The 58814-nt window shown below is 38.5% G+C and overlaps 3 protein-coding genes across 9 annotated transcripts; all 3 read left to right on the top strand.

Annotated features, from left to right (window-relative positions):
* On the top strand, positions 24662–42942 carry LOC109837548 (puromycin-sensitive aminopeptidase). 5 transcript variants are annotated; one of them, XM_020405846.1, is made up of 33 exons: positions 24662–24796; positions 26414–26488; positions 26684–26725; positions 30118–30258; positions 31163–31238; positions 31493–31569; positions 31938–32051; positions 32142–32216; positions 32592–32699; positions 32826–33038; positions 33130–33191; positions 33913–33940; positions 34036–34122; positions 34240–34265; positions 35275–35338; positions 35444–35524; positions 36283–36330; positions 36444–36462; positions 36606–36610; positions 36759–36770; positions 36875–36931; positions 37970–38079; positions 38161–38241; positions 38538–38721; positions 39355–39503; positions 39580–39718; positions 39812–39958; positions 40668–40749; positions 40834–41009; positions 41133–41243; positions 41356–41472; positions 41568–41639; positions 42606–42942. In XM_020405846.1, exons 4-33 carry the CDS (start codon positions 30196–30198, stop codon positions 42684–42686), a joined length of 2664 nt encoding a protein of 887 aa, XP_020261435.1. In that variant the 5' UTR covers positions 24662–24796; positions 26414–26488; positions 26684–26725; positions 30118–30195; the 3' UTR covers positions 42687–42942. The 5 variants fall into 5 exon arrangements, with proteins under 5 accessions (XP_020261435.1, XP_020261436.1, XP_020261437.1 ...); XM_020405844.1 differs by lacking the exon at positions 24662–24796 and adding an exon at positions 25072–25176; XM_020405847.1 differs by lacking the exon at positions 26684–26725.
* LOC109837547 lies at positions 43494–46888 on the top strand. 3 transcript variants are annotated; one of them, XM_020405843.1, is made up of 5 exons: positions 43494–43584; positions 43693–43943; positions 45459–45587; positions 46556–46623; positions 46694–46888. In XM_020405843.1, the coding sequence occupies exons 1-5, from the start codon at positions 43557–43559 to the stop codon at positions 46791–46793; spliced, it is 576 nt and encodes a 191-aa protein (XP_020261432.1). In that variant the 5' UTR covers positions 43494–43556; the 3' UTR covers positions 46794–46888. The 3 variants fall into 3 exon arrangements, with proteins under 3 accessions (XP_020261432.1, XP_020261430.1, XP_020261431.1); XM_020405841.1 differs by lacking the exon at positions 43494–43584 and having other exon boundaries at positions 43591–43943; XM_020405842.1 differs by lacking the exons at positions 43494–43584; positions 46556–46623 and having other exon boundaries at positions 43591–43943; positions 45459–45589; positions 46628–46888.
* LOC109838779 (zinc finger protein CONSTANS-LIKE 1-like) lies at positions 48216–54971 on the top strand. The gene is made up of 6 exons (XM_020407207.1): positions 48216–48259; positions 51360–51525; positions 51609–51666; positions 51737–51795; positions 54080–54241; positions 54507–54971. Exons 1-6 carry the CDS (start codon positions 48216–48218, stop codon positions 54600–54602), a joined length of 585 nt encoding a protein of 194 aa, XP_020262796.1. The 3' UTR covers positions 54603–54971.

Raw genomic sequence — 58814 nt, 5'->3', positions numbered from 1 at the left:
AATAACCCCCGGATGTTCTACAGTCTCCTCCGGAGTTGGAGTCGTCCTAGTTTCTCCGGGAAAGCATGTAATACCTCGAGCCTATTCGCTAACGGGTCCATGTTCCAACAATGTGGCCGAGTACAACGCGCTTCTCATTGGACTCAGTTTCGCCAAAGAGCTGGGGGTCGAATATCTTGAAGCTTTCGGAGATTCGCAGCTAATAGTCAACCAAGTCCGTGGAGAGTATGAAGTCAGGAACCAAGACCTGATACCGTATCACCAGGAGGCCATCAAAATGGCGGAATCCTTTGAGGAATTCTTCATTGAATACATCCCTCGCCTCCAGAACGCTTATGCAGATGCACTGGCGGCACTAGCAGTGTCCCTCGCACGACCGCCTGAAACAGAGTTGCTAGTCACAGTAAGATCGCATCAACTCTTCGTACCCCTATACAATATGGGTACCGATGAAGAAGAAGATGATAGGGGCCCAAACACCAAGGAGGTGAACTCAACTCAAATCGGGTCTGAGTCCCGAGATTGGCGCTTTCCTATCATTGACTACGTCCAATATGGCATCTTGCCGGAGGATGTAAAAGAAAAAGAATCTATTCGCCGAAGAGCACCACGGTTCTTTTACAATATCGAGACCCGTACGTTATACCGCCGGGGGTATGACGATTTGCTCCTCCGATGCCTTTCGAACGAAGAAGCAAAAGAAGTGCTTAAGGAAGCGCACGAAGGAGAATGCGGTGCGCATCAACCTGGTCCCAAGCTATATGATCGAATCAGAAGAATGGGATATTATTGGCCAACAATGGTACGTGACGCAATCGAATATGCACGAGAATGTCACGCCTGTCAAGTGCATGCAAATTATATGCACCAACCGCCAGAACGATTACACACATCAACCACATCCTGGCCATTCGAGACTTGGGGTATGGACATTGTCGGTCCAATTTTTCCCCCTTCAGTCAAAGGTGATCGGTTTATTCTCGCTATCACTGACTACTTTTCAAAGTGGGCTGAGGCGATTCCGCTTAAGGAAGTGAAGACAAACAACGTCATCAACTTCATCAAGCATCATGTCATATACCGACACGGCGTGCCGAGACGGATCATCCACGATAACGGTCCACAGTTCATAAGCAACGCTTTCATCAGGTTTTGTGATAAATTCAAGATCGAGGATGTATCATCAACAGCGTATTATCCAGCTGCAAACGGATTAGCTGAAGCTTTCAATAAGACGATCATTAAGATCCTGTCTAAGCTCGTGAAGACCAACAAACGAGACTGGGACGATAAACTTGGGGAGGCACTCTGGGCTTATCGCACCACCATACGCACTCCTACGGGAGCTACTCCGTACTCGTTAGTATATGGATGCGAAGCGGTGCTACCTTTGGAAATTCAAATTCCCTCCCTTCGGATCGCTCTCGCAACGGAGATGACGACCGAAGAACAACATCAGAAGCGTCTCGAAGAGCTCGAGAGGCTGGATGAAAAGCGCTTGGAAGCTCAACAACATATCGAATTCTACCAGGCTAGGATGTCCAGGGCTTTTGACAAAAGAGTCCGCCGAAGAAGCTTCAAGGAAGGAGATCTGGTCCTCGCTGCTCGCCGACCAATAATTCTCACCTCCAAGAAGAAAGGTAAATTCGAACCCAAATGGGAAGGACCGTTTGTGATAGACACAGTCTATTCAAACGGCGCTTACCGTCTGATTTCCCTAGAGGGCGCCAGGCAATTAATGCCAATAAATGGGAAGTTCCTGAAAAAGTACTATCCCTAGTACATTCAGGATAACCCATTTACCGGGAAGTTCCTCGAAGAATATTACACTCAATATTCTAGAGGATAACCCAAAAACATCTTTACCACCAAAATCTTTCACTGATCAAGTCCAACTGGCGGTGAATCCACAAAAATGTTTATCCGGCCCTCTTGATTCCGTCCATGAACAAGAAGTCCATTTTCAGTTCGGAGTCCCCTTTCGATAAACGAAAGAACTCCCCTCCTTTCTCTTTGGTTAAACTTTTTTATAGTTATAATCAAAGTTGAAATTTCGCTTCGATAAACGAAGAATTCATCTTTCGATCAGATAACCAATCCTATAAAAGGTAAGTTTATCTAGATCTTCCAGATTCTCGGAGTGGACACCCCACTTCTAGTTTCTTCCTCGCTGGAAATAGAATATAAAATTCTTCCTTTCCAGGATCAGGGAATAGAATATAAAATTCTTCCTTCCTTGTTTTCGGGTTCGCCTTCACCCTAAAAGAAGACCGGGAAATAGAATATAAAATTCTGCCTTTCCCGCATCGATCTTTTCCGAAATTTATCAATTTAGGATTCATCCTAGGAAGTTTATCCCGAATCCTAAGCAGGGATAAGTCTGCGCCTGACACGCGCTGCCGGTTAGTTCTTAACCGTTTAAAAAGAACACCCGTTCACATATTCAACATTGTGGCAGGTTGTTATTAATAACACCAAAATCCATGCCTTACACGCATGGGGAATTTCATCCTGAATCCTAAGAAAGGGTATGCCGACGCCTAACACGCGTCGCCGGTTTAGTCTTTTTCCGAACAAAAAGACACCAGAGTCCGATTCTGGGGTATTTTATCCCGAAGCCTAAGTAGGGATAAAGTCAACACCTAACACGTGTTGCCGGGTAGCTTATTCCTGTAACAATGGCGAAGTCTACGTATTCGAAGTCGTAGCATCAAGTCTAAGGGATTTCATTCCTTTAGCACAACGTTACATGCGGAACGGATTCCGATAATCCGCATGCTAGCCCGACTCAAACGGTAGTCGGTAAAGGCTAATCAAACCCGTTGAAGGCTGGGGGTTAGCCAAAAATCCTAAAGTCAACACCTAACACGTGTCGCCGGGTAGCCTATTCCCGTAACAATGGCGAAGTCTATGTATTCGACATCATAGCACGAAGTCTAAGGGAGTTTACTCCCTTAGCACAACGTTACATGCGGAACGGATTTCGACAATCCGCATGCTAGCCCGACTCAAACGGTAGTCGGTAAAGGCTAATCAAACCCGTTGAAGGCTGAGGGTTTGCCAAAAATCCTATGAGTATTATGGTCAATCATTTCAAACGGAATGAGGAATCATAATAAAGATAAAGATAAAAACCAGTTTCACTAAGAGAATCAAATGTCAAAGTTTTCAGCAAATAAAATCATACATCAAGCCCATGGCTAAGGATCTGCTGACTAAACTTAGACAGCTTCTCATCATAAGCTTGCCTAAGCTCATCCTGCAACTCGGCTCTGATGGACTCTTCATTGGCGGCTAAAGTCTTCACCGCAACTTCCTCTGTCTCGACCAGCTGCTGCTTCAAGGACTTCAGCTCATCAGATAAAGCAGTGTGTGTTTGCTGATCCTGCAGCTTTGTCATCTCGAGAATACTCAAAGTCTCCTCCTTCTCACGGAGTTCTCGTCGGAGCTGATCTATCTGGGTCTCACAAGAAGCGATGGAAGAATCAAGCTCGTCAAGTGAGGATGATTTAGTAGCAAGGTTAGCCTCAACTCGATCTATTCGGCCCCGCTGCACCTGAATCTCGAGCTCAGCAACCATCCGAGTACTGCGCCATGACTGTAAGCGAGTATCCAACTCAGCAGCAATGAATGAAGAGGCACCTGCATCCCGGAGCTCGTGAAACATCTGAAGCTCACGCTCTAAGCAGTCAAGGTCATCGAATATAACTCTCGCCAGATCCGGGTATCCCGCATCCCTTATTAAATTTATTTTAGAATCAAGGAATGGTTTAAACTGGCGAAGGGAAAGTCCGTCGTGGAGGAGTTTGCCAAGCATAACATTCATAAAGGAGAAGAAAGAGCGGACTTCTACACAAATGACGATCTTCTCAGGGTCATTGTCCGATAACAACTCCTTCACGAGGACATGAAGCCGAGAGGAAAGCCCTACACAAAAAGGAGAAATCCGTCAAAAAGCCTTAATAAGGAAATAAATGACATTTTCAGCGGCTTAATTTATACCTCCTTCCCCTTGAGTCGCTGGGGGTAGCGGAGACGTAACGGCTGTGGGTGTGTCAACTGGTGGAGTTGGTCTCACAGCCGGCTCAGCAGGATCAGCCTCAGCAAAAGCTCCTGTTAAGCACAGAACAGAATGTTCAGATGCATTACATTATAACTGCATTAGTCAAAAAATTGGCTAGTCCTATAATTAACTCGAGAAGAGGCACGTACTTTCAAAAGAACCATTCTCGGGATCCTGAGGGAGTACGGGCTCAGGAAACATATCCTCGGGCAGCGGGCCATCGATCTGAGGAGAGTCATACATGAAGTGGAACATAGAAGTGTCTGCAGGCAAACCTGCCTCGTCAAAATCGTCAATCGAAAAATCTGACACAAAGAAATGTAAGTACGAAGGAAGAATGAAAAGAATAGGACCAATGGAAATAAGTTACCTCTCGTAGATGTATCTGGATTCACTGAATCAGGTCCTACATTGGTAGCCTCCCTAAAGTCGGCAGCTTCTGCAGGTTTTTCTACCTGGTAAGGTGAGTCAGGCTCACCAGAAGATACAAACTCATGAGGAGCAGGATCGAAACTCATCTCCCCTTCCTCGCGCTCTCCTGCATGGAATGGGAAAGCATGAGCCTAAAAATCTAAACGATCAAGAGAATGATCTATAGAGTAGATGTTACCTCTGTCGCTAACAGGATCATCACCAGCCAAGTCCATCTCAGATGCCCGCGAATCTGCAGGCGGCTTATGGGCTAGTCTCTTCTGCCTATCGGCACGGACAGTAGTCGAAGGTCTTGCCCGGGCAAAAGGACGGAATTCCTCTTCACTGTTTGGCGCTGTACCTGAAATATCAGATAGTGGTCAGGAATAGCAATTTGGAAATGCAGAAAGAAAAGATAGGTGACTAACCTCGCTCGAAATCTGCCTCGTAGTCTTCAGGATCTCCGCCTGAGGCCTCTCCAGCAGAACTAAAGGCCCTATGACCTTCTGCATCAAGTCGGCGGGTCTTGCCCCGCGCCCTCTGTGACCGAGCACCGTCCCGGATCACATGAGAATCAATCTGAGAGGCTTCTTCGGCCACCAACTCTTCAATAGGCTTCACAGGGACAGTCTTATTAGCTGCTAACAACCACCTGCAGCTCAAGAAAGTGAGGTTCAACTGTCGCTCAGCACCCGGGAGACTGAACCTAGCACCAGTGCAGCCTGTCACGGTCCACAACCATGCACGAAGACCGTCCACCAAACCTCCATGAGCCCGAAGCTGCTGGCGCGGATTCCCGACATAAAGCTGGTCATAACCGAACTGGCGGGCGAATCGGCAAGGTAGATACGGCTCTATGAAGCACTGGTTCCCCACCCGGAAAGTCAGGTAACCCGGCCTAATGTTCACTAGCCAATTAAAGCAGCCCATATCCAAATAAGTCCTATACTCCCTCGGCTTCTCCTCATCAATCAAACACTCGCCGTACCGGCTGGAGAACTGTGGAAAGCAAGTGGAGAATGCCCAGCACTTGTGGACTTGTAGCTGACGCCTGATATCGGGGAATCCTCGGCCCTCCCACTCGCCATTCTCAAGCAGCTGTAGAAAGGGAACAGACTGGTCTATGACATTCGGTACCGACATCACATCGGAACGATGAAGGACGAACCAAGCCATCAAATAAATATACGGAACGCGGGGTAGAGCACTTCCAGTGGCAGAGCGTCGCCAGACTGATACGGGACCACGCATTTCTTTAACCAGATGGCGAGGTAGCCGGCAAGAAGAGTCATCGGACGAATCGGTGTGGTCGCATGGCATAAGAATGATTTGAATTTAGTCCCTGCAGGAAAGCCACTCTCAGGACTGCTAATAGTATAGGAGTGGGCGTCGGTCTTCTTCAGCAGCTTATTAACCTCTGAAGGAGTCAGCGGTGCCAGTTCACAAATAGTGTTGCCAGAATGGCTCTCCAGATTCCTGAACAAATATGATGCGAACTGCTTCAGGCTCACATTTGATTTGGTCCTCTTCGCTAGGGGCTTAGACTGCGCCAAAGCAATGTAATAGTGACAAGTGAGGTCCCATAAGGTCTCGTAGCGGTCGGGCATGCGATCCTTCAGCTGACTCAGTTCATGGTTGGAAGGAAAATACTCCTGGTATAACATCTGACCCATGGGCAAACCAGAAATCTTATGCATCTCATGAAGAGCCAAACCCAACTCTCCGTGCCTAGTCAGAAAGGTGTTCGAATCCGGATTATAAAGCTCGCATAGGGCAAAGAAATGCCTCGCACTAACGGGTAAACCATGCATGGTGGCACGAATGGCTACATAAAGACCGCAAGCGTGCAACTCCTCGCTCCAACGGCTCAAGACGTACTTCGTCATACGAGCCCACCAAAACCTGTCCAAAGAATGGACCCAACCATAGAATCTGTGGCGCGGTGCAGGCATCTCCCGTCCTAAGTTAGCGAGGCGATTCCTCAAAGTGGAAGCAGAGACAAGGAACTCGTTACGGGGCGGTGCATCTAGCCCCAGTACTCCAGGACGCAGTCCAACAATGTGATCCCTGCTCGAACCAGGAACTGCCTGATGAGTAATGTCGGAAAATAGAAGAAGCCATTGCCAGTCTTATGAAGCCACTGCTCGGCGTCAATAAATGCTGCATCGGGATCTCTGACAGAATCGCCAAACAAGAAATCAGTCTTCCTGAGAGACTGAACGGAACTAACATCCTTCACGAGAGGCGCATCTGTAATCAGCTGGCGAAGGGCTCGATGTCCACCCTCCTTCACCACTTGGGCAACTTCCAGCGACGTGCCCGGACCAAACTGAGGCATCCTTCACGAGGGGCGCATCTGTAATCAGCTGACGAAGGGCTTGATGTCCACCTTCCTTCACCACTTGGGCAACCTCTGTCGACGTGCCCGGAACAAACAGGGAAGTAGGTGGAATCGGCGAAAAATCATCAGACGTCGAATAATATTCGTCACGACGTCCATTCACCGCATGCGATGAAAAGGCTCCGGAAGGATATTCCACTGAAAACAAGCAATTAAGTGTTTGTTAATTTCAGATATTAAAGGAAATTGAACTCATCTTACAAATCGGTAAGATAGAGTCATTACCTTATAAAGGGTGAGACGATTTGGCCACATTGCGCATTTATAAGATAGGGTATATCGACAATATATCCCTGCCTTATAAGGCACAATGCAGCGTCAAAACGCCCCCTTTATTTTGAGATATGGTTTTGACCAAGCAAAACCTATCTTTAAAGCGTCGATCCTCACCAAGGAGAATCAAGGCTTTTCCCGATCGCCTCACCAAGGAGAGCAAAATGGGGTAAAAGGACTAATTTACAAATTCTCAGAAAAAGAGGGTTAATTTGCAAAATTTCCATAAAGCGTCGATCCTCACCAAGGAGAACCAAGGCCTTTCCCGGTTGCCTCACCAAGGAGAACAACGGGGGGTAAAATGGACCAATTTGCAAATATCCAGAAAAAAGAGGACTAATTTGTAAATTTTCGAAAAAAAAAAATTGCTCACCAGCATATGAGGGAAGCGCGCCATCAGCCGATGCAGCAGGAAAACGACCTCTCGAGACTCGCGACATAATGGCCTACAAAAGAAATCAAGAGGTCAGATCTAAAAAAAAATCCTCTTTTTATTGCAATTCTACCCCCTGAAAGATAAGCTCGAGGCGCCAAATCATAATCCTAACCCTCGCATGCAATCCCACAAGTTCATAAACTAAATTAAGCATAAAAAATGCTAAAATTATGGAAGATATACCTGAGGGAAAGCTCGAGATCCGACAAAAATTAGATCTTGGAAGTGCTCGAACCACGCGCTCGAGGGGCTCGAAGGAAAGTCTAAATATGGAAGTTTCGAGGGATTTCTCAGTCAAGGATCAAAAGGAAGGATGAATCTAAGACGAAGATCGAGTTTTGAGGGAGAACGGAGGCTCGAGGGAAGAGAAATTCAAAAAGGAGGCAAAAGGGGGGGCCGGCCCTAGGGTGAAGAAAAAGAAAAGAAAAAGACCCCCTTTATATAAGGTGGACCGGGTTGAACCAAACCGAACCGAACCGGACCGGACCCAGTTCGAACCAAAATCCAAATTGAAGCCGAACCGAGCATCGAAACAACTTCAAATCGAGCGACGATTCAACCCATCACTTACTCACTCTTCTCCCACATGTTCGGAAGAGTCGGAGGATTTTTTGAACCGATTTACTGCCTTTTTTGGCTCATTTTAAGCCGGTTCAGCTCATTTAGGCACAAAAACACTCCGAAAAGTATACGAGTATAAACTGCTTCTTAATACTCCAATAAGGTATATGAGTATAAACTATTCCCTATTTTTGGTTTGAGAAGTTCCTGGAGAATATTGTTTATAAATATTCTTAAGGATAACTCAACCACACTACGCCGGACAACGCGTTGTACATAAAGACTCGACGCCACAATCGATGGTCAGCTAAAAATTAGAAATCAGGAATCGACTTCAAAGTTCAAAATTCCGACAAACGGTCAGACAATAAATGCAGCACCGGAACTCTTACAGACTTTCGACAAAGCACCGAAAAGCCTGGAGAATTGAAGGAGTCAAGAACAGAAGCCATTCCGAGGTCCCGTTACACCGACTGAAGGTGGGGACAATCATATCCAAAGTATTCCAGACTCTTCTATAAAAGAACGAGACTGAAATACTTTGGAGGGGGTATCTGTAGGCATATAAAATTGCTTATAGGTCCCCTAGCATAGCTCGGCACAAACCGACGAACCAACGAGGCGACGAGATCGACGAATCGCACAGAAGCGACGGAATGCATCCACCCGCGTGCAGAATCAAGCTAATGAGTTGAGGAATCAACGAGCCATCCAACCAAGGGGAAACTCGGACGAATCACGATCGAATCAAGATCAATTTCGGACTCGAACTCAGAAGCGGATTTACTGCCAAATCAGGAATCCAACTTACTGCCAAATCAGATCAACCAATCAGAGTCTCAATCAACCGAATCACGGACAGAACCGGAAACAACGGAAAACGACTCGAAAAAGTCGGAAAACACCGCCCGCGGGGGCTCGGCCAAAGCGGCCTCGGCCAAGGCCGAGCCACCTCTAGGTGGCCGGCCCAGAGCCGAGCCACCTCAAGGTGGCCGGCTGCACTGTGCCCAAGGCACAGTGAGGGTAGCCTATAAATAGGCCCCATTTTGTTCATTTTAAAAGGTTGGACTTTTGAGAGCCAAAACTCTGCCGAATTGAAGATCGAGCTTAGAGTTTTGAAGACTTGAAGACTTGGACATCCAGATCTGATCCTCGGCGAGCATCCACGTCACAAAAGGCAGGAGTTCGAGAGAGGGGAAGAACAGATCTGAGATCTACACGAGATCACACTCCGGATCTAAGCTTGGTCTTAGATCCCGAGATCCGAGCGATTATTTCCTTAGTGAACTAATCCCTCCCGGCTATTATTCCCTTCGTGGAATAATACCCGTCAAATCGTGTAGATCCGACCGGATCTAGATCACGCGGTGGTCCACGGATTAACCCCGGCGTTGGCAAAGAACCCACAAAAGCGAGCGACCGCAAAACAGGAGCTCGCGATTTGTTCACAAGGAGAAAGTTGTAATTTTTCTTATTTTCTTTGATTTCGTTGAAACCGGATCTAAAAAAGACCGGATCTTTTGTAACCACAAAAAGTTGTTATTTTGAGATCACAATGACTTCAATGAAAGCTACAATTTTCACCGCGAACACCAACAAGACGGTAAATCCCCTGAAAGAAATGTATTCATCTGACGATGACAACGTTATACCAGGGGAGTCGTGCCAACACACAATAGGTTGCTCCGATCATCTGACCGATGAGTTGTACTATCAGGCTGAGGGAATGAACAAGTCTCGAAAGAGATATACCCAAGGAACAAAATCTCACTGCCTGTGCGCCGAACTTATCAGGGCAGTATTATCAGCGTGTAGCTGTCCTAAGACCGCTCAGCAAAGGGTCCCGTTATTCAAGAGGATCTCCAACGGAATAGCCAAGTCCAAACCAAAGTATCTCCATAAGAAGTGATCGACTGTTCATGGTGACGAACTTCCCGAAGTTATAATTAACATGGCTGATAAGGGAAAGTCAACCCAATCTTCTAGCTCCAACCCCCTTGTATCGCATCGTCTGACTCGGCTATGCGCAGGGATCACTAGACGCAGGGACTACCAGGGAATGCAGAGAGGTTTATCATCGGATGATGAAACATCAGATGCTAACTCGGCAATCGCTTCTGATAACACGGTATCCAGTCCGGGACAATCCCGCGAAGTGTTCATGATAAACACCGAGCAAATCGCCAAAATTCTTGAGGATACCCTAACCAAGCAGAAAGAGGCATTCAAGATTGAAATAGAAATGGCTATGCTACGGATGAGGGAAGAGCACAAGATTGAAATAGAAATGGCTATGCTACGGATGAGGGAAGAGCATGACCAACAAATTCGGGCTCTGTCCAATCGATCCGGTGAATCCAGCCGTCGTAACCTTGCTGACCAAGCAGGTAGCGATTCAGATGAGGATGAACACCTCAATGCTGATGATCCTCCCGTTGACCAGAACGCTGGGGGTGGCCCCACTAAAAACAACGATGCTGGGAGTAGTACCACCAATGATGACAACGTCAGGGGTGGCCCCGTTATTCCTCTTAAGAATCGTCTAAAGCCTGATATGAGCGAGGATGAGAAAATGAAAGATCTTGAGAGCAAAATCAACGCTCTAATGTCTGCTCGAGAGGTGAAAAGGACTGGCATTCCATGTCCCTATCCAAGAGAGTGGGATTCAATAGCATACCCGACGAAGTTCAACTTGATTAACTTCAAGCCGTTTGACGGGAAGGGTTCGCCCACTCAACATCTGATCTACTTTAAGTCCCACTTGGGTATGATCTCCGACAATAAAGCCTTGATGGTTCGGTCATTCGTTGGCACCCTTCGTGGGCCTGCTTTCGATTGGTACCGCCATCTTAAGTCCGGAAGTATTAATAACTGGGTGGACCTGAAGAGCCTGTTCCTCGTTCATTTCTTTGACGATGACGCCGAGGTGTCAATCAAGATACTTTTTGATGAGAAGCAAGAAGATGACGAGAAAGTCGATGACTTCGTCAAATGCTTCCGGAATAAGGCAATGAACTACCAAGATCCGATCACAGAGGACTTCATCCTTCAAACCTGTCACAACAACCTCTCCGTGGACGTGTTGGAAGTTATGCGAGTAGCACCATCCAACAACTGGAAAGAGTTGAAAATACACAGAGAGCAGGCCGAACGCTTCCTCAGAAGGAAGAAAGCCGAAAGAAGCCAACCGGCGACTAACCCTCCGAAATCAAATTTCGCCTCCCGTGTTAAACGAAAATGTTGACGCTAACCAGACGTCACAATAGCAATTCCGAAGACAGCAGAAGACTTCAAGTTCGAGACTCCAAAAAGAGTACTCCTTCAAGGACGAAGACGTTCCAACCATCTTCGAATCCCTCCTTAAAAACAATAAGATCAGACTGCCACCTGTCGTAAATCAGAAGGAAGCTGGCAACACTGTGGATCCAAAATACTGTGCGTACCACAGGAGGATCCTTCATCCCACTAAGGATTGTTTTGCTCTTAAAAATAGCATCCAAACCTTGGTTGAAGCCGGCGTTATATCGTTCAATTAAGTCGAATCAACACTCCGATAAGTATAAGAGTATAAACTGCTCCTTCCTACACTCCGAAGAGTATACGAGTATAAACTGTTTCTCAATCCTCCAACCGGTATATGAGGCTAAACTGCTCCCTGATACTTCAACCGGTATATGAGTCTAAACTGTTTCCTTTCTTTCACGGGGAGTTCCTGAAGAATTTTTACATGTAATATTCTTAAGGATAACCCGATCATGTAACTCAGTATAATGTACCCAGTTTCGCGAATGAAGCTGGGGGTGGATGATTCATGTAACGGGAAGTTCCCGGAAGAATGTTACATGTAATTTTCTTAGGGATAACCCGATCATTACGAACAAAGTGATAAACACTAAACCCCCACTGTGATTTTCGAACACTCTTTTGCTGAGATGAGATTCGATCACTTCTTTGGATCAATCTTCCCTCACAAAACTTCCATTGGTGTTTGACGACTCATAGTCTTCCACCACAAAATCCCCCACCGATCAGACTAATTGACGGTGGGATCACCGAAATTCTTTTCGGTTTAACTCATTCAAACTTCCGCTATGTTCGTGCACTCAACACTTTCATGGTTAGAGTTCGGATATAATGCTTGGAATTTTGATCTGTCAATCTTTGTCGAATTGTCAAACCCCTTCGTGTTAAGTTCTTATCACTTGACACTAAGAACCCATACTGAGTGATTTGTATAAGTCAACACTCACATTGTGATTTGTACTCCCACTCCCACTGTCCATTTGGTCAAACCTTCCTACAGTTTGGACCACAATCAAAATTCCCTCTCGATTCCTTCAATGAACGAGAGGTCCACAAATCGAGTGATCAAACCTATAAAAGTTAGGGTCATCTCACACTCCCACTGTTTACTAGTCAAACTTTCTTATAGTTAGGACCACAACCAAAATCCCCTCTCGATTCCTTCAATGAACGAGAGGTCCGTTTTCAGATCGAGCGATCAAAACTTCCTACAGTTAGGATCGTCTCAAACCTCCCACTTGGTCAAACCTTCCTACAGTTAGGGCCAAAACCAAAATCCCCTCTCGATTCCTCCAATGAACGAGAGGTCCACTTTCAAATCGAGTGATCAAACCTTCTTACAATTAGGGTCACCTCAAACTCCCGCTTGATCAAACCTTCCTACAGTAAGGACCAAAACCCCAATTCACTCTCGATAAATGAGAAATTCACCTTTAGTTCGGTAATCAAACCTTCCGACAGTTAGGATTATCCGATTTTTTCGATTCTCGGAGTGGAGATCCCACTCCTAGTTTTACCTTTCCGGATTCTGGGGGTGGAGATCCCACCTCGAGTCTCCTTTCCAACTGGAGATAGAATATAAAATTCTTCCTCTTCAGTGTTGGGAGATAGAATATAAAATTCTTCCTCTCCCGTTTCGGATTCGTCTTTGCCCTAAGAGAAGACACTATCCTTCAACTCCAAAAGCCGGTTTAGTCTTTCACCGATTGAAAAAAATACCAGAATCCAGTCTGGGGTATTTTATCCCGAAACTTAAGTAGGGATAAGTCAGCGCTTAACCCGCGTTGCTGGGTGGTTCGTTCCCGTAAAAATGACCGAGTCTACATATTCAGCATCGTAGCAAAAAAAATCCATGCCTTTTATGCATGGGGAATTTTATCCCGAAGCCTAAGTAGGGATAAGTCAATGCCTAACACGCGTTGCTGGTTAGTCTTTTATCGTGAAAAGGACAAGAGCCCACATATTCGATATTGTGGCAGGCCGTTATTAATAACGCCAAAATCCGCGCCTCACACACGCGAGGAATTTTATCACACACGCGAGGAATTTTATCCCAAAAGCTAAGTAGGGATAAGTCAACGCCTAACCCGCGTTGCCGGTTTAGTCTTTCACCGATTGAAAAAGACACCATAATTCTAATCTGGGGACTTTTATCCCGAAGCCTAAGTAGGGATAGGTCAGCGTCTAACACACGTTGCCGGGTAGCCTATTCCCATAACAATGGTGAAGTCTACGTATCCAATATCGTAGCATCAACTCTAAGGGAGTTCATTCCTTTAGCACAACGTCACATGCGGAACGGACTTAAACAATCCGCATGCAAGCCCGATTCAAACGGTAATCGGTAAATGCACATCAAGCTCGTTGAAGGCTGAGGGTTTGCCAAAAATCTTAAAGTCTACGTCTAACACGCGTTGCCGGTTAGTCTTTTGCCGTGAAAAGGACAAGAGCCCACATATTCGACATTATGGCAGGCCGTTATTAATAACGCCAAAATCCGCGCCTCACATACGCGGGGAATTTTATCCCGAAACCTAAGTAGGGATAGGTTAGCGTCTAACACACGTTGCCTGGTAGCCTATTCCCGTAACAATGACGAAGTCTACGTATCCAATATCGTAGCATCAAGTCTAAGGGAGTTCATTCCTTTAGCAGAATGTCACATGCGGAACAGACTTAAACAATCTGCATGCTAGCCTAACTCAAATGGTCGTCGGTAAAGGCTCATCAAACCCGTTGATAGCTAAGAATTTACCAAAAATTCTATAAATACGAGTCATTGACGCACCAGCTCCGTTAGTTGGTCTCATGACTCGAGTATCCAATAACTTCGGGATAAGATCCATACATGCAGACGAATTAGCTTTAATAGTTGATCCTGCAGCCTAACATTTGAGACCGCCACGCTCCAACACCTTAAGAGCTTAAACTGTGTAGACTACAACAAAAGTCAACACCGCACAACGCGTTACAGTAAAGATCGATGCCGGTCAACGCATCAGTAATCTCGTCAAAATAAGACAAACGATGATTTCAAGGAGTTCAATCGGATTCAAGTATGAATTTCTGACAAAGATGATCAGTTCAAGGTCAACTCAACGATAAGAGCTAAATTCAGAAACTTACACACAAACTTCAATTCAAGATTTCGACAACGGTCAGACGATAAACGCAGCGCCGGAAGAACTTCATCTATTCGACAAAACACTGAGTAGACTGAAGGTTGAAGAAGTCAAGAATTGAAGCAATTCACAGGTCCCTCTACGAAATTGAGGAAAATACCTATCTTATCCAAAGCCTTCCAGACTCTTCTATAAAAGAAATGAGTCTGAAATGCTTTGGAGGGGGTATCTGTAGGCGTCTAAAAATGCATATAGGTGTCCGTACACAGCTCGAGACTGAGAGAAGACAACGAACGTCGTTATCCGAGTCTAAGAGGATTATCTGTCGTCGACAAGCGCATGAAGCGAAACGACGAACCAAGCGGCCCGCGCGTGTCAATCAGCTCGCACGCGTCGGTCAACACGCGCGCGTCATTCAGCTCGCACGCGTCGGTCAACACTCATGCGTCAATCAGCTCGCGCGCGTCGGTCAACACACGTGCGTCAATCAGCTCGCGCGCGTCGGTCAACACGCGCGCATCAATCAGTTCGTGCGCATCGATCAACATACGTACGTCAACCAACGCGCGTCGATCAACATGCGCACATCAATCAGTTCATGCGCATCGATCAAAACGCGCGCATTAATCAGTTCATGTGAATCGATCAACACGCGCACGTCAACCAACGCGCGTTCGACGATCAGTCCCGCAATGAAACGTGCAAGCCAACAAGACGATCAAATATGCAAAACGGCGAAAGAGAATAAGTCCTGGAACCAAAGCGCTAAAAAAAAGAAGGAATTTGGCAGAGGTGACGGACCCGCGCTGACGCGGAACGGAACAGACCAACCCGCGCAAGCGCGGGTCGGATTATCTGACCTACGCAAGCGCGGGTCGGATTTTCCTGTCACGCTGTTTCGACTCCCAGACGTGTTTTGGTGGTTTTAAAGCGGTTTTTCACAGATTTTATCGGTTCCAGGGGTTCCTAACTGACTTGATCTCATCCCCAAACATGATTAGGCTGTTGTTAACTGAAGATAGAGTCAAATCACTTGTTCTCATCCAAATAACCGCATCCGAGGCCTATAAATATGAGCCAAAGGCCTCCATTTTCCGCATCCGAGGCCTATAAATATGAGCCAAAGGCCTCCATTTTAAAAGGGCTGGAATTTTATCAAGAGGATGAGGTGCTGCTGGATTGAAGAATCAAGGAGCACAAAATTTCAGCGAAGGTCAACGAGATCCCGGCGAACTTCGGCACAAAGGAGAAGCCGTTCGAAGGATCCGAAGCCCGTACGTCCATTCCTTGAGATTAGGCTTGGTCTTAATCTCGAGAAGAGCCCTGATTTCGCTTTGTCGATCTCAGCGCTTCAAGTCAAAAACTTCCTCGGCGAAGGCGAAGCTCTGCCGAATTTTTAACAACCGGATTTAATCGACGGTCGTCCATGGATAAACCCCGGTACCGGCAAAGAACCCACGCAAGCAAGAGCCGATACACGGATCTTGTGTTTATTTTTAAGAAAGTTGTAATTTTTCTTATTTTTGTTATTTGAATTCTTTGTAAACGCTTAAAGTTTAATGAAATCAATGACGAAAGCAGCTTTCCACGGAAACAGTAATCAATAGAGAAAAGCATGAATTGTCGAAATCGTCACCTCTAGCGACATTCACCTCATTGGTCTTCGGGCCCTTCTTTTTGCTATTCTCATTCTCTCTGAGCTTCGGACAATCTCTCTTCCAATGTCCTTGTTCTTTGCAGAAAGTACACTGGTTCTTCGCTAATTGGTAGTGGACCCTTGACTTTGATCTGCTTCGATTACCACCTCTCGGGTAGGGACTTCTTCCTCTTATCGACAAGGCCTCTCCTGAAGTGCTAGATTTGGAAGTCTCTTTGTCCTTCATCCTCAGATCGTAATTCGTCAACGCATTAATCACTTTACTATAGGTGATGGAAGATCTAGCATTCAACAAAGCGAGTATGAAGGTATCATACTCCTTATCAGTTAAGGAGCCTAATAAAATAATTGCCTTGTACTCATTCGTTATTTTCTCATTAACGTTCGCCAGGTCCGACAATAACTTTGTGTAGTTGTTCACATGATCCGCAAGTGAGGTACCCCTGGACATCTGGAATCTGAACAATCTTTGCAGTAAATGCAAACGGTTCTCAACACTCTTCGTAAGATATTTATTGTTGAGAATCTCCCACATCTTCATCATAGACGTCACGCCAACACATTGTATTTCAACTCTTGTTCTAAACAAGATCTAATTACCCCATAAGCGTTTCGATTTATCTTGTCTCATACCGCCTCATCATACTTTGGTGGCCTCTCATAGACCATGATGGTCTCTTCCAAATTTTGAGCATTCAGTGCATCTTGCACATCACTCATCCACAAACCAAAGTTGATCTTGTCGTTATACTTCACAATACTGATCTTCATATTTTGAAGTGCAACCTGAACTATACTCGTCATCCCCTTGCTGCTTTCACCAACTTCTTCTCCCATTGTAAACTAACTCCAAATTATAAATAAATATTCGAACTTGATAGAATTGAGAAATTACCCAACTAAACCCTAGATAAGGTTCCAATACGATCTCCTAGCCATACGAGGAAAGCGAGATCTCCAACGGCAACTCCGCAATGCTATCTCTACCGAAGCCTAGATCTCCAAGACCCAAGCTTCCAATAACGAATCTTTCTCCACCCAGTGCAAAACTATAGATCTGAAAATCTGAGCTCTGATACCACTTGTCGCACGCCGTGCGGAATTATGCTCGCGAACCAAACTAGTCGGTGAGTGATGAGAGAAGAACCAAACAAAACACGAGTGCAATTCACAAAATAATGATCAAAATCACACACAAACACAGAGATTTACGTAGTTCGGCAATTGCCTACGTCCACAGGGAGAGGATGAGGAGATTTTACTATATGGAGGAGAAACAACGGGTTACAATCTCTCAAACAACTCTCAAAATAACACAGCCAATGGTCACTCACTCCCTCACAATAATCTCCCTCTCAAAGTGCTCAAAAGAACCCAAATTCTCTGTTCAAAATCTCTCTCTTAATCCTAGAAACGTGTGTTTCTATTTATAACAAGCCCAATCCAAAACAGGGTGGGAATATGAAAACGAGTCTGTCACACCCGGGTGTGACACGCACCACACCCCTGACAACAAGACAGATTCTGTCACGCCTGGGTGTGGCACGCACCACACCTACGCTGCTGAATTTTCACGTTTTTTAACACTTTGAACTATTCGACAATGCTTTCTACATGCTCAAGCTCAGTCACTTACTTTTGCTAATGCAGATATTCATGAGGAGCTGTTGGCGATTAGAGTTGAAAAAAGAAATACTAAGCAAAGCATATCTTTGCCTAGTCAAGGATTCAGAAATGAAGGGTGCATATTCTTTGGCGTCCCTCGTGAAGAGTGCAAGGCTTTGGTGATGGATATGCTGTCTATATAGAAGACATGAGTGATGATCTATGCTAAGAACCACTTTTGTTATATTCTTTAGAACTTCTAGATGTCAATTCTTTTATCTCGACTTATGTTATTTGCTTTGGAGCTTCAAGATGACAACTCCTTTATCTTGACTTATGTTATTTGCTGAAGCTTCTAGATGAGCATTTATCATGACTATATTAGTTGCAAGACTGAAGATATTTGCTTTATATATGTTTTTAGTTGAATAATGGTCGTGGTTCATGGTTGTGATGGCTGCTGCTGTGATTCATGATTGTGAATTGCCTTGATTCTATTTTGGATCTCTTTGCTGAATGAATGGGCATTGATTCTATTTTCCCTTCTATTACGACCCATTTTCCATTCACTTTTTATTTACCTCTATTTGGGATGTTTTGTTGAACTTAATCGTGATTAAGTCATAGAGATTAAAAAAAAGAACGGAAGCTATACCTGAATCGATTGCACAGATCTGAAATTTGGGCGTTATACTTCACAATACTGATCTTCATATTTTGAAGTGCAACCTGAACTATACTCGTCATCCCCTTGCTGCTTTCACCAACTTCTTCTCCCATTGTAAACTAACTCCAAATTATAAATAAATATTCGAACTTGATAGAATTGAGAAATTACCCAACTAAACCCTAGATAAGGTTCCAATACGATCTCCTAGCCATACGAGGAAAGCGAGATCTCCAACGGCAACTCCGCAATGCTATCTCTACCGAAGCCTAGATCTCCAAGACCCAAGCTTCCAATAACGAATCTTTCTCCACCCAGTGCAAAACTATAGATCTGAAAATCTGAGCTCTGATACCACTTGTCGCACGCCGTGCGGAATTATGCTCGCGAACCAAACTAGTCGGTGAGTGATGAGAGAAGAACCAAACAAAACACGAGTGCAATTCACAAAATAATGATCAAAATCACACACAAACACAGAGATTTACGTAGTTCGGCAATTGCCTACGTCCACAGGGAGAGGATGAGGAGATTTTACTATATGGAGGAGAAACAACGGGTTACAATCTCTCAAACAACTCTCAAAATAACACAGCCAATGGTCACTCACTCCCTCACAATAATCTCCCTCTCAAAGTGCTCAAAAGAACCCAAATTCTCTGTTCAAAATCTCTCTCTTAATCCTAGAAACGTGTGTTTCTATTTATAACAAGCCCAATCCAAAACAGGGTGGGAATATGAAAACGAGTCTGTCACACCCGGGTGTGACACGCACCACACCCCTGACAACAAGACAGATTCTGTCACGCCTGGGTGTGGCACGCACCACACCTACGCTGCTGAATTTTCACGTTTTTTAACACTTTGAACTATTCGACAATGCTTTCTACATGCTCAAGCTCAGTCACTTACTTTTGCTAATGCAGATATTCATGAGGAGCTGTTGGCGATTAGAGTTGAAAAAAGAAATACTAAGCAAAGCATATCTTTGCCTAGTCAAGGATTCAGAAATGAAGGGTGCATATTCTTTGGCGTCCCTCGTGAAGAGTGCAAGGCTTTGGTGATGGATATGCTGTCTATATAGAAGACATGAGTGATGATCTATGCTAAGAACCACTTTTGTTATATTCTTTAGAACTTCTAGATGTCAATTCTTTTATCTCGACTTATGTTATTTGCTTTGGAGCTTCAAGATGACAACTCCTTTATCTTGACTTATGTTATTTGCTGAAGCTTCTAGATGAGCATTTATCATGACTATATTAGTTGCAAGACTGAAGATATTTGCTTTATATATGTTTTTAGTTGAATAATGGTCGTGGTTCATGGTTGTGATGGCTGCTGCTGTGATTCATGATTGTGAATTGCCTTGATTCTATTTTGGATCTCTTTGCTGAATGAATGGGCATTGATTCTATTTTCCCTTCTATTACGACCCATTTTCCATTCACTTTTTATTTACCTCTATTTGGGATGTTTTGTTGAACTTAATCGTGATTAAGTCATAGAGATTAAAAAAAAGAACGGAAGCTATACCTGAATCGATTGCACAGATCTGAAATTTGGGTTTTGGATCTTCTAATCTTGAGGGTTCTCTCTTGGGATTTCTCTTTAGATGAGGATAAGAGAATAAGAACTCAACCCTAACATTAGGGACCATAACCTCTTTATATACACTTGCAGTTTTCTAATTTAGTCCCTCATTAAATTATAATTGTAATCTGGTATCTGCACAATTAGCCCATGACATATATAAATAACCATTGACCCAATTACCTGATTGATCACTTTATGTGGGTCAACTACAAATATAGCAACACACACTGATATAACATATGTGCCCATAAATAGATTTAATTAAACTTAAATCTAACATGTTTAGCTCTGTCGGTTGTATAGAAAAATTTGACATATACAGGGAAGATTTTTTGTCTGTTTTTGTTTGTTACAGGGTAGAGATGCCCATGAGCTGATTTCCTATATTAAAGTAAATTCTTAGCAAGTCATCTTCACACTTCCCTTGCCTTTTGTTATCAAAAAATTGATGCGACTACAGCAGCATAAGGCTCTTGTTTAGGGTTTTATGCATATTCTTTTTGGGGTAAATATATCACAAAATTTCTATATAGGATTCCTTCATTATCTATGTGTCATATAACAGATTTGGTTTTCTTGTTTGACATTTTGCTTGTTGGAGGGTAGACTGTAGAGTGTTGGGCAGTTTTACTCTATTTTTTAGTTATAGAGTACATATATACATGACGGGGTTTCCTAGTCTAACCAAACTCATAAGTAATAAAATTATATTTTATTTTATTAAAAGAGCATATAATGGCCAAGTAGCTCCTCTTTCCTTTCCATCTCCTACTCTAAACAAACACCTATTGTAGTGCATCGTCTCATCCCCTCATTGTCTATCCAATACAAATGAATACATTCCACTCTTCCCCTTTCCACTCCATCTCCTTCCCCTTGGGTTTCAGTCAATCACTCTCATTCCCTCCCTTCCTTTGTATCCAAACCGACAGTAACAAAGTAATTTGCTCTTCCAATTGTTTTCATTTTATTCTTTAGATCATTATAGTCACAATATATTTTCCCTTGAAAATCTTTTTAATTGTCATATATTCATCCCATTCCCAATCGTGGTATATATAGAAAAAAGAAGTATGCTACATTAATATATATGTTTTAAATGTTTTTAGTAAGAAATTGTAGGCTGTCTAAAAATCACAATAGATAGCTGATCCCCATCAAAACACCGATGATGGAAGTTACAATCTGACGACTTCCAGATGGCTATAATTTGAAGACTTTCACGTAGATCGCTAAAGGTTACAATCTGACGACCTTCACGACAACTGATGGAAGCTCTAATCAAACAGCCTTCATAATCAACATCGAGAGTTACAATCTGACGACTCTCATATATCAGAGAGCTAAAACAAAGATTACAAAATGACGATCTTTGCAACGCTTCGACAGAAAGAGACTACAAATCGACGGTCTCTTCAAATCAAACTGCGAAAGTCCTCCCCGCACACCAGCATCAAGATGCACCGTGTTCATAGCCACGAACGCAGCGCAAACATAGCTCCAAAAGCTGCAAACGCAGCTCAAACGCAGCTGCCATCTGCTGCCAAACGCAGCTTCCAAGCTACCAATCGCAGCTCAACGCAGCTCCAAGCGCTGCCAAACGCAGCTGCCATCTGCTGCTCAACGCAGCTGCCATCTGCTGCTCAACACAGCTCCAAGCGCTGCCAAACGCAGCTGCCATCTGCTGCTCAACCAGCTTATCAACCGCTGCCCAACGCAGCTTATCAACCGCTGCCGACGCAACTCATCCATCACTGCCCAACGCAGCCCGTCAGTCGCTGCCAAACGCAGCTCAATCACCGCCAGAACGCAGGTCAAGGTTCTGACTCATTCAAACGTGATCGTAACAACTTCGAAGCTGTTCTTCACCCACGATTTGAGGAGTGGCTTTAGTGGGTTGTTACACCCGACTAATGGGGTAACTAAACCCCCATTTAGGCGCGGATTATGGGGGCAGTTACACCCCTAATCCCCCTATAAATAGCAACAAACTCAACAGAGTAAAGGATCTTTTTTTTTGGATTGGGGAGATCGGATTTTTGATAATCAGATCAAGAGAGATTTCTTTTCATTAATCGGAGGGGGATCTTTCGATCAAATCTTCCAGAATCAGAAAAAGGAGGATTGACTCCTTACACAGTCTGGGAAATCAACAAACGGAGGATCTCTAAACCATCGATATTTGGCTTATTAACCGAATTATTTTCGGTTCCAACAACTCTATCATTAGAGTTTGTTACTTGTTCTGAATCACAAAACTCGACAAGAGTTATCAACCGGCCAAGACAGTTGTTCCAGTGAAGTATAGATATTCGGATCGTCAACGAGAAGCAAACTCGACGCAAGCATTCGAGGGAGGCATCTCATCGCTACCGTGAAGAACCCAGAATTAAACAAAGGGGAGAATCCAGATCATTCTCTTTTCTTTTGTAACCAGGAATCCAAATTGTAATCGAGAGTTGAGAGAGTTGTAATCATTCTTTTTCTAAGCAGTTAGAGAGAATAAAATCAAACGCAATTCTTTCCTTATATTCTTTTTATTACAAAATTTCCCACAAACAGAAATACATACATATTCTTACGTCAGAGTTTGGATTTTTATCTAAATAGAGTATAAAATGGAACATTTTACAATTTTCCATTGGAAGATGCGTGGATTCGGATCCTCTCCACTACAAAAAATATAGTGGAGGGACCACTACATAATCACAGCCATTGATTATCTAGTTGATGGTTATGATTTTTTCTTTTAGTGCAAATTAGGAATGAGTGCAATACACGGGGGTATGGTAAGTGTTAGATTTAGATTGTATCATAACCACCTACTAAATAATCAACGCTTGAGATTAAAAATAGTGGTCTCTCCACTACTTTTTTGTAGTGGAGAGGATCCAAATCCAAGATGCGTACGATTTTTGGATCTAGAATCATGTGCATATAAAAACAAATGTGAAGATGTGAAACTGAAAGGTATTATAAGCGAATCATGTAGAGGCGCGAGATGAATACTATGCAATAATCGTAGTCTTCTTTAACATGTAAATACTTTAGAGAGATAAGGAAAAAATATTACCATTCGCTTTAAAGGTGGTCTAGGGCCGTCACCTAAGAGCATCTCCAACCCAAAATTATAAAATAATGTAGTTTTTACACCAAGTTGGTATAGTTTTTACACCAAATCACTATTCTATCTCCAACTCATTTACACTAAATTTTACACCAAAAAGAATATTCCTTTTATTATTCTTATCTTTTAATATTTTTATCTATTTAAAATACTTAACAAATTATATAATTATGAAATTTTAAGTGTAAGTTTTTCTTATTTTTTTCATTTGGTTCTAGTATTATAAAATTTTAAGTGTTTGGATTAAATTATCTATTTTTCCTTTTTGAATTTTATTTTAATAATTATTTTATACTAAAATTTCATTATAATAGTTAATATAAAATAATATATATTATTAATATAAATATAAAAAACAAAAGCAAAAAAAACAAAATAGAATAAAATGGGAAATATGATGGATAAAATGGGGGTATGATTGGAATATTTGATTTGTTATAACAAACTTTAAGGGTAAATTTGGGGGGAAGAAACTTCATATCTACAGTGTTGCGCAATTCCTGACGCAACATTGTAGCAGCGCTTTAAAATAACGCTAACTTTGCTGCTCGGTTGGAGGAAATTTTGACGAAAGATTTGCGTCAATTTGGGTTTTTGGCGTTGGGTTGGTGATGCTCTAAGCCAAAGCTGTACATTGACTATCCGTGCAAGTCTTAAGAGTCTCTAAGTTAGCATGAGTCACTTATTGTGAAAATTCAATATTTTAATTCATCGGAAAAAAGAAAGAAAAAAAGACGATGATAAGATTATGAATCTTAAAAAAAATCTTTTCTTAATTATGAAAAAACATCCTATTGCCACTTAAGCATTCATCTAGGCGCACAACGCTTTCTTAGACATAAAAAAAATGATATATAAATCTCTAGTGTATTCCACTCTTCTCCATTTTTGACACTTTTCGTTGTTCCTTGCACGTAAACATATGTAGAACAATTGATCTGTAAACCACTCGAGTAGTGAGGTTAATTTATCTCACTTCATCAATTTAGCCCAAAGCTAGTCCTCTGCCGTCTAGATGAATCCATACCCATATTATATTTATCTCGGGTCGGGTCCATTCTTGACCTATCCGACCCAAGTTGCGATCTCCAGCGGCTACAAACACCGAACCCGTGGCAATGACGTGGGCCCAATAACCCGAAAGCAGATTATTATCAATAGGAAAGATACAAAAACACATCGTAGGATCGTCTCACATCAATCTAGCATTATCAAATTCATCGAAAGTACTAGTACTAGTTTATTTGCACACACATTTTCAATCGCACCCATAATTTCACCTTCTACAAATATTTGGGCCCCTCGTGGTTCTCTATGTTGGTGCAGTTAAATCAAGCTGTAGATACTTTTTAAGAGACGTCGTTATTACGCATCTTGAATTGATTTGCAATATCCATAGATGGGAAGGGTGGATCTAAAATTAAAAAAGAGACCTATGTGGGGTCACATTTTACATTCATGTACTTTTTCCTTTTTCTTTTCCAACAAATTTCCTTGATCTATTTAAGTCACCGAGAGGAGCTCCTCTTTGATTCATCGATCTCGATCGCTTGCTATTTTTCTAACAAGAAAAGGTAAAATCTTTGATTTTTCCTTTTAAACGAATTATGTTTACTTACTCTCTGAGCTTTCAGTGGTTTGCTACATTTTGTCTCTTATGAAATATTTTTTGATAATCCTGAAATTTTCTCGTCCATGATCTGGATTATCCAAAAACCCTTATAAAGTTCGGACCTTTGGTGCCTTTTGGGATTCTGGTCTCTTCGATCCTTGCTTGATTTTGTGGCTTCTGTGTGTTTTTCGATTTCGATCCAATTTTTGGAGTATTTTTGGGGAAAATCTGATATCTTTTCAGGATTAGGGTTTCGGTGCTCGAATGGCCCGTTTGATAGTTCCCAGCAAAGGTTCGAGTTTGGCGAAGAAGGGGTTTTTGGGATTGTTCTCATCCTTTCATGTGATTTTCTCAGACCCAAGTCTTTGTTTGATGTGCCATTAAGCTTTCTCACTGGACCCCTTTGTTTTTGGTTGCTTTTGTGAAATTACTTGAAATAGTGATGTTTTTGATTGTTTGTTTGCTGGGTTTTCGAGTATTCTACATGAATTCCAACCTTTTAATTGTAGATAGTATATAAGAGTATCGCAGTAAGTTTAGTTAGTGATAAAAATTTACTTCCAAGTGTAGAAAGAAGAGTAACATAATCACTTTTACAGACTTTTTAAGTTCAAAATATTTATGGAAGGTGGCTAATGCTAATTCTATTTGGTGATAGCATGGAAATTGGTGAAACCTTTATTCTAATTCTAAAGCCACTATCATGACCTGATGTATTTTTGAGGAGCTATGTTTGTCTTTCGTTCACTGCTCTACTAAACAGTACAGTTTTATCCCGGGGTCTGACTTGTTTTAAATTATTGGTTGTAATCGAAATTCTGGTTGGTTGTAATTGAAATTCTGGATTCTGCTCTCGAATTTGTGGAATAGTAATCTTGTAGTTGCAAATCTAATTAACAGTTTAAACACTTGTAATCACGATGCTCAACTCCACCGGATCCTTTCTTGTTTTCAGTACGATGTATTTTGAATTTTCTTGCTACTTAAGTCATGGATTTGAAGTCACATAGGATTTTCCAATTTATAGAAAAAGATTCTGTTGCAAGTGAAATTGGAATTGAGAAGCTGATGTAGCAAACTAAATGATATTATTTCTCTCTAATAGTATAGTGGAAATCTTACAGCTAACCAAATAAGTCATAGACTTAGATTTCAGCTGGACGATGTTTATTAATATCTGTACTTTTGTGAGTCCAGTTTTCTTCCATGTTCCTTTACATGTCACTTTGATTTGAGTCATTCTTTAAGTTTGACATCTTCCTTAGTATGTTATGAAAATTAAATACTATGCTGAATGTTAAGCATGTTCACAACCCATATGACTTGCTATTGTCAAGAAACATCTGTTCCTTTTCATCTTTTTTTATCCCTTTGTGCTTTTGCAACATGTTGTTTACTAAATAGTTCCTTCAGGGTTTTTTTATCCCTTTGTGCTTTTGCAACATGTTGTTTACTAAATAGTTCCTTCAGGGAACTGCTTTACTGAGAATTCTCATTGCTTTTGCAACATGTTGTTTACTAAATAGTTCCTTCAGGGAACTGCTTTACTGAGAATTCTCATTTTTTCCTGCATTTTCAGAATACACACCAACACTGTTCTCTACATTATCCAGCTAAACGTTATTGCAATTATAGTTCTACTATCTCTGAGGAGGTTAGTATCTTTAGTTTGTTTTAACATCCTTTACGTTTTTTTACTTTATTATGCTTTCAGCTTTGGATCTCATGGAGGTGAACAAGCATTTTTGTTCATTTCAGATGTTTTCTTATTTGATAGTGCTTCTTTACATCGTTTTCTTCAAATGTTGAATTTAATATTCAGGTTTCTTATCTCAATTTTGTGCCATAGGTTATATATAGAAGGAGCAATCCGTTTTCCCTATTTTTGTCTGTAAGTTATTACAAACTTTCCAGATACTGTTTACCCTTTTTTCTTGGGCAATATAAAATCTTTGAGAGGTAGTAGACTTCTTAACATTTCCCATGATTGCATGGTTTTCCTTAACTTTGTAACTAGACAGACAGTTGTTACATGGAAAGCTTAAAAGATTTACATGTCCATTCTCGAGATTTTCTAAGTCGAAGCTTTTCTCCTGGAAACTTTTAGTTTTAGGTCAAATGTAATATTCTGGGATACATCAAAATGAAATTTTGCTTATTATTCTGTTAGCATTGTTATGTGATTCAGGGCATCGTTTTAATTCTATTGTAATGTTTACTTCCGTTTATTTTTATACCATAATATCATAATTTCTGTGTTTAATAATCATAACATTTTGACAAGATAATTATGGCAGAAAGAGTAAACTTTCCTTATCTGGTCCCTTGGATGTTTTACCTAACTTAACATTGTAACTGATATGAGCTGTATATGTCTATATGTACGAAGGGACTTACATGTGAATAAGGAATCTACAGCATTGAAGTGTGTCATATCAGGGCATGATGATTGGCTATAAATTACAATATTTTTTTATTAGTGCTTTTACATGATGGAACTTATGTATCTAGTCTTTCATAATACAGCCCTGACAATATATCAGGGCATGAGGAAACTCTTCTTTTCCTATCTATATCTATATCTATACTACTATACTACTATAAAAAGAGGATTGGGGTGTTAAAATTTTTAATTTCCTTTTTTGCCCTCTCAATTTTTGATAAATTCTAAATATGCCATTATCTCTAATTAATCTTTCATAAAATAAATATAACCTCTTATTAATTATGCACCTTTTCACCTTCCTAAATAATTGTAATTATCAATAATATTATAACTATTAATTGTCCAAAAATAATAAAAGAACAATAATTTATAAAATAAGTATACACAATTATTAGTAGTAACCAATTAAATTATTATAACAACTATTTATGAATTATAATAAAATAATTAAAATAATACTATAAATAGAGTAATATATTACTAAATACTCTTAAGAATTATACTATAATCCAATGAGCAACAAAATAAATAGAATAAATTTTGAATCGCATAAATAGTGTAATTAGTTTATTAATATCACATAAATTATTAATTACACTATTTATTTAGAATTATATTCAACAAATAATTTAAATAAATAATTTAAAATTATTTTGAGAGAATTTTCTCAAAGATTATTACATGATACTGAATAATATGATACTTAATAATCTATACTTGGTAATGATTGAAAACTAACCTTTTTACAAAAAATATTTAATATTAATAATAATACTATTAATTGTTAATGATAGTATAATATATATTTATAAAATATTTATAGTACTAAATTATTTAAGAGGATAAATAAAAAAATAAATTAGATAAATAGTTTATACTATATAGACAATATAATTATTTTAGTAGTATTACTTAAACTAAGAATTATAATACTACATAAGGTAAATTACAGTAAACCCCTATGAACTTTTATTATTCTATACTAAATAGACCTTATGAAATTTCGGAATCACACCAAACCCCTAATAATTTTTGTAAAAAGCCCCCAATATCTTTTAGATAAATTACAACAAACCCCCAATAACTTTCAAAATGCCTTTTTATGTCATTTTCTTGTTCAAATTTATAGGAATTATCTGCAAAATTCATAAAGTTATTGGGCAGGGGGTCTTCTTTGAAACAGAAGAGTCATTAGGGAATTACGGATTTAGTGTAATTTTGAAAGTTCATATGGCCTGAAAGTTTACAAGGGTTTAGCGTAATTTACACTATTAAATAATTATAATGAGAAGTAACTATTGCAATATATTGCATGTATTAAGTATAACTATCTAGGGAACATCAGGAAAAAGTTAGCAAGATTAATGTAGCTTAGTTAATTCAGAGTTAAGTTAACAAATTTCAAGTTGGAGGGATATATTTAAGGGAATTTATAGAATTGACAGTTTTATTTAAGAATACTTTTAGTTTTGCGGGCTTATTTAAAAAATGTTAATATTGGGCGATCATTATAAGAAAAGCATTCGATCATAATAATTGCACAATAATTAATCCATACATTTCTTTTTAAGCAATCTTATTATACAATTTTATTTATTAACACATAGTTTTACTATTCAATAAAAAAATTCAATACTTAAAACATGTACATTCACATGCAAAGCACGTGCATTATACTAGTTCATAACAAAATGGGAATAATCTAAAAAGATAACTGCTCTTGTTCTTTTAGTAATGCAGTCAACCAGCTAGTAAAGGGTTTTTTTTGGGGGGTAAAGAATGAATTTGAGCGACATTCTACTAAGGGGGAAAAATCTATTGACAATTTTCTTCACTTTAAGGAATTAAAGGGGAATTAAAGGGGCACGATTATTGCTACACACATGGTTTACATTCCTGTTACTTCATGGACGTTTGAGTTAAAAACGGTGACAACCTGCACCCTGGAATTCATAGTTTCATCTGTCCTTATATTTTCTCCAAATTATGGAGTTGGGATATAACTGGAGAATAATGGTCTTCTATATCAGACGATGCCACAACTGAAGACCTTTTGTATCTGCTTGTTATTCCATTAATATTGAGTATTAAATACTTGGTTTTCCTTTTTACCTTTTTGTTTGGTTGTTTTCACCATGTCAGATTCCATTTTCCTTTTTGTTCTTTAAACCTTTTATATGTCATCCCAGATAGATGTCAATGTTTTGTTGAGCTGTAGTGGAGAACCTATAATTGTAGTTATGTGTAACCTCTGGTTTTCTGTTTATAAATATCTGTTAGTAAACCTCCGGCCTTTAAAATTGTTCGTTATTGCATTTTACACAGTTCTGTGTAATTTTTGGTTCTCTGTTTATGATTATCTGTCAATGTCAAATTTGTGTTCTTGTATTGTTTGTGCATGTGGACGGTTATGTATTGCTGATTGTTTTATCTACAACAAACTTTTCAATCAAGAATAATGGGAGTCTCTAATCCACAACTATTCGCTGCGGCAACAAAAAAATAAATAAATAAAAATAGTGCATTCATGGTGATCTGTAATTGTCAATCATAAATTAGCTTGCTAAATAGATATGTGTTTGATATATGCTTTGCTCTATTTTCTTCTGTGGTACCTTGGTTTGTCTGATTCTCGTTCCCCCACTCCATTAAGTAGTTCGCGTGCTAATGTTATTCTCTTTTTTTGTTGTTGTTTTTTCTAGATTCTGATCACATCATATACACATTCTCGTGCATTAGTCAACGTTCTTTTTGCATTAACATTCTTGATACATTAGTCAAGAAAAGACTTTCTATTGATTATTAAGTATTTGATGGATGTTATGATATCATTTCAGAAAAGTAAGGCATCCAGCAAACGGTCAATTTGTTCAGTTGCCACACAGCCTGTGCCATCCCAGACTGAAGAGTCAAAGATGGATTCTCCTAAAGAGATCTTTCTGAAGGACTACAAGATGCCTGATTACTACTTTGATACGGTAAGCACAATTCATAGCCATTGTTATTTGTTAACATAAACCTTTATTTGTTGCTGTTATTTGCGGCAGAAGATCTGTTGTTATGTCTTTATTAAGAATGCCTTGCGTTAATTAATTTTACCAAAAATAATCAGCTGACCAGCCAATGAATAACAGTTTACTGGGAAGTAAGCCCTTTTATTTTGGACTTTCTCTCATTTCGCATATTGATTAGTTACGTCTGTTAGTAAGTTGTTTATACTGATCTCGTCTTTTCTGGATGAAGGGTACACTCCATATCTTATGTTTAATTAATACTTGTTACAATTTAATTGGATTTCCTTTGTATTCAGCGAAAGAATAAAGTATGTTCCATTTGATCATATGATTATCATAAGAAATACCAAAATTTGAATCTGTATAAATGAGTCTATTTTCAGTTAATAGATACGTAACTGGTACACTGATCAATAGATATCTGTGCTATTTCATCTTATTTATTTATTATCCATTTCATTACTGTAGCTACTTGTGACTAGATAATGATAAATATATTTTAGTTGCATCACACAAGGAATCTCAGGGTTCACACGCATTATATGCTTCCTGCAATTTGTGCTGGTAGTAATCTTGCAAGCAGTTGTGAGGTTTGATACCCACTATAGATTTTTATAGGTTTCATATTAGTAAAGACAACACAGGTTTCATATTCGTAAATAGCATCTTCAAGTAGTTCATTTTCGACTAAGAAGATTAGATCCGTTATCTGTAATGCACTTTGCTGATTTTTTTAAACTCCCGTTAATAGTAGCAGTGACATGATTTTCTTGTTCCTCTGTGATAATGCGCCCTTTTACCTTGCGCTTTTAAACACCGCTTTCCACATTATGCCGTGAAATTATGGATTTGTCTTGAATTGTTCCAGGTTGATTTGAAATTTACACTCGGTGAGGACAAGACCATAGTCTCATCAACAATTACCGTTTTCCCCAGAGTAGAAGGTGAACATTTACTAATTTTATAATTTATTATCGATTCACTAAATATGAGTTTGAGTTTTCTTCATTGCATCTTAGCATTTAACAACATAGTCTGAGCTGTCGAGGCTTTATATCTAGCACAGAGGCTTTGTATCTAATAGTAGACTTTAAATTTTTTTTAAACTTATCTATAAGTACTTGAGACCATTGAAATATTGAACTATCACTTCTTACACTAAAAAAAATATTTCTGGATGTTTACCTGGTGCATGCAGGTGTTTCTTGTCCTCTGGTTCTCAATGGTCATGATCTTAAACTATTATCAGTGAAAGTTGATGGCAAAGAACTTAAGGTAGCTATCTCTGTTACCAGTTTACTTCCCAATTTATACATATTGTTTTTCTTACTGCAATAGACTATTTCACTTCATGTGATTTTGGACTGTTAAGTCTACAAAAGTCTCATGCTTTGCTAGTTTTTAACTTTAAACTAAGGTCGATAATATAGCTTGTTAGTTGTTACAGTTATAATATGTTACGACAAGGGATAGGTGAAAGGGAATCTCTATATACTTGTCTTTGGAATTTTATGTACTAACATGCCTGTCAGCTTAATCATTATTCTGTTTTGCCTGGTAGCCAGGTGGGTGCATGCTTGTTTGTGCACCATGAAATGTATCACTGTAACACTCAACATTTTGAAGTTGCGTTGCAATTACAGGAAGAAGATTATCAGTTGAGTTTGCGCCACTTGACACTCTCGTCACCACCCACCAGTAAATTTACCCTGGAAATTGGTACTGAGATATATCCTCAAAGCAATACGTCTCTGGAGGTATAGTTACTGAATATTGTTGATTTTTATATACTGTGAATGCATTATTTTAATCATGATTTTTTTCTATTTTCTGTTTTCTGTTTCAAGGGACTGTACAAATCTAGTGGAAATTTCTGTACACAGTGTGAAGCGGAAGGTTTTCGGAAAATTACCTTTTATCAGGTTATTTTGTAACCAATGTTTACCTGATTATTGTTTAGTTAAATCAAGTTGGAATCTGTTCGTGTATATATTTGATTGTATACCAAAAGGTCCACATTAAACTGTTCAAGCAAATGCTATTACCAATAAAGGCACGATCCTGTGGTCGTCTATGTTTACAACTTGAAAATCTCTTATTCAGATGTAGTTTCCTAGTGCCTGCTTGGGTATTGCTAAAGCGGCATTTAGGTTGCCATTACTAAATTAAGCTTGTGCCTCTTGCATGATGCTCCTTAACTTAGATTATTGATCATAAATTAAACGGATTTCTATTTCTATGATTTTGTACATATTGCATGAAGCAAACAACTTCTTGATTCAGCATTGTGTTTACAGGATCGCCCTGACATAATGGCAAGATATACTTGCCGAATTGAAGCAGATAAAACTCTCTATCCTGTATTGCTGTCTAATGGTAATCTCATCGAGCAAGGTGACCTTGAGGTACAACCATTTTACTACTGAAAGCCTGCTTTGCTATAGCTTTTATGTTTCTTATCTTGCTGTTCTGTTTTCAGTGGACCTATGTGCATCTTAACAAACATTATTTTTCTCCAACATTGTATGCAGGGTGGAAGGCACTATGCTCTCTGGGAGGATCCATTTAAAAAGCCCAGCTATTTGTTCGCATTAGTTGCAGGGCAATTGGAAAGTAGAGATGACACATTTGTCACTTGTTCTGGTCGGAAAGTTGCCTTAAGGATATGGACCCCATCCCAAGATGTACCGAAGACAGCCCATGCAATGTATTCTCTCAAGGCAGCAATGAAGTGGGATGAAGAGGTTAGTAATTTTAGTTTGCACTATGCATTTAGATTACTGAACTCGACTGATCAAATTCTGAAGCATTTATCGACACTTCCTGTTGGAGCAGGTTTTTGGTCTTGAATATGATCTTGATCTGTTCAACATTGTGGCAGTTCCCGACTTTAATATGTAAGTTGATTTATGTCTATTTGAGTATTTCATCTTTCAGAATTCGATTTTACCATTGCTATGCAATTAGAACTGTGACTCCTGAACTGCTTTTAGCTGAAGATGAGATTATGTGCAAGAACATGTTATTTTTTCTGCAGAATCAATGGAATTATGCATAACATACAATTCTGTTAATAACAATATTATATGTTCATACCTGCTGAATTTACATTCAGTACATACAGTGCATAAGCATGTCTCAATCTGGCAGTAATTAAATCTGATTCTATTAGTATCTAAAAATGTTAAAAGATTGTAAAAGATGTAATATTTGTTGGAGTGGTAATGAGTATCGGCTGTCACATGAGGACAATTCTTCCTATTATATTAAAAGTCAACCCTCTCTATTTGAGTACATGATAGATGCTATTCATGTTGTTCTCCACTTGTAACTTCCAGTAGCAAATCAGGACAAAGATGTCTAAAATATGTAGATGAAATACATGATCATATACTATTATTTTTATCCATAGTACCCTAAGAAAGAACTCTGGTAGAGAAGGAAAAAAGCTGTCCATTGTGATGAGAGGCTTTTAACAGTAGAAATGAATTATACTACAAAAATACTATTATGTGATTAGCTATAGAACGCTACCATCTTAAATGGCTTTTGCTCTTCAATAATGAAATTCTTTAATTCATTTTCATTTGGCAACTAAATTTCTTGTGTATATTACAGGGGAGCCATGGAAAACAAAAGCTTGAATGTATGTTTTTATGTTCTCACTTCTCACATTTTTGAAGCTAGTCTAATTTTCTTACTAGTTAGAGAGAAGTTTCTGAACCAATCATATCCTTGTAGATATTCAACTCTAAACTTGTCTTGGCCTCTCCGGAAACTGCTTCAGATATGGACTATGCTGCAATTTTGGGCGTGATTGGTCATGAGGTTTGGCTATATTTCAAAACCATTTATTGTTATGTTGTTCAAATCTTCCCCTATAATGGTGAATAGAATCTGATACACTTTATCTGATTTGTTTTCTCAATCAACGTTTTTGTGCAGTATTTTCACAACTGGACTGGCAACAGGTTTGAGCTGTTTCTTTGTTTTCATGTGTATTTTGAGTTTTTCAAGACAAGGAAGTTGAAAGTGTCTGTTCTGTTCATTCATGATCAGATTAAATGCAAAGAGAAGAAAAGTAAAAAAAAGCAGTGTGTTCAGACAATATCCATGTAGTTATAAATAAATAAGCTACAAGTTGAGACAATAATCATACTCGAAATTCCAAAGCTCTTACATCCTTCTTTGGGAACTAATAGTTTCTTTACCATCTGAATCCTCTTCCTTGATGATTTTGGAAGAGGTGAATCAGCATCTAGCACATGAAACCCCCCTTTCCAGTGTTTGCCATCCCTTTTTCCCTTGTTTTGTGTTTCCAGAAGAGAAATCATATCCATAATGTCAGGTCAATTTTTATTCAACATATTAAAGATAGATTTTTAAGAATTTTAGATCTCATCATTTTTGTTCTCCATTTAACTAAAATGACTATGAAGTATGAGCGTAAGTTTATCTAAGTACCTTTATGATAATTCTTTTGAATTTCTTCCTTTCTTCTTTTATTTCTTTTCATTTAAAAAATACCAAGTTGTCTAATTTTTTTAATTAATAGAGAATACATTTAGGTCAAGAACATAATGCTGATAAGAGAAAAAATGACAGTGGAGACTAGCCAGTCACATCAATCTCCTTAATAGTGAGTGAGAAGTCAGAGCAATCCAGTTCAGTTTCTGTGGACCTTGCTCCCAACCATCATTATAAAAGATTTCTAGTCAATATGATGGAAGCATCAGGATTGCAATTCCCAAGTGTCAATTACCAGGAAGCAGATGAAATCATTTGTATTCCTTCCCTTTCTTTCGTTTTAATTACTGGTGGAGTGACTGAGCTCTTGAAAAAGTTAAAATTGCAAATTGTTGGTGTCTGCATTGCTTTCCCAACTATACATAATTTTCTCCTCTTTGCCGTTACAAGCAATAAAAAACAATGATTTTCAAATGCCCTTTGCAGAAGTTGATATCTGTTCAAATATTGCAGAGTAACATGCCGGGATTGGTTTCAGCTCAGTCTAAAAGAAGGTCTCACTGTCTTCAGGGATCAGGTGAAATCGGGATATCATAAAGTTTTCTGTTTTTTGGTCTTTATTTATAGAAAACTCAATGTTCTATCAGTATTTTGAATCATGATCTTTTTTTGGGTGTTGCAGGAGTTCTCATCTGACATGGGTAGTCGCACAGTTAAGCGGATAGCTGATGTTGCAAAACTTAGAAATTACCAATTCCCTCAGGTCAATTTTATTTCTAAATCAAGTACTTTCTCTTTGGATTTGTTATCTATCTGTATGATTTTTAGTCACTATACATAAAGTACATCTTGCTGGAAGAGTTTCTGCAGCAATAAATGATAGCCATATGCCAGAATGTTCAACCACAACCTTTTTCTCATATGTGATGTTATTCTTGTTATGATGTTGGTAGGTTAGTATGAATTGCTTCTCTATTAGAGTATTACATCTGAGATAAGCGGTTTTCGTATTAAAATGAGGATTGTTTGTGGAAACTTTTATTAACTAATTCCTGATGCTAAAAGTATGAGTATGAACGACATTATTGGCTCACCATATCTAAGAATGAAATTTGATTCAATTTAAAAAGAGTAAATTTTCTATTCTGTTGTGTCTGAGTGCATTCTATAGTTGCGTACCAAAGCATGTGTGAGTTCATGCTTTCTCTTTCTCAATGTCGAGATATGTTACTATTATAGTTTGTCATTTAGACCTTTTTCCTCCAAATATATATTTAGTTCTGTGTTGTAGGAAATGTACAACCTTGATCATCACCCCCTCTCCCCTGGGCGGGCCCCGGGGGGGGGGGCGCTTTCTCATGGGAAAACATCTTCCTAGATTTTAGCCTATCAGAAATTAAGTCATTAGCAGAAAGAATAAAATATGCATTATGAGCTTTCCACATCATCATTTGTATTGAACATCTTGCCATTCTTTATATTTGGAGTGCCTAATCTTCCGTTTTTCCTGGCAATATTTAGGATGCTGGACCTATGGCTCACCCAGTTCGTCCTCATTCATATATTAAGGTATTTTATCATCTGAGAGGTTCTATTTGGAGTAAACTCTTTATTTCAGTTGTAAGATCTAGGTCGAGAAATTCTGGGCTGATGATCTTCTTCTTCTTTTGTTTTCTTGACAGATGGACAACTTCTATACTGGTGAGCTTTAAACTTTCCATTGTTTACTTTGTTATAGACAGATTATTAGTTTCTTTGATGCATATATCTTCATCTAATCTCGGTGTTTAACTTCTGCTCATGTTTGTCATCTCACCTGGCTTGTTTTCACATGGACATTTCAGTAACGGTAATTTTTAATTCAGCCTTTCTTTTACTCTCCTTGACTTCTTTTGCACACAAACCTCTATAGTAAATATTATATCCTGTCTAACCATGTCCTCATTGGCATATGTATATATTGCTTCATTACCATGGCTGCTGTTGTTCAATAACAGGTGTATGAGAAGGTAAGTATCCAATAATAACCTTTCTCCTCCAATTTTTTTTCTTTTAATTGAATGGAATAAATAAAAATTATGATATATCTGGCTATACATCTTTTATATTTTAGGGAGCTGAAGTTGTGAGAATGTACAAGACACTGCTTGGAAGTTCTGGGTTCAGAAAAGTAAGTGAGATGCTTTCTTGACATTTGTTATACCTTTGTTACTAAAAATTCTAAGGACATTCTTTCAGGAATAGTTGCATGCTCTCTACTTGTTGATTTCAATAGAGTACAGTAACAACAGCTCCAACATAGCCTTGATCTCAAAAGTTCAGGGTTGGCTGCATGTTTTATTTTTTCTTTTCTTTGTCAAGAGTAATCCTAAACCTTTGGAGCTGGCTACACAAATCTTTTTTCTCCAGGTCAACTCTATTAAGAGCCATCTCCTCTATCAAGTTAATAATTATCATATCCCTTGTCACACATGTTTTTTCTGATCTATCGCTATTATTGCTTCATGAAAATATGATCTTTTTTTCCTAAGTAGTGCAAACTTTAGCCTGAATTTCAGATTTCCAAACCATTTCAACAGGTTATGTCTGTTCACAAATTGAAACAACCTCATGTTAGCTTGGATTTCAGATTTCCAAACCATTTAGTATGATATCGCACATCCATCTCAGTTTTTCTCGTTATAGCTACTCATTTTCTAGACATGGTTCCTTAAGTTGGCAGCCTGCTTCAACGTCACACATCTATATCAGCAGAGGAGATAATTATGTTTGTAGACTAAAGACAAATACTAATACCCCTAACTTACTTTTCCACCATTTTTTTTATTAACTTTTAAATTTTATGCTCAACTGTTGCTATCTTCTCTTTTCTTTTTGAACTTACATGACATTCTTGGAATTCTTTTTTTCTTTTTTAAGTAAAAAGTAAACGTAAACATTACGTGCTTCCCTCTTCAGTATTTTGGATTGATAGGTCATAGGCTATCATTCATCTGAAATGTTAGAACTGCTATGATTGTAACCTGTTATTCTCTCGAGCATTTACATTCTCTTAAAAATAAGCTGTGAAAACCATTATTTTTTGTGTCGGTATTTTAGGTGACTATCATTGGGATTTTTATCCCTGCAGATGGAGAACTTTTCCCCCTTTTTACATGCAAATAAAATTGTTTCTTTCGTCAGATGTTTTTTTTTCTGTAATCATCAGGGCATGGATCTGTACTTCAAAAGACATGATGGACAAGCAGTAACTTGTGAAGATTTCTTTGCTGCTATGAGAGATGCAAATGGTGCAGATTTCTCTAATTTCCTCTTATGGTATACAACTTTCCTAACCTGATGTCTTTATTCATTTTTAAATATTTTCTTACAATGTTTTGTTTGCTTGTGCACCTACAGGTACTCTCAGGCAGGGACTCCTCGTGTTAAAGTTACATCATCCTACAATGCTGATGCCCGGACATATTCTTTGAAATTCAGGTAAAACGCAGACCTACACTTGTGATTTCATTTCGATGTGTGTATGTGTGTGTGTGTATAATTTGCTGGACTTTGCATACCAATTTCTATGGAGATAAATTTTACATTTGACATACTAACCACAGGTCTACAACATTTACATGGTTTAGAAAATGATTTAGGTGCTTTTGTTCTCCTTTTCAATGCTTTATTATTGGAAAAAAGTAATAATCAGTGTCCTGGTGACTCGAAAGTTATCTTATTAGGGCTTCCACTGTTGTATTTGGAGATTCTAATGATTTTGTTTGGTGTTCTAGTCAAGAAATACCTCCAACGCCTGGTCAGCCTGTGAAGGAACCAATGTTTATACCTGTTGCAGTTGGACTTCTTGATTCAAGTGGAAAGGACATACCTCTCACGTCCATTTATCATGATGGACTTCTTCAGCCAGTTGCAACCAATGGTCAACAAGTTAATACAACAGTTCTCAGAGTCACAAAGGTAGGGAAGATTTTTCTTGATCTAATGTTGAAAGTGGAATGTAGATGGCCAAAGTTTGTGCATAAACATGGCAGGTGTCAGAAGATTTGTAGCTAAGATTACCTCACCAAATCACAAGGTTCATGATATTTATAAACCTTTTAAACATATCAGATAATACTATAATTAATGTTATATGTATTTTCTTCTTTGGAGGCAGGAGTTTAGCCCATTCATTTTCCAGTGGATATTCATTTATGTTGATGGCCAAAGTTTGTGGATAACCATGTCAGATGTCAGAATATTATTTTAGCTAATATTAACTCACCAAATCAGAGGGTTCATGATGATTATAAAACATTTTAAACATATCAGATAATACTGTGATCCTTGCACTTAAAGGTTGGATTTTATATATCTTTTTTTTTTTGGTGGCAAGAGATCAGCCCATTAATTTTCCGGTGGAAGTTCATATGCGAAAATCGGTAGCGTGACTTATGAGGGAGACAAATTTTCTTTAAGATCATAGTGGCAATCGTAGTTATCCTGGCTGAACTATTATTTAATGATTATATTTCATTGGCCAAACTTTGTTCATCTTCAGTCATTTCTTACCGTCCTAAAGCTACTCGGAATATGCTTAATGTTTTGCAGAAGGAAGAAGAATTTGTGTTTTCTGATATAGCTGAACAACCAGTCCCTTCCCTACTGCGTGGTTATAGTTCTCCTGTTCGTCTTGACTCTGATCTTACAGACAGTGACCTGTTTTTCTTACTTGCACATGATTCTGACGAGTTCAACCGGTATGTTATTAATGATGAGAACACCTGCTATAACCTTAGTTCTCAAGTTAGATAGTGCTCATATCTTCTGTTTCAGCTGGGAGGCAGGCCAAATTTTGGCAAGGAAATTGATGCTGAATCTTGTAGCTGATTTCCAGCAGAACAAATCACTGGTTTTAAATCTTAAGTTTGTTGATGGAATGAGGAGCATACTGAATGCTACAAACTTAGATAAAGTATGCACAATCTTGATATCAGTTTTCCTTTTTTCTTTTGAAAAAAGCTCTCTCTCTCTCTCTACTCACAGTGTAATTGCTTTCATATTTCAGGAATTTATTTCAAAGGCAATTACGTTGCCTGGTGAGGGGGAGATCATGGACATGATGGAAGTTGCAGACCCTGACGCTGTTCATACTGTCCGTTGCTTCATCAGAAAGGAGCTTGCTCTTCATCTAAAAGAGGAGTTCCTTTCTACTGTAAGTTCTGCTTCTATCTGTTGTTTCTGTGTTGACCTTGAGAATAACTATCTTAAGCTGCGAATATATACTTTGGGCTCTAGTGCTTTTGATTCTATTGAAATCCACTATATCTTAAGTGCTATTATACAGTCCAGACTGTTGTAATTTAATATATTCACAGTGAGGTTGTATTATCTCTGTCTAAATACTACTAAATGGTAAAGTAAATGAACCTCTACTCTTTGTAATATTTGTATCTGTTATAATGGAGATTCTAAAACAAAACTTTACCATCGACAATTGCTCATTCTCTCGTCTTTGTCATGGTTTTTTAGCTATCATAATTGGAGATTTTTCTTAATGCCTGTGTTATTATTATTTGAAACATTTCACATCTGGACCTCATAAACTTCAGGCTTTCAACCAATAATCAATTACTTTTTAAGAGTACAGGTTAATGTTTTTATTTTATTTTCTGCCTCTCACAAGTCTTTCTAAATTTAATTTTTGTGTACCAGTCTGGTGTCAGTGACAAATCTCCAATTCCTTGATATGAATCCTTCATAATCACACGAATAATGTAACCCATAACTGATTGGTTTAATGGCTCTGCAATCTGTTAGCGGACACATTTTCCTTACTTTTGCTTTTGATTACCTATGATATCGTTCATTCATTTTACAAGCTTATTCTCGATCTAAACATGCTTTGGCTTCTTTTTTTTCAGCTGAAAAACAATAGAAGTTCAGAGACTTATGTTTTCGATCATCAAAATATGTCTAGGCGTGCTTTGAAAAACACAGCTCTTGGTAATATTCACCAGCCGACAGAATAATATCTTTTGAATAATTGTTTGAGCTCTAATGTCTGATTTTAATGTTTCATGTCTACAGTCTACCTTGCAACATTGGACGATCCAGAGATGACAAGTCTTGCATTGCATGAGTACAATGCAGCCACAAACATGACAGAGCAATTTGCAGCTCTAACAGCGATTGCCCAAAATCCTGGTCAAGCCCGTGATGATGTTCTTGCGGATTTCTATAACAAGTGGTCTCATGATTTCTTGGTAGAATCCCATGCTCCATATCCAAGTGCTGCAGATTTTATTTATTACTGTCAATACCTTATTAATTCTTTTACCAGAGATACGGAGATTTGATATGGAGATTGTAATATCTTTTTTTATCAGGTTGTGAATAAGTGGTTTGCTCTTCAAGCGATGTCCGATATTCCTGGAAATGTTGTTAATGTCCAGAAATTGTTGAACCATCCTGCCTTTGACTTCCGCAACCCAAATAAGGTCAGTTACATGTGCTCTGATGACAGTGAGGAAAAGTAATATTGACTTGATCACATAAATTCTCTATTTGTTTACCTCGTCCGTCATTAAAGCTCTCTTTGTTGTGCACCAGGTTTACTCCCTAATTGGAGGTTTTTGTGGATCCCCTGTGAATTTCCATGCCAAGGATGGGTCAGGCTACAAATTTTTGGGAGAAGTCGTTTTGCAATTGGATAAAATAAACCCTCAGGTGCATTTCGATTTTCTGAAATTGACATCTCTCTACTATTTTTGTTCAAGATATATGAATGAATTTTCACCTTTTGTATGTTAAATTGATTTCAGGTGGCGTCTCGCATGGTGTCAGCTTTTTCAAGGTGGAGGCGTTATGACGAGGGAAGACAAGCTCTTGCCAAGGTAATCCAAGCCTCTCTTTTCTCATTTCGGTTACTAAACTTAGATATATGTTTTTGGGGCCAAAAACAGGGCATAAAATTGTAACGAAATCCCAGTAAAGATGCATCTTCTATAACATAACCTGTAAAACCTTTTTACCATCTTAACATTGGGGCTGTTTGGCTGGTTTATCAAGAAAACATGAAACCTATTTCATGACTTGGAAACCCATTTCGGAGGTTTTGGAGGTGAAATGGGCTTCATGAAGAAACTGACGTGGTGGAGCTTTAAGGCCTTTTTTACATAAATTATCAAACCAAACAAACATAGGATATGTAAACCTTTTTTTGGCTTGAGATTTTCAAAGCTGACGCGGCAAGCATGGAATCCAAAATCATCCTTTTACACTGCAAACCAAATAGCCCCTAAGCTGCATCTCACGGGATTCTTCTTATAAAAGAAGGATGGTTTGGTTGATGCCAAGATGCACAAGTGAATTGCACATCTTATCTGAAAGTTAATGTATCCTTCAACCATAAGTTTTATACCATATGATTACCTTCCAAAATCTGGTCTTTTGGCATGCCCGTTTTTTCATGTTTCTGAGTGTTTAACATGTTTGCTTTAAACTGTGTACATAATCTGAAACCATATAAAAAGATAGTAATGTTCGATGAGCCACTTTGAACTAAATCATGTTATGGGCACAGAGTGGAAGCTCTATTTGTAATGATGTAGCAACTGGAGTGAGATTGTTACTAATGCATAACGATGCTCATAAAGCAGTAGAATTTTGAATAAGCAATCGGTTTGAACATTTTCTTGCATAGTGTTAAATCCATGTAGATCAAATTTGTAAGCCTCTTCAAGAAATAAAACCACTTACTTGCATGATTAACAACAATTTTTTTTCCCGATCAGAATGTTGCTTGATCTGCAGAATTATACACGCGATTCTAATGTTTATCGTTCTTACAATGTCCACAGGCACAATTAGAGAGAATAATGTCAGCCAATGGATTGTCCGAGAATGTATATGAGATAGCATCGAAGAGCTTGGCTGCTTAAACTCCAATTTCACAATGAGACCCGTCCATGGGTCAACTCCGATAGCCAGCTTGGATCGGAAAGTGAATCTTTTCTTCATATATATGTACTGTAGTAGCATGCACGGACAGTTAAAACAATAAAACTGAGTTTTCAGACGAACCTTTTGTTATTCTTAGTTTCTTATATTGAAGGTATGGGTAACTTTTTGGGATATTCTGCTGTATGAACATTATTATTTTCACTCTTCGAATTTGACATTTGGGAATTTCTGCTTTGGTACGGATGTCGGGAATTCTACATCAGAGTTGTTTGGGGAGGGAAACTTCTTTTCCTCATCCTATCCCTTGTCGTTATACCTTAAAAAAAAAACCCCTTTATGAAATGAGCGGTCCATCTTGTTAATCATTTTTCTCCATGAACTGCTACTTCGCAAACGTCGTTTCCTAAATTTATTCATACATGGTATAAAAGGTTTGGCGATTTATACCAAATCTATATGGTAGTTCTTCTAACTACGCTGACGAAGAAGGAAAAAAAAACTGAACACTTTATAATTGGTTATAGAAAAATTCTCTAAGGATTCAAAATACAGGACTAACAGTAGAGACATGTGAGGTGTTCCTTATGTTAGATCTTATATTTTGGGTCCTTATAACAAAACTCTTGGTTATAATGTTTGTTCAATTTTCAAGGAACAAGAAATCTTCTCGGTTATTATAACTTAAACATAGTGATTCCAAGCAATAACAATACTTGAGCTGGTAGTTTATTACACAAGAATCACGTGGACAGGGGGGGGGGGGGGGGGGGGGGGCAAAAAAGCTTAAAAAATTTAGTTGCGCCATACCACGGCTGAAGCACCCACCGCGGGTTTGAGTAATCAGAGCAATGGCGTCAGTGGATATTAAACATCAAAGTACTTGAAATTTTTTTATTTTTATTTTTTATTCCGAGTGAGTGATGGCTTCCTTCAAAGCCCATTTGGGGCTCTTCTCTATGCTCTTATTCGTACTGTTGTTTCTAGGGTTTATAGACGTCTCGTTGGGAAAGAAGAGGGCGGTGAGCATACCGGACGATCTTGACGACGTGGTCGACGACGAAGAGGACGAAGCGTGGAGAGAGTGGGGGAGGAAAAAGGCCAAGGAGGAGGAGGGATTCAAGCCGCCTGATCTCTCCAAGATGAACCCGATGGAGATCCAGGCCGAGATGCTGAAGCGCCACGTGGGCCCCGCCTTCGGATTCGTCAAGCTCCGCCTTGGGATCTCCCGTACCCAGGTCACGATCGATTCCCTCCCCGAAGAAATCGTCTTTTTTTTTTATTCCAATCTTGTGCGTCTTTTATGCTGCAGTTATCACCGTTGTGTGGTGTTCTCCTGATGTGACTTGGTTCTTGGTTTTTTTATCTGATGTCTGAAACTGCTGTAGATGAGGTTGGAATGCTTCCAAATAGCTTATGGGATCGAATCCGGACAGAAATTCTTTGACATGAACATAACGCTGTGTATAATTTTTTTTAAAGAACAACTATCTATAATATATATTTTTGCACTTAATCAAATTTTCCGATCACCAAACAGAAATGGTGGCAAAATCCCATTACTTATTCCGGCATCCAATGATAGGCATCATAACTTGTTGGTTTTGCCCAAGAGTCGTTCTCATTGCTCCTGTTTAGAAGAAAATTTTGATTTAAACCCAATCCAACTTTAAAAAAAAAAAACCAACCCAGTCTCCTTTTATTTACAAGGATCGACCCACTTCGCGGCCACATCAGCATCGTGGCCGCGAAGTGGGGCGGTTTTTTTAATCGCCCTGGCTAAATAGTCGAGGTTGTCAACCACGACAATTTTGCACGCCCTAGCTAATATACAGGCTAAACTAGTCGGGGTTGGCAATCTCGACTATAATTTAGCTTGTGTATTAGCAAAATAGTCGGGGTTGGCAACCCCGACTATTTAGCAATGAGATTAAAAAAAAATCACCCCACTTTGCGGCCACGAAGTGGGCGTAATTTTTTTAAACTCATTGCTAAATAGTCGGGGTTGCCAACCCCGACTATTTTGCTAATACACAAGCTAAATTATAGTCGAGATTGCCAACCCCGACTAGTTTAGCCTGTATATTAGCTAGGGCGTGCAAAATTGTCGTGGTTGACAACCTCGACTATTTAGCCAGGGCGATTAAAAAAACCGCCCCACTTCGCGGCCACGATGCTCTAAATAGTCAGGATTGTCAACGCCGACTATTTTGCTAATATACAAGCTAAATTAGTCGGGGTCGGGGTTGCCAACCCCGATTATTTTGCTAATATACAAGCTAAATTAATCGGGGTTGGCAACCACGACTAATTTAGCTTGTGTATTAGCAAAATAGTCGGGGTTGATAACCCTGACTATTTATCAAAATCGTCCGACTTCGCGGCCACGATGCTGACGTGGCCGCGAAGTGGGTCGATCCTTGTAAATAAAAGGAGAGCGAGTCGGTTTTTTTATAAAAAAGTTGGATTGGGTTTAAATAAAAAATTTCTTCCTGTTGTTTAATTTCGTATTTATTTCTTTCAGTGTGATACCCTGATGTCTCTATATATTATATGTTGTTTTAAATAGCTCGGTTTCTTTTGTACCTTCAGAGTGTTTTCCGTTATACGTCTAGCTATTTTAGTGATGAGAATGCGGTGTTATTTTCGATTGACCTAAACGTGATGAGCATCCATCGCATTTTTAGAATGTCAAGGCGCGCAGATGGTCATTTAATATAGACTGACTTTTGCTTTGTGATTAACTCTTTCAGGAGGAAATTACTACGACTGCTATGAGGTGGAGCAAGGTTCTCCGTACAGGATCAGTCGAGGTTAAGTTTATGGGTGTTGATCTCAGTACAATCATGTTTACCATAGAGAGAGGGCAGGATATAGAAGAGGTACACGGTTTTTTCCCCACTTGAACATCAATTAATAATTATTTCCTCCATATTTACAATTATGGATTATAATAAATATGTGACCTTATTGTTCAGTTCACCGTTTCATCTGTTTGGCTTAAAAGGTCGACAGTATTTTTCCTGATTGCAGCTATATTTCAACTGTAGGCCATATAACCAAACCTGTGTAGAACAATGCATGGTTGGTGTAGTTCAAATTTAAGTATGACCATGGTTTCTTATTCTATGATGATGAATTGAAGGCAGAACTTTATCTTTAATAACAGTTCTGAGGCATATGTACAAGGACCTGAACCTGGATGCTAAGAGTCCATTCGAAACGGTAGCTTATGGAGCTAAACGAGTTGACTATTTGACTGCATTCAGTATTATAGGATTTAGAAAAAGAAGCAAGTGAACAGATAACTTTAGGTTCATATATTTTAGACTGAACCACACTTCGACATTATGTATATAGTCACTGATACAATAATAAAACAGTTGGAGCTGTAAGTTTTGATTATGTTTGCAACACTATTGGCTGGACTGAAACAGTGCTCAATCCGGATGCCTTACTGTCAACTTTGACAAAGTTCCATCTACAAGTATTGAGACTAGCAATAGCTGAAGCAGGACTGACAGGATCCTTCTATTGAGTGATTCAATAAAAGAATCCTCAAAATTGCATGGTATATCAGTAACAATGTTTGTATAAACAACAGCAAGAACAATAAAGTCTTTATCCCAAAATGTTGGAGTCAGTTACATGAATCTTATTCTTCCATTCAGTTCATTCAGTTCTTTTATGGGTTATCTTCACCTTCAAGTTAGTTCGTATACTGCAGAAAATAATTCATTTGCATAAAAATTCGTCCCACATACGAGATTTGTTTTCTGTAGTTGAAAGAATTTGTTCTGAGCCAGCCAGAAGCATATGAGATGAAGATAGGGGGATTTGTTTTCTGTAGTTGAAAGAATTTGTTCTGAGCCAGCCAGAAGCATATGAGATGAAGATAGGGGAGCAAACATTTCGAAGGCCGGAAAGAATTTGTTCTGAGCCAGCCAGAAGCATATGAGATGAAGATAGGGGAGCAAACATTTCGAAGGCCGGGGGATCCACCTCTTGAAGAAGTCATTGAGATGCTGAGGAGGAAGAGAAATGGTGACTCTACTTCAGATCAGCAGCACCCCGAAGATGAATTATAATCCAGCAATATTTCATGTATTTCCTTTTCTTGCCTTGACAATCTAACAAGTTCTCTTAATGCAATTTATCAGTCTCTGCGAATTGCTTTTTTTCATTTCTCTTCGAATTTCTAATGCTCTTCTGTGGGATTAGTGTAGATATGATCCATGCTCTTGTTTAGCTGTAATGACAGATTGTATGCTAGCACTTTATCGTCTTTTATCTTTCTAGTATGAATAACGCTCCTTTATGAAAAAACCCTCAAAGTTTCCTCACGCCAACATTAGCGCCCCATGCTTTCATTTCCTACGGTTTATAACCTTGAAGTTTTCTCAAAAACCATCTTCATATCGTTTGTTATCTTACTGTTGCAAATATAATCATTAAAAAAAATTCCCTGTGAGTTTCACGTCATATTCTGACTTACTTATCCTCCTTGATGATATACTCGAAAATTACTTAAACAAATTGGTATACGTTTTTTTTTTCATTTTTTTATTTTTACACAAGTATAAGTGGCACATGTTTATGAAGTGCTTCTGCAAATTTAAGATATGGATGCACGCAGTATCATATTAAGATGACTTTCTTCTTCATATAAGATGATTGATTAACAATAGAATGTGAAATCCTAAGAGTTCGGTTATAAAAGCTTATACTAATATTTATATACTCATGATAAGTTTTAAATGAAAACTCACTTGATCTTCTTTGATTCGTATTAATTTATTTTCATTTTCACTCAAGAAATATCATAATCGACTTTTAATATTTATACGCTTGTGTATCTCAAGCGGGCAAAAGAAGATTGAATCTAGCTTGTATTTACTAGTTGGTTGTCCTAGTAATGTAGTGGCGGCTTTGAATAAGGACACAAGCTTAACAACAACTACGAGCGTAAAAACAGTAAAAAAGTATTGACGAGTTACAAGATTTCATCACGGGGCTGCTTGGTACATTGCAAGTATAATTGCAGCAAATGTGGCATGTAGAAATCGTCGCATGCTGCCTTTATTGTAGGAAATAAACCTCAAATTCATTGTCTTGATATCTACATTTTTATTATTGCAAGTGTATTTCCAAATCCAAATCTAGCATTTAATTTGTTGCAAAAGTTATTAGATTTATATATTTTTTACCATAGGAGATGCGTATTCATTGCAATCAATTGTTTGTTTCTATGTAAATGTGAAAAAGATCTACACTTTTTGAGTTAGGATTAACTATTTTGATGATGCAGCATTAATTAATTAATTTATCTAGTTAATGCAAACTTACAATATTTGTTGCGACCAAATTGGCTAAAGCAAATGTTGCAATGTAAACTCCATTACCATATGTTGTGCCTTTGGTTTACCCTGAAGTGGTACCCAGTGCTTGAAATTCGACTGAGGAAATCGAATGCCTAGAACTCTTGAGAGTTGACTAGGTCTTTGGCAGCAATGAGGCTAAATGACAACCCTGATGTTCGGTGCCTAGGTCTTACGTACGTAAGTGCCTAGTCTTCATAATCCCCGTATTATCGAATGGTCGAATGGCGACTCTGGGAGTCTGTAGGCAATAAAAATTGCCTGGGTGTCAAAGCCCGCCTGACTAGCCCCGTCTGCCAATAAGCTTGGGCTCGTTTGCATTCAACATAACCCAACAGAGCTCGCCCGCAAAGCTTAACCTCGCATGTTTATTGAGCTCACCCGTAGAGCTCAATCTCGCCCAATTGTAGCTTTTTTTTAACTAAATCTAAACTCAAACCATATTGATGCAGGTTTTGCAATATGTAAATTCAATTACCATAACTAACTACATTGTTGCAAACCAGACATTATAAGTAGAAATTTTGTTGCTAAATTTACCATTGTAAGTCTATTTCATGTGAAACAAACCGTCCCTACAAATCAGTTTGCTGTGTTGGCCTTCTTGTTTTGATAATGTTTAACAAACAATTTACCACTAATGTTGTTTGTCTAGTATTTGTGTTTTCCTATATATTATAGACAAACAACGTTGTTGGAGGTTGGATGGATTAAGCCTACACGATCATATCAAGAGGAGGTTGGCGGAATTGAAGAGTAAAGCATCGTACAATTCAAGTTCAAGATCCAAGTTTAGCTTCATCCGCAACGTGTACCAAGTTGAGCTCAATGAAGATCAAGATCATTGCTTGGGTAACTTTAGTTTAGTTGTTATATTATGTGTGTTAGATACTCTAAGCTCAATATAATATACACACACAATTTATTGGTTTCTTCGTATATATATATATATAGTTATATATATACATAAGTTTTGGTTTCTATGCATATATATAGTTATATATATACATACATAGTTTTGAGTTTTCATATTTTCTATTGTGTTTTTGAAAACATTGCATAGAATATGCAATTTTGTGAAAATATTATATTCTTAGTTTGTAGACTTCAATATCAGTTTATACATGTTTTACTAAGTCTATAAAAACATTTCACAAAGTTTCAAAAGTTGGTTTATGTCAAAACATCAAAATTCATGTGTCTACATTTTTATGTTTTGGACTATTTTGTAAAATGATGATATTTTTCATTTGGGAGGTCCTTTCTGATAACCAGTCGCTGTAGCATGTTTATTATCATGTCTACAATCATTCCCCAAAGTTTTACATTTTTTAGAATTTATTTGATATTTTTAAACAGCGTTTTAAAATCAGCAAAACAGCTTTCAGACTTCATTTTTCATGTATCAGATTTCGGTCGACCGAACCGGTCGACCGATCATTTGATCTTTCTTCACTGGGGGTCGGTCGACCGGTCCGGTCGACCGAGAGCTCCATCGGTCAACCGCACCGGTCAACCGACGATGGTCCAGAACAGTTCATAGGTTTTTTGCTCTCCATCGGTCGACCGACAGAATTTTCGGTCGACCGACAATAGATCCGTTGCTTTCCCAACGGCTATTTCTTGAGCTGTTTGTTGGGCTGTTTTTTGTCATTTTCTTGGGGTTTTGGCTGATGTCTTGGGTTGTTATAAATACCCTATTGCATTTACCTATCCCATCTAACAAGAGAATGGGTTAAAAGATTTTAACAAGGGTTTAAACTTGTTTAGTGTTTGTTTAAGTTTGTTTTAAGAAGCTTCTAAGCATTTGAGTGTTTCGGTTTTGTGATTCAATTCTACAAGAGCTTGAGGAGATCATCTATTGGTGTTTGGGCATCCAACTCTTCTCCCTCCACTCTTGATATATTGAGAAGTTTTCTAAACTCTATTTCTAGCTATTTTATATATTTGATTATCATTGTTATTTAGCTAGAACTACATTGAGTTTAGTTTTGATTTATATCTCTTTGTTCACACACAACCTTTTGAGCTTATTGTATTTACATTCATAGTATAATTTGGGGTTGTGGGTTTGTGACTAAGAGTTGTGCTTAATTGAGTTCTCACCTTGTTTAGAGAACAATCAATTGATTTATATTGTGCTTAATTGTGAGGATTCACTTGTAATACACTTGTACACCGAGAGAAGTGTGTGGTGAGAGACGGGGTCGAATCCAAGAGGAGTGGCGTCGGTTGACGTGCCTAGGGAGAGGTTGTAACCGAGCACTTGAGAAGGAGGACACGGGCTAGGACCAACACTTAGTGTGTGAGGTGTGATTACATAGTGATTGTATTGTGAGGTGTAAACGTTGTTCGGGTGAACGTAGAAAACCCGGTTGTGATAGTGGAGATCTCCTCGAGGTGAGGAGCGGGGACGTAGGTCGTGGGGACCGAACCTCGTAAACATATCGTTTTGTTTGTGATTGCATTGGCGTTCTTATTCTTGTTTTCATATCTTATATCGCCTTTGTGTATTGCTCATCATATTACCCTATCACTTGTGTAGATTGTTTATTTTACCCTTGTGTTAGTTCATATATCCTTGCTCATATATTTGTAATATCTCATTGATAGGATATATTCATTTGTTCATATTGCTTATCCTAGCTTACGTATCTTGTTGTATTTTATACTTGCTAGGATAACTTATTAATTAGTTTTAATTGACATTTAATCGGATTAGATTAGCATAAGACCCTATTCACCCCCCCTCTAGGGTCTAACATGCTGTTCGCATTCAGTAAACACATGATCATACCTATAAATCACATTGGATATTCAAATCAAATTCATATCTCCAGTCAATCTACCAATGTTCTCATAAGAAGATCCAACTTGTATGGTTGCTTTTGTTGAGTGCTGTGGAAGCCAAACAACCAAACCAACGTGCTACGAGAAATCAAATCAAACGAACGTCAAGAGAAGACCAAACGAACCAAATCAATGTCACAAACAGAAACAACCAATTTTAACGTGGTTCCACAAGTTGCCTACGTTCACCACTACCACATAATTGATCTGTTGCAGCGGTTAAGGCGCAACGGTTTTAACTGTTGTGTTAGATATCTATCGTAACGGTTTGCAATGCCTAATACAACATTTACTAAAAAAACGTTGCCATAGACCAAATAATTGTTCCTGGGCTTAATAACAGTTAAGTTTGTAAAGCCCATTGACCGCTTAAACAAAATTCTTCTCGCTCTTTCAGGCTTCTTCAGGTCCGCCTCTTTTCTAAAGCCTCAAATTTCCTTCACTTCCTCTCTCTCGTCTCGAATCTAGGGTTCAGTCTCCGATCCTCCCCTTGTCGCCATGGACGCGATTGAATCCGTCGTTGATCCCCTCCGCGATTTCGCGAAGGACAGCGTTCGCCTCGTCAAGAGATGCCACAAGCCAGATCGCAAGGGTAAGCTCGATCATCATCATCATCATCACTAGATCCATCCAAATTACACACAATTTTGATTTTGATTGGTTTCGATCTCGCAGAGTTCACGAAAGTGGCGTTTCGGACCACGATCGGATTCGTTATTATGGGATTCGTTGGGTTCTTCCGCAGAGTTCACGAAAGTGGCGTTTCGGACCACGATCGGATTCGTTATTATGGGATTCGTTGGGTTCTTCGTCAAGCTCATCTTCATCCCCATCAACAACATCATCATCGGATCTAGTTGAGGTGAATCCTGCAGATCTAAGATCTGATAGTTCTATAACTTTTTGTTATTGTCTCTAATCTCGTACTTTTGTGCAAAAGATCTCCCTTTTTTTTAATTGGTAATCTTGGATACAGGAGAATTGGGCAATCAGAGTGAATGCTTATAGGAATTAGAGTACTCTGATGTAATACTATGTTTTATTTGTTATAAGGTGATTTAACCATCATAATCCTTTGTTAATTCACGTATCTACTTGTATTTTAAATTCATCCCGCAAATCTTGTTGTTTAGTAATTGACCTCGAAATGATAATTAACTGGCTATTATATATGTCTGATATTATATCCCGCAAATCTGAGATCCTAAGCATGTTTGGCAGCCAGAAAGTAAATACTCTATTTTCATAATACACATGAACAGAAACTTGTTTAGGTAGGAGCATACATCTCAATTATTTTTTTAGAGGATTCTTTATAAATTTTGGATTTTCTAGGGATCGTATATAGTTTTTTTAATTTTAAAGCGGAGGGTTTATAATTTTCTGAATTATATATATATTGTTCATAATATTTGGATTATTCAAGGGTTTATTTATAATTTTGAATTTTTTTTTCATCTTCATAGGGCAATTTGCAATTTATAGATGTTTCAAATATGTTTGTAATGTTTGAAACTTTCATGGCCTTTTTGTAAAATTCTACTCAAATGATCAAAATTGAAAGCTGAAATGACATGCAATGGAATTATTGGGATCCAAGACCTTTAAAAAGTATTGGTAATGTGGGCTAGTGAACCAGTGAAAGCAATTCAAGGCCAGTTCCTCTCAGCCAAATGCCAGAGCCCAATTACAGATGTTACGAACAGTTCATGTGTCAGGAGTCTTTATTTCCTTGCTCTTTTGCCTTCTGAAACAAACAGACACAAACACATACACATTTTGCCTTCTGGAATCTTTGTTTTGATAGTTATATCCTAAAAGCTTAAGTTGTGGATCAAAAACTTCAAAACTGTGAGTTTCCTCAATTGTTTGGTGTGTTACTTTGATATACATAACATTATATGTTTTGGTGTAGATTAGTGAATGGTGTGTTTTTGTTTCGTAAGGCTGACTCGTTAGATAAATTTGAAAGAAATTTATCAAAAACTATAAAACCATGTGTTTTCATAGGTTGAAGTTTGGTATGTTGTTTTGGTTGCATAAGATAAATATGATCTGGTCTGAAAACAACAATGCCTGAAATGGTGAACACACCCTCCCTTACCAATTGCCATGTTTCCAATCCCATCACCCTCTGACCTGTTTTTAAAGTGTTTGTAGAGGGACTAGTTTCAAAATATGAATGACTAGTAGGACTCGTATCAGGAGAGGAAAAAACCCCTTATATATGATTGTGCATTTTGTTTAGAAATGCCTAAACATCTAATAATTTTATTTATTTTTATTAATTTATTTGTTGGTTGTTAGTACAGTCAAATGACAGTCTGTTCTTGCTTCGTCTTTTTGGATACTTTTTTCATAGGGGAAAGTATAAAAGTGCTACTCCTCTCCAAAGCTCTTACTTTCATGTGAGCGTGTGATTGAGTGCTTTCACAATTTTGAGTGTGGGTCAGTAGAGAGTGACCACATCTTTGAGCCTGTTTTGATTTTATATTTTCTTATGATCTAGTGATAGTTTCTGCAGTAGGTGGATAATGTTTTTAGGTTCGAGAAGTACTTGGTAATTTAATGCATTGGATGATTTGTTAGCATTGTATATTCATTTATCTCCATAGTTTTATTTGAACAAACATTATCACTATATTTTCTTATGATCTAGTGATAGTTTCTGCATTGGAGTTCTGTGAAGCTCTTAAAGGTCTTGATAAAATAAGTAAACAACTAGTTCTAGATATTGAGAAGCTAGCAGACACAAAATAAAGTCATAATCTTGCGAAGCAAGTCCATTTGGTAATTATTGCATTTAAAAGCACAATCCATCATTTGTACTTTAAAGCACCATGGCTTTTATTTTTCTCATTTATTTTGTGAAGCAATTGTAGGTGTTGTTTTTGCTTACAGCAGTGTTAATTGTACTCTTTGAATAACTCCCGAATGCAAAGATATATATCTTTCTTGTTGAAGAATTATGATCTATTCAAGAAGATCACTATTTGAAAGAGCAAACACACCTGACCACCAAGTCGTCATTCGTGCACTTGTCTAGGGTTCACCCAATCGATGTACGCATGTCACTGAGATATTTAGAGGTCCGGCCTTTTTTTAGTAAGAGTTTGGAGGTCATTGGTTTGAATTTTTCCTAACAGGCTCTTGGAAGCACTAATGCGAATCATGGGAGCACGTGCAGTGTCCGGGCTTCTTTTGAGAGACAACTGACCATCAGTGAACTGAAGACTGAGGAACGAAATCAGAAACTTTCCAGATATAGAAAGAAGAAGAGCAAAAGGAATTTCGGAAGAAAAATCAAGGTATTGCACTGCTAAAAAAAAAGAACATCCTTAGAAGACATCCCTTGTTTACAATCTCAATGCTACTAAGCAGAATTTGCATGAAAAAAAAAGAACATCCTTAGAAGACATCCCTTGTTTACAATCTCAATGCTACTAAGCAGAATTTGCATGGCCAATTTGTTCTTTCTAGTGACATAATCCCTTGTTTACAATCTCAATGCTACTAAGCAGAATTTGCATGGCCAATTTGTTCTTTCTAGTGACATAATTTGTGTATTTGCAGTATGCATGCAGGAAAGCCTTAGCAGACAGTCAGCCGAGGGTCCGAGGGAGGTTTGTGAAAACTGAAGATTGTGATTTTTCAAAAGCACTCAAGTAAAGTGAGATATGTTGGAACGATTAAAAAAAAAAGATTTTAGAGGCTAGTATTAATCAGTAGTGCCAAGTTAAGTAAATCTAATCGTGGCGTCTAAGTTCCAACATGATATTTGATACGTTTCAGTTTGTTGACTAATATGATATTTGATACGTTTCTTTATTTTTTGTAGGGGATATAAAGACTTAAATAGGAGAATGCGGTCAAGATGGCTTTGATATATGAATCTTTTGGAACAGACTTGTACTTGTGAATTGATCATATTTTGATGGTTGTGAATTGATCATATTTTGATGGGTTGAAGTTACCTTGTAACTACTTATTTTTGAATGATGAGCTTAAAATATATGAATGCTTCATTATTTTTCATTTTGATGATATCTTAATGTAGTGTGTTCTTATTCCATTTTTATTTTGGTTTACGTAACTGTGTTTGCTTATTGGTCAAATTTCTTAAAAAGTGCTGATATAGCCCTGTAAAACTGTTGCCGTAGCCTTATAAAACTGTTGCCATAGCAAAGCAAAACGTCGCATTAGCTACAAAATAAATGTTGCATTTGGTCCCTGATTTTGGAAAAACCGCTGCCCTTGTGTATGAAACCGTGATATTAGGTATCAAGAAACCATCGTTTGCAGCTGTTGCATTTGCAATAACTGTTGCCTTAGTGTATGGAACCGCTACATTAGGCATAAGTAAACCGCTACAGAAAACGTTGCATTTTGTGAAAACTGTTGCGTTAGCCTCGTCTTAGAAACCGTTGCATTAGGTTGTGAAACCGCTGCCTTATGGCTAGGGCAACGGCAATAATAAAGACAGATTGTTAACCGCTGCGCTTGTGCAATTGCAACGGTTTAGATGCTAATGCGACAGTTTTAAACCGTTGCGTTAGAGCAAATATGTGGTAGTGCACGGGGCAAGAAGGGGATAGAGTTTTTCACTAATAGAGAAGAAGAGTACAAACTAAGATTATAAATCACTCAAACTCACCAATTAATCTCACCAACAAATCTCTAATTCTCTCCAAACAAAACCCTAACCAATAACTCATAATACCTCTTTTATGTGCTCTAAATATCCCTAATTTTCTTCTCAATTCTCTCTTCCAATTGTTCTATATATATAAAAATCCTAAAATCATAAACATACTAAGAATTCTAAAACAAAAAACAAAACAGATTAGGAATCCTAATAACCTGTTACCAAAACAGATTTGGAATCATGTTACCAAAACAGATTAGGAATCCCAATAACCGTTACCAAAACAAATTAGGAAACATATTAGTAACCTGCTATCCAATAATTCTCCACCTTGGCGAAGTTTTCTCAAAACTGAGCCGACACCAATACCAACCAAACGTCTCACTTGTTGTGTCCAGTACAAAGTGGAACAAATCCACTACAACAGATTCAATCCATAACAAGTCGAGAACCCAAACGAGAGTCAAATGTTACATACCTGCTGTGATATCCCAATGATCTGATCAACACTCTCTACCTGCCGAGAGTCAAATGTGACATACATGCTTAGAACAAAATCAGAAGCTCTTAACTGATAATCAAACGAACCTCTAAATCCCAAACATGCAATCGAATCAAATCTCACATCCTTGATGTGACCAAATGTTGGGCAACCAAATATCCGACGCAACCTAAAATCTGAAGTAGCTTCACCAGATCCAAAATCTCCACATGCAGCAGTCGACAACCTATGACCAAGATAACCCAAATATGTCAAAGCTCCAAAACCAAAACCAATTCTCGATAACCAGCACCGATCACCCTCCAGTAAGGAACGACCCATCAAAACTGTCATCTCATCTCGTCGCCCCAATGTCTCCACATCAATGAAGTGTCTCAAACTGCCATAAGCTCGGCACAAATGCAAGAAAGAATCCCTATCAAAGCTAGAACGACGGGTTACATTTCTGCCAATACACTTCTTCCAATTGTTATTGACTTCTAGGACTTCACACCAAAGGGACCTGGTTGCAACCCACCAATACCTAGAACAATCCCCAACTGTGGAAACCAAATACCGATTACCTTCCAATGATGCCTCCTTGGAAGGCCTCCAAATGCCTGACTGAACACCACCCAAAAGACCCCTCGATCGATGGATAGAAGTGCCAAACTCCACCTCGGTCTTCTTGCTCATACCAATGTGCTCAAAGGACTTCAATCTGCAGGTCAAAGCACTCCTCAACAAACCATGCACGATATAACCAATCAAATAACTCAGCCTTAACAAATGCCATAGTCTAGCCAAATCCAAAGAAGTCGTTAGCTCTGTATCAAACACCGTGCTCCCAATAATACAAATTATTCCTCCTGACGCCCTTCATCACAATCATGGACCCCAATGTGAGTACATCAGTGCACTTAGACTGATTAGGAAAAGAAGAAATAGGAAAACTAACCCTATGTTATTTTCCTAGCACACAAGATTCACAGAAAGGGATGAGGATATTTTATCACTACCAAAGTGACCTCCTTTATCCAAAATTTCTAATCCTTTATTACTCATGTGACCTAATCTATTATGCCATAAAACAGATTTATCACCTATCACAGAATTAACAGAATCAAGCACATGTTCAACGTGACAAACATATAAGTTATTTTGTTTTTTAGCAGTAAAAATAACAAACGACCCTTTCAGAATTTTCATAACCTATTTACCCCATTTTCCTTCCAAACCATCATTTTCTAGAGATGCACAAGAAATCAAGTTATAATGTAAATCAGGAACATACCTTACATCCTTCAAAGTAAACACAGAACCAGAAGAAAACCTAAGGCATACATCACCAGTTTCTAAAACATTGTATTTATTTTCATTTGTCATCGACACAAAGCCCTTCTCTATTTTCTTGTAGTTTGAAAACATGTTTTTAAATGGAGTCATATGAAAAGTACAACCAGAGTCTACCAACTAATCTGATTTATACAAAGAATCAGATAACACAGAGTTTAAATATGCATAATCACAAAGATTATTAATCATAAAAATTTCACCCATTTTCCCCTCATAGACAGCCATATTAGCATGATTATTTTGCTGATTTTTCTTAGACTTAGGACAATCTTTAATAATGTGACCAGTTTCATGATAATTATAGTATTTTTTAACTTTAAACCTGGACTTAGATCTACCATTTCCATTTTCGATTTTTTTCTACGTGATTCCCCATTACTAGCACTCTTTTGGTTATTAGACCTATTCTGAGGCCTACCCCTCACATGCATAACCTCACCAGAATTTTTATTTCCTACAGACTGTTTTAAATCTAATTCCTTACTCTTAAGACCATTGGTCACAATGTCAAGGGAACCTCATCTCTACCATATTTAATAGCAGATTTAACATCACTATATGAGTTAGGAATAGCATTTAGAAGGGCAATAGGAGTATAATCGTCTATATGTTTATCACCAGTTAACTTAATATCTGAAATAAGTTTTGTGAAAACATCTAGGTTCTCCTCAATGTCCTTAGACATATCCAATCTAAATTTGAAAAAAAAATTCAAGAAAAAATATTTTACTGGCAAAGAGGTTTCGGTATAGAGTTCTTCAAGTTTATCCCAAAGGATTTTAGCAGATTTCAAAATTCTAACTTTTCTAAGCATAAAGTCAGATAAGTTCAAATAAATTATGGAAAAAACATTTTCGTTTATTTCAGCCCTTTTTTCTTCAGTATCAGAAGTCAAATAAGTTTGACCAACAGCCCTAAAAGACTTTTGTTGAATCAAAATGCGTTTTATTTTTTGTTTCCAAATGCTAAAATCAGATTTTTTGTTGAACAGAACCATACCATATTGATTAGCAGAAGACATTTTTCACACAGAAAACAAATAGCAACTAGCACGATGATTTCGGTGATTATCCGGCTCGAAACGTGTGAAGCAACTAGTACGAACAAATAAGAAGAACGATGAACACATAATTCTTGTTTCAATCTCTTTGTTCTTTCACATGAGCACAAACAATAACAAAAACTATTTTTCAGAAAAATAAAATGCAACTATTGCTGAAAAAATTCAGAATTTTACTGTAAATTTCAACAAAGTCAGGGCTTAACTGCAGTGGAAAGAAAACACTGATAAGAGTTTGTTTTTCAGTCAATTCACCTGAGCAAAATCCTAGGAGAGGGTTTCGACCTTACCCATGGGGCGGTCCGGTGGCGTTCCTGCGGCGGTCCGATGGCGGTCCTG

Source organism: Asparagus officinalis, chromosome 4, assembly GCF_001876935.1.
Source record: "Asparagus officinalis chromosome 4, Aspof.V1, whole genome shotgun sequence".
Classification (NCBI taxonomy): Eukaryota; Viridiplantae; Streptophyta; class Magnoliopsida; order Asparagales; family Asparagaceae; genus Asparagus; species Asparagus officinalis.
This window is presented reverse-complemented; position numbering and strand designations above follow the sequence as displayed.

Excerpts from the sequence above, each read along its gene's own strand:
- LOC109837548 (XM_020405844.1), top strand. The coding sequence starts at position 25,099 with ATGGCCCGTTTGATAGTTCCCAGCAAAGGTTCGAGTTTGGCGAAGAAG. Across the intron at positions 38,242-38,537 it reads ACATATTCTTTGAAATTCAG|TCAAGAAATACCTCCAACGC; the intron begins GTAAAACGCAGA and ends TTGGTGTTCTAG. Across the intron at positions 41,244-41,355 it reads ACTTCCGCAACCCAAATAAG|GTTTACTCCCTAATTGGAGG; the intron begins GTCAGTTACATG and ends GTTGTGCACCAG.
- LOC109837547 (XM_020405841.1), top strand. The coding sequence starts at position 43,629 with ATGGCTTCCTTCAAAGCCCATTTGGGGCTCTTCTCTATGCTCTTATTC. Across the intron at positions 43,944-45,458 it reads TTGGGATCTCCCGTACCCAG|GAGGAAATTACTACGACTGC; the intron begins GTCACGATCGAT and ends TAACTCTTTCAG. Across the intron at positions 46,624-46,693 it reads GGGGAGCAAACATTTCGAAG|GCCGGGGGATCCACCTCTTG; the intron begins GCCGGAAAGAAT and ends AACATTTCGAAG.
- LOC109838779 (XM_020407207.1), top strand. The coding sequence starts at position 48,216 with ATGAGGCTAAATGACAACCCTGATGTTCGGTGCCTAGGTCTTAC. Across the intron at positions 51,796-54,079 it reads CATCATCGGATCTAGTTGAG|GCTCTTGGAAGCACTAATGC; the intron begins GTGAATCCTGCA and ends TTTTCCTAACAG. Across the intron at positions 54,242-54,506 it reads ATTTCGGAAGAAAAATCAAG|TATGCATGCAGGAAAGCCTT; the intron begins GTATTGCACTGC and ends GTGTATTTGCAG.